At 38.6% G+C, this 72089-nt stretch overlaps 1 protein-coding gene across 1 annotated transcript; it reads right to left on the bottom strand.

Annotated features, from left to right (window-relative positions):
• Positions 1-18484: 18484 nt before the first annotated feature.
• LOC120542966 (leukocyte cell-derived chemotaxin-2-like) lies at positions 18485-55281 on the bottom strand. The gene is made up of 5 exons (XM_039775740.1): positions 55101-55281; positions 50405-50551; positions 34272-34368; positions 28045-28190; positions 18485-19267 (listed from the first exon to the last, which is right to left on the bottom strand). The coding sequence occupies exons 1-5, from the start codon at positions 55138-55140 to the stop codon at positions 19101-19103; spliced, it is 597 nt and encodes a 198-aa protein (XP_039631674.1). The 5' UTR covers positions 55141-55281; the 3' UTR covers positions 18485-19100.
• Between the last annotated feature and the right edge of the window lie 16808 nt (positions 55282-72089).

Raw genomic sequence — 72089 nt, 5'->3', positions numbered from 1 at the left:
TGCTACCTACTGTCAAATTTGGTGGAGGTTCCATCATGCTGTGGGGCTCTGTGGCTAGTTCAGGAACTGGGCCTCTTGTTAAAGTCGAGGGTCAGATGAATTCAACCCAGTGTCAACAAATTCTTCAGGATAATGTTCAAGGATCAGTCACAAAGTTGAAGTTACGCAGGGGCTGGATATTCCAACAAGTCAATGACCCAAAACACAGTTCGAAATTTACAATGGCATTCATGCAGAGGGAGAAGAACAATGTTCTGGAATGACCGTCACAGTCCCCTGACTTGAATATCATCGAAAATCTATGGGATGATTTGAAGCAGGCTGTCTATGCTCGGCAGCCATCAAATTGAACTGAACTGAAGAGATTTTGTATAGAAGAAAAATACCTCCATCCAGAATCCAGACACTCATCAAAGGCTATAGGAGGCATCTAGAGGCAAAAGGAGGCTGAACTAAGTATTGAAGTAATATCTCTCTTGGGGTGCCCAAATTTATGCAACTGTCTAATTTTGATATGATGCATATTGCATATTTTCTGTTAATCCAATAAACTTAATGTTACTGCTGAAATACTACTGTTTCCATAAGGCATGTCATATATTAAAAGGAAGATGCTACTTTGAAAGCTCAGCCAATGATAAACAAAAATCCAAAGAATTAAGAGGGGTTCCCAAACCTTTGCATATGACCATAGCTCCTATTCCAGGAGTCCCCTATTCCTAAAAACACTACTGAACACTACTGTTTATATTTACTGTGCTTTTACATATATACAAAAGTGTTGTGTCAGTGCATTTCAAATGTACAAAACCTTACAGTTAATTGGCACTAAAAGTGAAAAACAACAACCTTGAAAGAAAGGGTATGCTTTCTACAGTGTGTGTGCAAACCTGCAAATATCCTAGATCACAAAAAATATTTAAAATATTTCAAATTTACTCTGCCAAGCTGTGGTGAAAGGGAGAGAGTTATTTATTCTTTTTAATTCTTTTTGTCTTCAGGCAAAGCCAATAATCAGTAAATCTTTTGACAAGTTTCTAACTACACCTTTCCTTAGTTTACTTTGTGATTTCCTGGTATTAGACTAAAGTCAAAGTAATGTAATCAAGTTCCTTTCAAAAAACAGAATACTTAATTTGGTCACTTACAGTCTTTGTATCTGTCTTCAGAATTTGGATGATGATTTGAAAACATCATTCATCTGTTACCTGAGCCTACTCTTCATAAATATGCAAGTATATGAAAATTAACGAGGTGTTATGTTTTGTTTTTCTTTTGGAAACATAAATAAAACAGGATTACTTAGGTATCCACACTATTTGAACTTGAAGCATAATTATCACACCATGCAATAGCCGGTCTAACAACTCTTACAGCATACAAACCCAATAATCAGTAATGAACGGATGTGTTGCCATGCATTTGCAGCTTTGCATTCTTAAATTTAAAGGCAGTTGATCTGACTGTTTAAAGAAAAGAAGAGCCTGAAAAGCTAACAAAACCATTCATCATAATGAAACACAGTACATTGACATTCATTCAGGGGGAAATATTAATGCAAACAGATCACAACACCTTCTGATGATGTTGAGTCTCCGTGTAAGATTTTCTTTTTGTCAACTGCCCTTGCTCCAGCATTCCTAACAGATTATTAAAACAGTGTGCTCTATGTAATGCATAAGTAAAGTGTTTAACTGAAACTGCCTTCATATAATGCCTATTAAAAGCATTCACATCCTTCTTATTATACAATATTGAACTACATTGGATTTAATTTGGCTTTTTGGGCACTGATCAACAGAAAAGACTCCAAGTGAAAACAAATATCTGTAAAAGGGATCTAAATTATTAACAATTAAAAAACACAAATAATTGATCACATGAGTATTCAGTCAGTTGATGTACCTTTGGCAGCCATGACAGCTTTGAGTCTGCGTTCATAAGTCTCATTTTTCCCTTTTTTCTTTGCAAAACTTCTTGAGCTCTGTCATGCTACATGGAGTACATGAGTGAACAGCCTTTGTCAAGTCAAACCACAAATTCTCAATTGAACTGAGCTCTGGGGCTTCATGTATAATGCCATGTGTAGAATTCACACTAAAACATGGTGTACGGACAAAAGAGAAAATATGCGTACGCACAAAACCGTGTGTAAGCCAACTTCCTTTCACTTCAGCTCCATAAAACCCAGTCAGCATGAAAAGTAGCACATGTGCACACACCTGCCTTCCCACCCTGACTCCTCTCAGAATTACACCCTTTTGAATATGAAAATCAATATAAATAGCCTGTTAAGTTCAACATTTTATGAGAAGACAATGAAAAAAAAACAGGAAAAAAAGAAATATGTCAGCAAATTCAAAATGGAGCTAAGGAAAAACGTATTATTTGTTGGCTTAAGCAGTATTATAAGCAAAAAAGGGAAAGTGATTGGATGATACAATGTGGCAGAGACGCTCTAAAGTTCAAGTTCAGAAAGCCACACAGTGCCTGAAGTAAAAAGAAGTGGTTAGATGTCAAAGTTGAGGTGAAAAGGTTAGTCATAGCCCACCGTCTGAGTGTCATATAGAAGCATATTAGGACACAGAGACAAGAAAAAAAAAAAAATAGGGACAAAGTTTAGAAAAAAAAAATGTTGAAATGTAGACTTTAATCTTGTAGTTTATTTTGTCATCCCATTGTAACTTAGTATGTGTTCCCCAACTCAGTCATTAATCACTACAAGCTTCCTAAATGGGCTTTCTCTTTCGTAAAGCAGGAGTGCACAGGCGCTGATCTCCACACAGAATACATTACATTCATGATATTACAGGTCTCTGAACATTTTAAAATAGTAAGATGTATACTTGATATCATTTTCATAATGAAATGCATTAAAGCATGTATTAAACATGTGGGGGCACAGTGGCACAGCAGTAGCGATAAGATAAGAGATTGTTCTTGTCTCCCCTGTCCAGGGATTGTTCCTGCCTCCCGCAAGATGCTTGCTGGGACACGCAATGACTCTGAATGGAATAATTTGATGCAACAGTACTGTGTCTGTCAAAAGTACCAACAACCAATTCCTGTCCTTCCATTTTCTTTCTCCACGTAAACAATCGCCACCCAATGAGCACTGTAATAAATGTAAAGCCAGCTGTAAGCTTAGAACACCAATTCTTCAAAACCTTTATGAAACAATGTAACATCTTCATTATACTGTATATGTTTAATTGTTCCATCCATTCCATGATGCTGCTACTACCAAGCCTCACAGTGTGGATGGTGTATTTTTGACAATGGGCAGTGTTTGGCTTTTACCATAAATGAGAATTAATATGATTGCCAAAATGCTCAATTTTGTTCTCATCAGACCATAGAAGCGTATTCCAACTGACCTTAGAGTCTTCAGTTTGCCTTCTGGAAAACTCCAGCTGAGATGTAATGTGCATTTTTTCTCTTTACCATAAACAGGTGGAGCGCCTGGGCAACAGTTGCCGTATGTAACGTTTCTTCAATCTGTCACTGTTGCTGATAACTCCTTCAGAGTTCTCATTGATCTCTTGGTGGATTCCTTCACTAATATTCTTCTTGCAAAATCACTTAACTTTTGTAGAGCAACCTGCTCTAGGCAGATTTTCAGTGCTGCAAAACATATTCAGTGATTTGTATATTTTCTTGTATGTATTCCTAAAATAGTTCTTTTCAATCACCTTTCCACGGAGTGGCTTGGAGCACTCTTCCGAGGGGTGAATACTTTTTATGCTTACAGTAAATAGATCTGGAGAGATTTTTCAATGCGTTCAGTTGATTTTAGTTGAATAAATTAAATAAGGTGATTTTTATGACCTTAATTGGTCTTGGAATTGGAACTGTGAACAAAAGCAATAAAAAAGAATTAATTTCACTGGTATACTGTGGAATACTTACCTTATGTATTTCCAGTATCACAATAACAGTCCAAAGACATTGATAAAGGTTTGGGGCAGACACCCATATATTGTGCCCTGGCTGCAAATGGATAATTTTGTAGAGATGTTCACAGGTTTGAGTACAAAACAGAACTGATTTGAGTGTGAGAATATGGAGGCTTTAAAGGCCGGGACAGGAAGTGACGTCATCGGAAGTGGAAGTGACGTCATCAATAACACCAGGGACTGGAAGTTACTTCTTTGGGACTGGAAGTGACGTCATCAATGGCACCAGTACTGGGACCTAGTGGGATTTCCTGTGGATGGTCTGCTGAGGATTGAGAGAGAAAATCAGTGCAGCTCGCCACCCCCTGGTCTGTTCTATTATTATACAGGCCCTTTAGCTGCCTCACAGTCATACGTATGTGACACCAGAAATACCAGGTAAACACAAATGTGTGAACAAGCCTTTACGGAGATTTTCTCTTTTATAATTTACTTATTATTGGCACTGTACATTTAAAATTTACAATTGTTATTGAAACATTTCAATAACATTTCACAAACATTTTTCCAGTTGTTAGCTTAAGCCATATAATATTAGTGACTTGCAGGAAGTCATGCTACATTCCTCTGATCACCAGTTGTGTATTCTGATGCAAAAAGCGACTCATTCCACCCAGTGTACAACTTATCATAAAAATATCAAAAAGTCATTAAGTCATAGGGGTAGACAAACAATGAGTGCTCAGCCAGAAGCACAATGCATACAGTGTAGCCACAAGGAAAGCAGGAACCATTCATGTTTTCAACCATTCATACAGAAGAAGCAACTCCTCTGTCCAACATCTCATGTTTGTTGTATCATGACAGAACTGAAACAGAAAAAGGCACAGGTTACAGCTGAACTTGCCATACCTGGAGAGCCTTTGTACGGGAACTGGTGTTGTTAGGTAGCATATTATTGTGAAAGATGAATGGTAAAAAAATGCAAGCACATTACAATTAGAAATAAAATGTATAATCCAGAAATTGAAACACTGACTGAGGAATATGAAAGAAAAAAGATGTGGTATGCTAATCTTGCATCTGAGGCAGAGGAGCGAGGCTGGAATGTGAAGGTGCATCCAGTAGAGGTGGGCTGCAGGAGCTTTGCAGCCTGTTCCACTACAAGGCTGCTGAAGGAAGTGGGCATCATAGGGCAGGCCCTGCAGGAGGCAATCAAGGAACTTGCCACTGTCACTGAAAGAAGCAGTCACTGGTTGAAGCTGAAGCTAAAGAAGATAATATGGGCTGCCAAATGACCACCTAGTAACCATTCAACACACACTCAGGTCTAATTGGCTTATGGTTGGCCTGCCTTGGTTGAGGGTGTTGTGGTAAAAGGCCGAAACATCCTATAAGGCCGGGGTACACAACTGATGATATGTCATATTGGTGGAAACATTGTTAAGTGGTCATCCCGACAAAGAAGACATCTTCAATCCCACTCAAGGCAAGTGCTCTGCTGAATTGTCAGGGATTGCAATATTGAGTTCTTTTAAACAAACTTGTTAATGTTTATTAACACAGTAAGAGAAGAGATTCACTCTGTTACCAACACTCCAATGATGAATCATTCTGACCTTAGAATACTGGTAACTTCAACCAGTGGAGCTTTGGAAAAAAAGAATCTTCCATTTGTGGACACAAGAAGCTTGACACACTCTATCCAATTGTTAATGAATTTAAATGTAAATCTGTGTTAGAACTGGATAGATCTGGCTACATCTTACTTCCACCTACAAGTCTACTAATAGGTGGCATCAACTCTCTTTTATTATCCAAGCCAGACATTTAGTTTTGTGTTTGGGAGGTTGTTATTTGTTATAATATTGATATTATTTCTTCAGATTGTGTAAGGTTTTAATCTTCCCTTGGGAACAAATAAACATCAGTCAATCAATCTATCTATCTATCTGCTGTCAAAATGCAGCATGCTCCCAATACTTTGGAGATGTCAATCCTGCATTGGAAAGTCTGCACTGAGTTGTGTGATTTTATCATCCCCTGAGATTCCCAGTCATGTAATCTGACATCTTCAAGGGGGTGAGATCCAGCAACCACAGTCGTTAGGTGTGACATCTCCTCCGACTGGAAATCATGTAATGCTCTGCTGGAATTTTACAAGTATAGTCTAGTCAGCGGAATCTCTCTGGAGTCCAACATTCAACATAACATAATAGAACAAACTCCTTCTTTAAATCAGTTCAATTCCAATAGGACAGTCAATGTTTGAAAAGGTTGTGTAAAATTTTTATGTGTTATTAATTTAACACATGCACTCACATGTTATCTATCCATCACTGCGCCCTTTAAATCCAGATCAGGATTTCAGGAGACTGGAGGCAGAACAAGGCTGGACCTCGACAGGGCACCAGTCCATTGCAGAGCACACTGAAAACCCCTACAAAAACACACGCATTCAGGTGGGGCTCATTAAACTAACATTCACATTACTTTTTATACTCTAAGAAATACCCAAATAAAGAGAAGTGAATATGCAAACTCTATGCAGAAAGCGAGAAAGCAAAATTAAAGCATATGTCTTTGGAAGCTGTGAGGCAGTAATGATAAGCAGTGTATTATCTGTTCAAATATGCTACTAAATTGTGTTACTACTTACTGTAGAATTACAAATGTTTATCACTCCTGCCACTTAGCTCAGAGATAACAATTCAAATCCCAACCCAGTGCCAAATTCCATGTCATCCATTCACACATTTGAAGCCCATGCTTTTTGGGGGTGATTGCCAATTCAAAGTTGATTCAATGTCAGTGTTCCTTTTCTTTGTTCCAGTTTTACATTATATGGTGCATGGACAGTCACCTCATGATTTTTTTTTTTTTTTCAAAAAATGGATTCCAGGATTGTTTCTTTATGTCTTATCATGTCATGTCAAAACCCTAATGGTAAACAGAAAATCTTTGTATTTCTTGCATACTTGCATGTTTTTCATTAGCTTCGAGCTTTTATTCTGATAAAGTAAAATGCCAGAAAACAGAAATTGTAGATATGTTATCATTTTTACTAAAAGAAACGTCAACACCTCATTCCATGTTGTCTTCACCAAAGCCCCTTCTGAGTAACAAAAGATGATTGCCTAACATTAGAACCATTAGTTAATATTTAGGATGATACCATTACGTAAACCGCAGAATTCTGGCAGAACATAAAGCACTAAGTGCTCCCAACTTCAGGAAAACAGTGTGATGAACAGAGACAGTGGACAATATTTATTTAAAACCTCAGTCATGAGTGCCAATCCCAAAGGGTTTGCATTAAAGGCCATTACCCAAAAACATCATGTGTAATTGCATTATTCAGTTTCAAGATCAAAAGCATTTTGTGCTCTACATTAAATCTGTTAGTTTACATTTAAATAATCAGTTTTGAAAATTGATTTTTTTTTTCAGGTAGAAAACACTCAATAAAATGTATGTGCCAGGAGTTGGCTGAGACTCAGCCCAGAGTCTTTCCTTTTCCCAGTACATGTTACTGATCTGTCCTGCCTGTGTCATCTGCTGCACAACTCTTATTACAAAGATGTCACATGACAGAAGGGGTATGGGACATTAAAATGGGGCACTTGAATGTATTGTGTGTTAAGTGCCTTTGCAGCCACCATTAATTTTTTGTAAAACTTTGACTGAGTATTCAACCTAATCTTTGAATAACCGTCTGCTTGTTCTTTGTATCACGACTTGATAATAAACAGCCTTGTTTTACGTTCACCTTGTTCTCTTTTAAAGGCATCTCATCTCAGTCTGCGCACCAAGCAAGGGTTATTCTGCCAGGTACGTTTTACATGGGTGGTGTGATGCAATGCACACTTCCAGATTGGATTTTCCTGTGGAGATGCTAGTGTCACAGTGCAGGGCTGTATGCACTTCTACTTCTGTAGGTGTATCTGATTATCTCTTTTTTATTAAAATGTATCCATTCTCACTTATAGTTTCTATCCTGCTCATCTAGTTCAGGTTTACAAGAAGCTGTTGTCTGTCCTATCAGCACTGGGTGCAAGGCAGAAATGAACAACTGGACAGTCACAGACCCAGGGCCAATCCCACTGAACTAATTCAAAATCACTAATTAAATGTGCTTGTTTTGAATGCAGAAGGGGGAGAAAATACAAGCAATTCACAGACAGTGGATAAGGTCAATGTTTGTTTTTTTGTATAGTGGGTCACATATACCATAATCCAGAGATTTTCACTGTGGTAATTACCAGCTGCTAGTCACAAACCCACAACATCTGGATTACAAAGTCCATTAGAAGCAGCTCCTTGAACTGTGAGCAATAGAAGAATTCCTACAATCCTGTGCGCAGGGATGGCCTCCAAACACTGCCTGCAGTGCAGTTTCACTATCTGATGTCATCTGAGCTTTCTCACGCTCAGCTCCCACTGTTTCCACCTAAGCACTGAAAAGTCAATACACTCCATCTGTCCACAGTGCAAATCCAGCCAGGTACGTCAAGAGTTTTGTCATGGATTGCTTCATGAACACCATATTCTGTCCCAGTCCAAACATTTGCACTATTGTAACTATGTGATACCAGCTGTAAACCCATTGACATTTGAATTACAAAGACCCTGAGAAGCAAACCCTTTACACTGTTAGTAATACATCAACTCCTAAGCTCAGCCTGCATGGACAGCTTCTAAACATAGCAAGTGAAGTGCTTCCCATTGATGTCCGCTGAGCTGTCTCTTACTCAGTCCCTACTCATTTTGCACAGCACCAGTGGTTCAAACTCAGGAATTTGTAGCAATGAGGCAGCAGTACTGTAGGTACTGTACTAGCATTAAAACAAAAAGTAGGTATTAGTGATTCACCAGGTCAGAGTAAGAACTTTTTATGTTAAGTGTGTATGCCTTACTTCAAGATGATGACACATCCAAGCCTGTACACTTGACATCCCCTACTGGGTAGATAAGCGTCACTGACAAGCTCACAGAAGTTGCCATTGCCATTGTTCATACCATTTTCTTTCCCGCACAGTGCAAAAATACTTATAGCTCTCGTACAGACCAGGCCCTTCATCACAGTCAAAATGTATATAGCCATCCAATCCATCCATCCATCCATTATCCAACCCGATATATCCTAACTACAGAGTCACTGGGGCTACTGTAGCCAATCCCAGCCAACACAGGGCGCAAGGCAGGAAACAAACCCCGGGCAGGGCGCCAGTCCACCGCAGTAACCATCCAATCTCAATCTAATTTTAAGAAGTGCCTGACCAAGTAGTAAATTAATCCCTGACTGTGGGCAGAGTACTTGTTGAATGTACAGCCCATTCATTCATTCGTATCTTTTTATAAAATCTTTATATATTCCATACAGGAAGAAAGAGTGTACTACAGACATTATATTGACATCCCATCAGGACAAAAAGCCATTAGTTCTGCACTTATCTTAATAATGAATTGTATGGCCTGCAAAGCTATGACTGATCAGTACATTTAAAAATAATCAAAAACCATAAGTAACTAATTAATTATGTGGTCTTGCTCAGGTTAGCTAAATGGATTTTTTTCCCCTGGAATTGCATTGCTGGTACCAGGCTTTTAAATTCACCTTTTTCTCATACAGTTTGTGAAAGACATTTTAACTTTAAATCACAGGCTTACCAAATTTACAAATTGAGTAGTGTGTACAGTAAATCATGCTTTTAAGATGTTTTGAATTGTTCCTACTGTGATGCATCAGGCAATGAACCAATTTCCTCCTGTTATTGGGATATTAATGGGTAAGAAAGGTAAGAAAGAAATAAACATAGCATAACAATTTTTAGAATTGGTGCTGTTCCTCAAGGTCAGTGATGGAGCTGCTGCTCTTTTTACAAAACATAAATGATCTGGACAAAAATACAATCAATGAGCTGGTTAACTTTGCCGGTGTTTGATGAAAGGTTAGATAATGTAGAATCAGCTAAATTGTTTATAGAGGTCTTTGGACAGCATACAGGTTTGGGCAGATTTGTGTCAGATGAAATTTACTGTAAGTACATTTCACAAAAACATAATATAAAAAGATGACACTAACTCAATTAGAGCACTAAAATAAGAAACCTGGCGGGAAACCATACAACTAACGTTGCCATACTCAAATCCTGGGTAAGATTTATTAGTTTTGTGCAATAAATTTATTTAGGTGAAAGCTCATAAAAGAAGTTATAAATAGGCATGACATGAGAAAGAAGCACTCCTGACATCATTTAGCATACAATATAAGAGTGAGTTTGTTGATTTACAAATATATTTTTTCAGGTAAGACTATGACTACAAGGCCCAAAGAGATGTATGGTTGTCAGAAAGCAGAAACACAGCAACATTTATTTTAGAAAATAAAAAGCAATACTTCTAATGGATACGTTTAAAAGCAAACATACATTGAGGTCAATTGCGACAAGAAGATATCAGAACATTGTGAAAAGCACTTATGGCATCTGCCTCAAGGGGAAATGAGTTTACATTGGGGAGTAGGAACATTGTGGGCAGTAAAGTAAGAAAGTGCTTTTATAGCAAATGAAATATTCAGTGATCTGACTCCACAAGATAGCTTTGATAAGTCAGACTACTGCAGGTTGCAAACCACATGTATTTAAATTCAAAATGAGTACTCACCTTAAAAATGATAAAGTAGCCTCAGCCTGCTTTGTATTTAATTACATTGAGATTGTTCCTGTTGCAAATACAACTTGCACTTGCACTGGGAATTGTGTATCCCGATACCATTCTAACAACAAGTTTTCAGAGAACATCAGTTCAAATATCATTCAAAATGTGTGTCATCTAATGCCACCTTGATAATATTTGGTGAATTTTCATTATAGGCACTCCTTGAGACGAGTACTGATTTATTTTGAAGTCAAAATGAGAAATATGCCACTTTTAACAGTTACATGTACATTTTTATTACCATGAGATATGAGACTCACGTGTGAAAGCAGATGATCCTGCTTTTGTTTCATTAGTGTCTGTGTGAAAGTGTGTTTTCTCTCTAAATGATTATATTGTGAGATTGTTGAGACCCTTTGAGACCCTCCCTCACTGTGCTGCACGCTGGAATGCAATTGACAAGCCTGTCGAGGATTGCTTGTCCATTGCCAAGGCAACCACAGATTTGTGGCGCCACCAAGGCAACTTCAAGCTTTTAACTTCTTTGTAGAACATGTCTGTCACTCAGTGGTTGATACATGAAACATTCTAACCCGGCCACTGACCCGGCCCCTTTATTGCTCATTTGCTATGTCTGTGTGTATTGATGTGGTATCTCGTGCTTGAATAAATACCCTGACCGTTCATGTTTTGATTGGAATAAAGTTGGTTTTCTTGAAGCATTTGGACTCATTGTCTTCCCTCAGGTACAAGACAGTCACTCACGCATAACAGTATATAAAAGTGTGTCTGCAACAGAAAAACACTTTTAGAGTATGTTATATCCAGATAACCATATGAAAATTACCCATGGTTTTAATTGTAAATAGAACTGTGGAAACAACCATATTGCCTTTGAAAAGCCTCTTCACCAGAAAGATCCAAAGGCCCAATTGAGCACTAAAGGCCTAATTGATATTTAGTGAGAGACAGAGTGAGTGAAAGTGAGAGAGAAACAAAGAGAAACTGCTCATCACTGGGAGAATCAATTCTGCTTTAACAGTAACTGACAATAAACAATTCCACCTTAAAATTTTCTCCAGTGCCTACAGTAAATATGAGAGGATGCTCTGGCTGAGATCCCAAATCTTTTTCCATATGGGCAGGCTATACACGATATTCAAATCCATTATGGGAAACTGCTTTATGCAAACTCATGCATGACTATACTATTCTGGAACATAATCATAAATTATACTTTGTGATTAGTAGTTAAGGGCATGGGCAATGCAGTGACTAGAGATGATACCTCATAGTTCCAAGTAGACCAGATTATTGTCTATATGAACTTTGTAAATTATCCTCATGGCCATGTGGGCATATCTAGGTATTTTGGTTTTAAGACACATAAATGAGTTATACTTAATCCAGTTTCTCATGTCTTGAGGTTTATTTCCAGGGTGTGTCTTGAGCCTCTTCCAGAGTCAGAACTGGGCTGTACATTTTGGTATGCCTTTGAATCTCTGCATCACTGTACCATGATCACAATCTATTCTGAATAAAGGCCAAGTCCTTCTCTAGTGGCCTGTGGGAAACAGCATTCTGTTTTCTACGGCTCTGCATTAACTACAATAAATTAACATGATGATAGCAGCAGCAGTGGTTACATACATATATATATATATATATATATATATATATATTATATATATATATATATATATATATATATATATATATATTTGGTGGAATTAACTAAACATGAAATATTTTCTTGTGTAAGATTAATGTTAATTTGTAAAAGTAAACATTTTTCAAATATCAGAAGGCAAGGCACAGAAACCAAAGTGATTTGCAGAAAGTCTTATCAAAAAGAAAATATAATTCACTCACACAGAGTTTGTTTTGGAAAATATCCAAAGCTAAGATACTGGTGTGATTGCACTGCTTGCTTAAATAGTTGCCTAACAATGACATCACCTGGAATTACTGCATAGTCCTAGTAATGTAATGTGTCACGACAGCATCAGACACATGGCAGACACGTGGTGACAACTACCAGTAAACTACGTGGCCACAATCTTAAGAAAATACTACAAAATAGTGATGCAAATGCCAAAAACATCAATACCATCGTGGTTTTATGATGTCATGAGTTTAACGAACAATTATATGTAGAATTTCATTGAAAACAATCAGATTCATGACAGAATGACAAGAATAATATAGGTTTATAGGACTAATATTGTCATGTGTACAGAGTACAGTGAAATTCTTACTTGTATAGGCTAGTCAACATGCAACAAACTGTTACTCTCAAGTGGCAAGATTAATGAGTACAAATACCTTGTCTCAAAATGTCTTCCTTACCTTAATAAACTACCTTACCTCAAAACTTGTATCTTCCTTAAATGTATTTGTATTTGATTATGTTAATCCCTCAAATAGTACTCTTTTGGGTGTAAACTACAATCATTCTCTTTTTCTGTGTTCTTTTTCCTTTACAGGTTCAGTTACATATGCTTCTAAATAGTTAATAAATTAATAAAGTGTGGTGGGGATAGTGAGAACTGTGGTCAACAGGAAGCACTGGCCTGGAAAAAGGACATCTGCTGACATGGCAGCTAAGAACATGAAACCTCAACTACGTTGTGAGTTCCTGGAGTAAGTGCTCCATAGAAGGTGCTATTAGATAACTCTAAAAAATGCACAATATGCATAAGCAAAATACATGAGGACAGGAGCCAGAAAATTGGATTTGTTTTATTCTTGAAATTACAGGCTGTAAGGTTGCAGTTTATGACATACTGTACTAAGTGATTTATGTTACAGTTTTGGTTCTGAAATGTTGTCGAAGCCAGTCAGTCATTTTCTAACCTGCTTAAGTCCTCAATAGGGTCACGGGGGTCTGCTGGAGCCTATCACAGCTAGCATAGGGCTCAAAGCATTTATTATTACATGTTAACTTTTTATTGAGAGCAAATGAGAAAAACAATTCAGTTGTCTTTTTAACATACTGTACATCGATAAAGCAACTAAACTAAATTAATTGCTGTGCTATACTGCCACTTAAAATGATAATGAAAAAAGTTAACTTTGTCTACCTACACTAGTGGTTCTTTAATTGTCATGGACTGATTACCTATTTGCCAAAGTCAAAGAAATAGTAGTCCACCTATAGCCAATGGCCACTTCTAATCAGCTGTTAATCATTAATGATTAAAACAAAATCTTATGGTTTTATGTAACACTCTTCAGAAAGCACACACCATTCCAAGAAGAGTGAATCCAACACACAGATACCTGAAACTGTGAGCCTCCATCTTATATAGTGAATCCTGATAACAAAAGTTGTTATGTGACCTCTTTGTTTCATGGCTGGCAAAAAAGCATAGCAATGGTAAACAATATGCTGTAGGCATCAGCGCTAACCTACAAAACTGAATCTCAGGTTAGTTAATAATAGACAAAGAGTACCAATATGAGGAGAATGTGTCACATGGAGTGAGGTCATCAGTTGAGTCCCTCAGGGGTCTCTCTTGGGACCATTTTTTTCTTATTTTTACTAATGACATAAATGTCAGTATAGTTAGTAAATATGGAATTGGCAGATGGAACTAAAATTGGAGGACTGGTAAACACTAAGAATGCACCAAAAACGATTCAATAAGACTCGAACAAGCTTCAGAACTGGGCAAACATTTGGAAAATGTATATTAACACTAGAATTACCAAAGACTACGAAAAAACTTGTAAATCCGGCCCATCTTAAATCCTTTCACACCTCTCCATAAGCGTCTTTTGTCCTGTAAATGTGCCTATAAACACAAGCAGCCTGCTATTCCATCTCCCCACTGCCGCAGAACGTGCACAAAGTTCTCCCAGCTCATGCCTTGATTATCTGGGAGTGAAGTGCTGGAGTTTTAGAGTGGAAATAATAGATCGTTATTTGGAACACATGCATTTCATGTGTGTTCCGTTTCTACAATAATCTGTGTAAACACATTGTTCAAACAGAATTTTTTTCATATTTTAGTAATAAATGACACATGGGCAAAAGGAACACCAATTACAAATACAAGTTGGGAAACATTGTCCAACAGGAGTCATCCTCTGAAAAGGATTTAGTGGTTTATATTGACCCAACAATTTCATCACCTAAGCCAGTGGTTCCCAAACTCGATACTGGGAATCCACTGTGGCTGTAGGTTTTTGTTGCAACCAACTTCCGTTTTCATTGGATTCTTAACCTAATTAAGAGAGTCATTATTTCCCAGTTTCTGTGTTTTGGAGGCAATGTAGAACTTTTAAACTAAGTTTGGTAGATTTTTTTATTAAAATGTAATAAGCAGTTATATAGGGAATATATTGTTTTTTTTAAGTCGTTAACAGTATTTTCAACCCAATTTTCATTCTGTTTCTCCAGGTTATTTAATTGATTATTTACTAATTAGCACGTCTGATACTGAAGTTGTTTCTGCTTTCATCATCCCAGGTGTCTGCTGTGCTGGTTGTTAATTGTCACTATTAGAGTTAAATGAAGGGAGCAAACTACACAGGAAAAGGGGAGAAAACAACAAAAAAGAGTTAAGCATTTATAGCTTTAGAAAAAGATAGAAATGTTTCTAAATCCATCCATTATCCAACCCGCTATATCCTAACTACAGGGTCACGGGGATCTGCTGGAGCCAATCCCAGCCAACACAGGGCGCAGGGCAGGAAACAAACCCCGGGCAGGGCGCCAGCCCACTGCTGGGCACACACACACACTCACACACACACCTGCACACCAAGCACACACTAGGGACAATTGAGAATTGCCAGTCCAACTAACCTACTGTACATGTCTTTGGATTGTGGGAGGAAACTGTAACCCGGAGGAAACCCACACAGACACGGGGAGAACATGCAAAATCCACGCAGGTAGGACCCGGGAAATGAACCCGGGTCTCCTAACTACCCACTGCGCCACCGTGCCGCCCATGTTTCTAAATATCTCATAAATGTAAAAACCATACTGTTGTGCTTTTCTGAATACAGAATAAGAGAAGAGACAAAATGACCAGCTAATTACATGGGATCAGTTGTTATCAATTATTACCACCGATTGAATCTGGTTGGAACAAAAACCTGCAGCCACAGTGGGTCCCCAGGACTGAATTTGGGAACCACTGATCTAAGCAATACAAACCTAAAAAAAATGGCAAATAAAATGTTATGTTCTATTGAAAAAAACTGTTGAATATAAATCGAGGAATGTTATGCCCAAACTTTATATTCCACTAGTTAGACTGCATATAAACCAAAATATGAAGCAAAGTGAAAACAGGATGCCAAAACCCATACCCTTCATGGTAAGATTGAAGTGAAAAATGAATTTATATTTTTCTAAACCTGGGGCAGTCCTCCTTTATTAACATATAGCTATAAAGAAATGGTCCATACCAGAAGTTTTCTATAATTTCTATGAGTAAACCATACTGTACAGAAAGTAGGCAGTCTTCCAAGTTTCGGGAGGCAAGAATAACACCACATCTGTGATAGTATTATTCAGTTTTATTTTATTCCTATTTTTCCCAGGAATGTACATGAGATCAAAGATTTATTGGCACAAACAACCAGCCCATACCAAAATAGGCAAAAAATGATGAGTGCAGCCAGATGGTGAAGAGTTTTTTGTTTTCTCTGGAGATTTTAGACACAAAGCTGTCCAAGTAGGCCAAATTACATACTGTACCTGAGTTTTGCATTCCTGTTTTATGTTTATATGCTTAGTGAGAATCACAGTAAGAATCTGCAACAGACCATTTTCTACCATCCTGCACTTGTTACAGGTGAGCAAGGACAGGAGAGGACTGAGGTTTTGTTTTACAGTATATATTACATTGTTGTAAGTTGGAGTTCTTTATGTGGCGGTTTTTACATTGCAGCTGTAGTGGCTGCACAAATGAGTGTACAGTAAATCGGAGTGGCATTTCTTAACAAATGAGAGTAGGTAACAAAGCAGCCATGGTATTCTAAATTGTTAAGGTAGATTGTTACCTCACTATCATTATTCCACTACCCCAAGAATGGAAGAGAGTACATAAGGCTTCACACTTGTGTTACTAAGTGAGTAGGCTTCTACTCAGGTGAAGGTTAAAAATGAAAGTCAGCAGAATCTATACACTATTGTCAAGTAATGTTTATTAGAGGCCATGCCTTTAATAACTATACAAAAACACAAGCTGTTTGATTTCAGTTTTAATACCTGAAGTGATTAATCCATCAGTTCAACAATGCCTCCTTACAATATTCTGTGTGCTTTGGTCACCACACTGCACAGTATGAGAAGTGATTCTATTTATGGCACCTTCACTACTGAACATCCAAGGTTCTTTGAAAGTGCAGTAACTACTAGTGATCAATAACCAGCCACTGGACTCCCTGTGCTTATGTCCTTGTAGTGGACACCGCATGCACACTGATACAGTATGAGAATCTGCTCATTGCTCATTTCAGCAGGGGGTCATTTATCAGGTAATCTCTAAACTATCATGCTCTCTCTAACTGGTGGATACCCGTATCAGATCTACATGGCAGGCTAAACTATAGAGGTCTGTCACAAAGAGGAGATGTGACTCACCAGTGTTGATGAAACATCTGTTAGCCAACAATGATCAGAATTTGGAGATTTATGACTGCTAAAGTTCTTCAGGGCAGCTGAGTAGCATGAGAAGATCTTTCAGGAAGAAAATGAAACCCACATAGACAGATTTATAGCCAATTTGAATAATAATATGGTATGTCCACTTATTGTGAATAATATTCTAGATATTGCAAAGAGCATTAGGGTGAGAGGTCATGGAGAAATGCCAGGGAACTACTGGAGATCATCCAGACCACCAAGGAACAATAAAGAATAATAATGACACTTGGCTACAATCAGTCAACAAGTACAAATATAGTGCTAGCATGACACACATAAGAATGAACAATATCCTTGTGATAGATTGCCATGTCTTCTAAATCTGCTAAACCAGTGGGCTAAGAAGCATAAAAAACAGCACATTGAAAAAAATGGAAAAACATTACAGTTAATTATAGTTGTGGAAGGACAGCAACTTCATAGATCCATGTTGCTGTGGTTCAACAATGCAAATTTGCAGTGATGTTATGAAGTTAACATTTACCAAAGAACTGCATCCATATGAGAGAAGTGCACCCATTGGTGAATGGGAAATGAAATGAAACTGAATAAGATTTTTGAATATAGGAATATATATACATATATATAAATGCACTCAAAGCTATATATATGCACCCAAAGCTATAAATGCTCCCAGAAGCTATACCTTAACAATAGTGGGCCACAATCAAATGGAGTGATGTCACTGAAATTTTGTAAAATTATGAAAGGGGTTGGTACAGTGGATCCAGACTGTTACGTTAAAATAAGTGCAACAAGAACATTAGGACAGATTTGGAAACTTGTGAAGGGTAAATTCCACACAAACTTAAGAAAGGTTTTCTTCACACAGAGAAATATAGGGACATGGAATAAATCTCCAAGTAGTGTGTTAGACAGTAGGACTTTAGGGACCTATGAAACTTCACTTGATCTTTTTTGGAGAAATTAGGCGGATAGGATTGGTGAGCTTATTTGGACTGAATGGCCTGTTTTTTCTAATGTTTTCTAACATTGGGCTTGACGTAGGTCAAATATTTGAAATAAAATAGACAAATTCAGGCTGTTCTGAGTGAAAATGGGTGATTAACTCATTATGAGGAAGATATGTCTTTTAAGATGGCTATTTTATGTTACAAGAACATAGACTTTTTTTGTTAAATGTCTGTTTTCCAACTTTATAAAACCTTATTATGCTTGTCAAAAACATTTTTATACCTGGGACATCTTTTGAGATGTTAATCCTGTAATCTGGTGAAGCAACAGGTAGAAAAGAAGTACACAGATGAAAAGCAGAACTTGCATGCAACAGTGTTTTTATTTTAAAATGTTAATTGCAAGATGAATAATTAAGATTTACATTTTTTGTAAATTTCATTGAACGTTTCAGCAAGCAAATCACTCATGAAATCTAAAGCTCCAGTATGCATTAACTTAGGCCAGTTTGCTATGGTGATTGTTTTGTAGGTCCCATGAATAACCAGTTTCAAAATACAGTATGTTACTAGAGGCAGTATAATATAGTTGAGCTTAGAAGGTGCCCACAAGTAGAAGCCTCCTTGTTTAGTTTAAATTTTAAAAATAATGAACTCCTATAAAAATGTTTACTTCCTTCACTATATACTTGTATTGAGTTAACAAATACTGCCCAAATGGTCTCTATTTTTTATAATAACAGTTTACGATTAGGTCGAAGATTTTTAATAAACTTTTACAGATAGTTTCTTTCATTTGGGATGGTGCCTTATCAAGAATGCCTCCAAAGCTTGTGCAAAATCAGTTTTAATCTGCTTTAAATTAATTTTTCAGTATAATGAATACTTAAGATTCCAGAGTTTACCCATTAGGCTGTCAATAATATGATTTGACAGAGGGAAGCTAGATGAGAGGAGAAGTGTTTACAGATATTTAGTGGGATCAGACTTATCACACATCTGCACATGAATGTGAGAGGTGATACCTGCATACACCTTTTGCATTGGCAGCAATGTTCCAATTGCTTGTCCCTTTTTGACACTACCCGTGTATTTGTATGGCTTCAGGTAGAACAGTTTCACACACAGACCTGCAAGAGAAAAGAGTTGTCATTTAATGGAATCTGTCATCTCTGGTTTCCTTTTCTGTTTTTTCAAAATAACAGCAACATCATGTCTTATAGGTTTATAGGGTCATTACTGTCACATTTATAGAGTACACTGAAATTTTTCCTTGCACAGCTAATCAACATCAACACATTTCCACTCTCTGGTGCCATGATCAGTGAGTATGATCACTTTACTCCTAAATGTGAGTCTGCCTTGCCCAAAAAGTCTCAGAACAGAATTACAACATATCTATCTTAGAAGTACTATCATTTACAATTAGGAGTAGGAAGCAATGACCGATCTGCCAATGTTTTGTTGCCATCATTGCCTAATCTGATTCCTTTTTTACTTGCTCTACATTTATATTAATTTCAGCTTCCAAAATATAAGCATGTTTGTATTATTTCAGAAAACACTGAATTTTCTTAGATATATAGAAACACATGTTGTTTACTCTACTGTATTATTTGGCAGGTATAGTATTACATATCTATGATCTTCTTCTTACAACTGAGAGGACATTACGGATGTTTGCTGACTGACAGACCAACCACAAGCGTTACCTGGTAGATAAACACCCAAATAATCAGATTGTGATTCAGACCTATGAATGTAATACTCCGATCTTTAGCCTGTTGAGTATGTGAACCAATTACTATAGCGCAACATCATACTTTGCCTCAGGCTCTGACATCTCATATAAATATAGGTAAACATCAGGGGCCTCATGTATAAACAGTGTGTATGCACAAAAATGTTGTGTATGCCCGTTTCCACACTCACATCATGATGTATAAAAACTAAACTTGGTGTAAAGCCTCACACATTTTCAAGCCAGCTCAATCCCTGGCATAGCAAGTTCTCCGCTCGGTTTTGCAAACTGGCGGCACCCAACGTTAAAGCAGTGCTATTGTTCCAGTGTGGTTTCCCTTTCTTTTTTAGATCCACATCCCGGATGTGGCTTTATCAAATAGACTGAAATTAACCGAATATCATTTATTAGTTTAAGGCATCTGATTGTAATTAACCTGTAATGATATAATGGTCCACAGAATGGCCAAACTATTCCAAATACCATAGCTGCTTTAGTGTTGTTACTCTCACTGCACCACTCGGAGTATTTATCCCACGGCATCTGAGTGTGGAATCACAGCTCTGCAGCAGCTGATCGGAAAGAGAATTATCGGTATGCAGCATCAAGCATACGCTGCCTCAGCCATGCGCACAGTCTCTTTGAACTTCTTCCATACAGCAAATGTTTCAGAACCTTTCCTGTAGGGACCTTGCGGTTCAGAAACAGTTTCATCCCAAAAACTATAAACACACTCAATCAGTCCATCAAGTGTTCCTGGTAGAACTGTTTGTACTTATAAGTACAATTGCCTCACTGTAAACTTGTGATACAGTTATAATATTGCACAACCTGAGCCACATTATAAAGTGTGTATTTACATATGATGACGACTAGCTTCTAAGTCGATTTAAATTTCCAAGCGCTATCTTCTTGGAGCTCTTGATATCATTTTTAAAATGAAATTCAGCACAGTATGCTTATTACATTATACAGATAAAATTTTAACACCATTTAAATAATCTATATTGTTAATAATTAAACACGTGAGGACAGTGTTTCAGTGCTAGCGATGAATTGTTGCCTCATTCAGGGATTGTCCATGCCTCATGCTGTATGCTCGCTGGGATTGGCGCAACCCCAGATGGATAGATGGATATAATAATTAAACATGTACTATGAAGATATTTCAATTCTCGTTAAAAGTTTTGAAGAATCTGCATTCTAAGCTTACAGATGGTTTTACATCTATTACAGAGCTGATTGTGTGGTGGTTAGTTACTTGGAGAAAGAAAAGTAAGGACAGGAATTGGGGGTTACTACATTTGAAAGAGACAGTACTGCTCCAATAAATTATTTCATCAAACATCGCAAAAGGCACAGCAAGCATCTTGTGGGAGGCTGGAACTATCTCTGGACAAGGTGCCAGCTATCACTGCGCCACTGTGTTCCCATGTCTAATACATGCTTTAATTCCAGTCATTATGAAAATGATATCAAGTACACATCTTAGTATTTAAATTGTTCAGAGAGCTGTACTATCATGAATGTAATAGATTCTGTGTCCGGTTGGAGGAAAAGAAAGCCTGTTTAAGAAGCACGTAGTGATTCACACACATAGCACATACAGTAGAAGAACAAATACAAAACAAAGCATTTAAGATGCTACTTTAATTACGATAGGATTTGAGAAACTAGTAAAATAAACGATTTTAAGATGAAGTTTATGACGTTCTACTGTAATGACAAAATAAACTACAAGATTAAGGTGGAAATTTTGAGATTATTTCCAACTTTTTTCCCAATGGGTTCTTATTTTTTTTCTTTTCTTTGTACTCTGATAAGCTTCCATATGACACTCAGACGGTGGGCTACGACTCGCCTTTGATATGTAACAACTTCTTTTTTATTTCAGGCACTGTGCGACTTTGTGAACTTGAACTTTCACGTTTCTCTATGTCACTCGATCAACTTCTTTTTGTTGTTTATACCACTGTTTAAACTAACAAATAGTACGTTTTTCCTTGCCTCCACTTAGTATTTGCTGAAAATCTTCTATTTCCCCCCGTGCTTCTGCCATTATCTTTTCACAGAATGCTGAACTTAAGGGCTATTTATATTTATTTGCATATTCAAAGAGACGTAATTCTGGGAGGAGAAGGGGTGGGACAGCAGGTACGTGCACATGCGTTACTTTTCATGCTGACCAGGAGTTATGTAGCAGAAGAACGTGGAAGATGGGGTACACACTGATTTATGCATCTAGATTTTTTGTGCATACGCACATTTCCGCTTTTGTCTCTATGCAATGTTTTAGCGTGAATTCTACGCACAATGTTATGCATGAGGCCCCAGGTGATGAGCAGACATTGGACTGATTAATATTTGGTTATTTAAACAGATGTCTGCTCATCAGAAGTATGCTGATTTATTTTAAATTTACAGAAAGAAATTACATGACCTAAAGTGAACAGATACTAAAAACTGTACATCGATCTCAACAAGACAAATCTGTGCAAATAAAAAGAATCGCAAAATAAAGAATATGGTTAGACAGTTGTTTCATTTACAAATACAAACTGGATTCTGAAGAAAAAAGGCTTTCATTCTACCCCTCAAGGCTATCCAGATGAAATTGATTCAGTGCTGCTTCTGCCATTGGACTCGACTCAATGTCATTGTTTGAGGATCTTATTTTCTGCTTGTCATCACCTAAGCACAGGATACATTCCACGTAATTATGTGATAAGGATATATTCTTAGCTGGGGCATTTTAGTTTGCTCTAAATTTTAATGTTTATATGTGGGCTTTATATAAATATTTTTTGTCAAGTTGGCATCTTTATCCAAATTTTATTAAATAATTGAATTCTTTTATATAATTTTTCAGTCATTTTTATATTTTCTGAAGCAACACAGGTCCTTAGAGCCCAAAGCTGATTGGACAACTCTGAACACAAGCCAGGAATCACCCTTGTAAATGATACCATATTATTCTATCACTAATATTGCATTTGTTAAAGCTACCAATCAGGCTAACCACATAGTTAACCAGAACCATGCTCGCCTCTCTTCTTAGAAAGAAAGAGTGCAACTATCAGTTTACACATAAAGGTCAGGACTGCTAAAATTCCTTCTAGTGACACACTTCGTCATTTAGAATTTTTAGCTCAGTGTAATGTATTGCTAACCTTGTTGGTGTCAAGTGCTCAATTAGACAGTAACAGGAGGGAATGCAGGGCTTGCCATGTATCCACTCCAACAAAGGAGTAATTGTGAGTTAATGTTCAGAATGCTAACTAAACACAAATAATCAGAGTTTTGGACACAGAAGATGCTGACAGAATTTGCTACAATTCACACAGCACACATTTTTTTTCTTTTTTTTTAGCAGAAGTCACCAACAGCCAAAAAAGGCAATGTGACTTCTCTCGCGGCTCTAATGGTGCAAAATAATAATAATAATAATAATAATAATCACCAGGCATCCCAGAATGTTTTTATGAGTCACTGAGTTTAATCAACAAACACATTTTCTTCCAAAAACTGTTTGTTTTTTTGGCTTTTATTACTAAGTAGAAGAGATCTTAAATTGAACTGTCAGAAATCTGAATCTTACAAAATCTGAAGGAGATTGAAGACTGCAGAGTGGTGGCAGGGGAAAGTGTAGTTAAGCAGCATAGGTTTGTGGTCTGTAGGATGACGTTGGAGATCAAGAAGAGGAAGAGAATGAGGAGAGGATCAAATGGTGGAAGTCGAAAAAGGAAGACTGCAAGGTTGAGTTTAGGGAGGAGATGAGACAGGCACTGGTGGTAGTAAAGAGTTACTAGACAGTTGGGAAACTACAGCAGATGTAGTAAGGGTGACATCAAGAAGGGTGCTTGGCGTGACATCTGGACAGAGGAAAGAGGAAAAAGGAAACCTGGTGGTTGAGCAAGGAAGTACAGGAGAGTATACAGAGGAAGATGATGGCAAAGAAGAAGTGGGATAGTCAGAGTGATGCAGAAAGTAGACAAGAGTACAAGGAGATAAGGCACAAGGTGAAGAGAGAGGTGGTGAAGGCTAAAGAAAAGGCATATGATGAGTTGTATGGGAGTTTGGACACTAAGGACGGAGAAAAGAACATGTACCAATTGGCTAGGCAGAGGGACCAGGCTGGGAAAGATGTACAGCAGGTTAGGGTGGTAAAGGATAAAGATGGAAACGTACTCACAAGCGAGGAGAGTGTGTTGAGCAGATGGAAAGAGTACTTTAAGAGGCTGATGAATGAAGAGAATGAGAGAGAGAAGAGGTTGGATGATGTGGAGATAGTGAATCAGGAAGTGTAACGGATTAGCAAGGCGGAAATAAGGACAGCTATGAAGAGGATGAAGAATGGAAAAGCCGTTGGTCCAGATGACATACTTGTTGAAAGATGGAGATGTTTAGGAGAGATGGCAGTGGAGTTTTTAACCAGATTATTTAATGGAATCTTGGAAAGTGAGAGGATGCCTGAGGAGTGGAGAAGAAGTGTACTGGTGCCGATATTTAAGAATAAGGGGGATGTGCAGGACTGTATTAATTATAAGGGGATAAAATTGATGAGCCACAGCATGAAGTAATGGGAAAGAGTAGTGGAAGGTCGGTTAAGAAGTGAGGTGATGATTAGTGATCAGCAGTATGGTTTCATACCAAGAAAGAGCAGCAGAGATGCGATGTTTGCTCTGAAGGTGTTGATGGAGAAGTTTAGAGAAGGCCAGAAGGAGGTGCATTGCGTCTTTGTGGACCTGGAGAAAGCATATGACAGGGTGCCTCGAGAACAGTTGTAGTATTGTATGAGGAAGTCAGGAGTGGCAGAGAAGTATGTAAGAGTTGTACAGGATATGTACGAGGGAAGTGTGACTGTGGTGAGGTTTGCGGTAGAAGTGATGGATGCATTCAAGGTGGAGGAGGGATTACATCAGGGATCAGCTCTGAACCCTTTCTTATTTGCAATGGTGATGGACAGGTTGACAGACGAGATTAGACAGGAGTCCCCATGGACTATGATATTTGCAATGATATTGTGATCTGTAACGATAGTAGGGAGCAGGTCAAGGAGACCCTGGAGAGGTGGAGATATGTTCTAGAGAGGAGAGGAATGAAGGTCAGTAGGAACAAGACAGAATACATGTGTGTAAATGAGAGGGAGGTCAGTGGAATGGTGAGGTTGCAAGGAGTAGAATTTGAGAAGTTGGATGAGTTTAAATACTTGGGATCAACAGTACAGAGTCACGGGGTTTGTGGAAGAGAAGTGAAAAAGAGACTGCAGGCAGGGTGGAATGGGTGGAGAAGAGTGTCAGGAGTGATTTGTGATAGACGGATATCAGCAAAAGTGAAAGGGAAGGTCTACAGGACGGTAGTGAGATGTTATATGGGTTGGATACAGAGGCACTGACCAGAAAGCAGGAGACAGAGCTGAAGGTAGCAGAGTTAAATATGCTAAGATTTGCACTGGGTGTGATGAGGATTGACAGGATTAGAAATGAGTACATTAGAGGATCAGCTTAAGTTGAACGATTGGGAGACAAAGTGAGTGAGGCAAGATTGCGTTGGTTTGGACATGTGCAGAGTAGAGATGCTGAGTATATTGGGAGAAGGATGCTATGGATAGAGCTGCCAGGGAAGAGAAAGTGAGGAAGGCCTAAGAGAAGGTTTATGGATGTGTTGAGAGAGGACATGCAGGTGATGGGTGTAACAGAACAAAATGCAGAGGACAGAAAGATATGCAAGAAGATGATCCGCTGTGGTGACCCTTAACCAGAGCAGCCAAAAGAAGAAGAAGAAAGAAAGAAGACAGAGAGAAATAAAGATAAGAAACTGCATGTGATTCTAAAATCTCTGTCAAGTCCTAATGCTAACTTGAATATTGACATTTACTTATTTGGCACCTTTATCCAAAGCAACTTACAACACTTCTGATACAATGGGTTACATTTCTTTTGGTTTTCCAATGGGAGCACAGGCAGCTTAAGTGACTTGCTTATGTTCAAGGGTCAGTAGTAGGATTTGAACCCACAACATCAGGGTTTGAAATCCAAAGGCTTAACCACCACACCACACTGCCAATTTAAAACTGGTGTCATGACCACTTGTCAGAGTCTTGAGTTATAATGTGGTTATTATTTATTCATTTGTTTTTTCTTAAAAGGACGACTAGGTTTAGCCACATTAAGCTAGAAAAGCATGTGACTTGCAGGCATGCTATTTTTATACAGTAGGTGCCCAGTCCCTGGCTCTAAAGATGCTTATTTACAGCTCAAATGCCAGCTCATACTGTGGATCATCCCTGGCAGGTGTAACTGGTTCAGTGTCGCTACAGTATTACTTTTCATGCAGCCATTTTATTGTTATGGGTGCTTGAATGTTGTTTATTTTAATGATGCCTTTTTCCGGTTGACAAATGAGGCTTATGGCATTCCTGTGCACATGCTATTTTAAGATGGCATACATCAACAACATTTTGGATTTATTTCCTTAGTCTGTTTTTCCCATCTGCTTTCTGTCATGTAGTGTCCACATATAACTCTTAAACTAAGGTTCCTATAAATGATTCCTCAAGGGTTAGTTTTGATCATTTATTAAAACAGACAAATGGAAGTACCTGATTAAAATTGAACTATCTTTTTGGAAAAATGAAACAAAAGAAACTCTATGATGCTAAAAAAGTGAAAAGAAAAGAAAACAATGGAACAATGTAAGAATACCATTTGAGCAGTACAAAATGAGAGAAAAACAAGAAAATCTCAGAGCACAAAACTGTTAAACCCAATTAATGAGTGAAAAACCCTGACAGCTTTATCCTTACCTGAATCATGTGAACTTATATTTTCAAATTAATAAATTGTTTTAATATTTAAAATAACAGTTAAAATGGTTTTGAAGTCATTCTCACTCGTGAATGCTAAAATCTATATATATAAAATTCTTTTAATGTTTGAAACAGAAATTACGTATGACCACAGAACATATTATAATACAGGAACTAATCACTTCGTTTGTGGACGCCATTTTTCTATTGTCTTTATGAATTGTTATTATTTGTGTGAGAGTTATTTTACTGATATTGAAAAGAAGTAAACACAAACACGCCGATCTATCCCATAGAAGTGCGCCCCGCATCGCCCTCTCACAGCCCTCCTCTCTGGACTCCAGGGCTCAGCCGTCTGCCGCCAGGAGCGTTCTGACAGAGAAGTTTTATTTATTTGTCCACGTGACTGTCGCTGAAACAGCCACATTATAACTTTTTTTCAATTGCCAGTACTTGATAGTAGAAGAGATGAGGAAAATAGCTTTGCGTCTTTCTACTTTTTAACTGCGCCGAGCTGTAAACAATGTGAAGACGACACCGCCTTCAGCAGCGAGGGGTCTTGAGAACAAAGTGGACGCTGGGAGGCGCGGAATGTCGGGCTGCTCCACTGGGTCGAAAGCTTCGCAGTTTTGGGCGGCGTCTTCTCTTCTCACACTGTTTCTGACACTTTGAGTCCCCCTCGGCTCCTGGGAGAGTGGAAATCTTTGCAAATGAGTGTAATAGGCGCCATTGAAGCAAAACTCTTTTTTTAAATTGCGCTGCATGACTACTTACTCTCCCTTAAGGTGAGTTCAGGTCACTAAAACCCCGCAACATTCAAGTTTGCTTATGTGATGAATTATTTTAAGAAGACGGAGGGTTTACATCTAAGAAGATGTACCGACCTCTTCGTGTTAAGTTTTAGACTTGGGAATTGTTTGGACCTTCTGCCCGTTAAGCACGGAAGGGCAGCGTCCACATTTCTCAGAATATTTTTTCTCTTAAATCACAGGCACGTAGTGCATGGTTGTCAGGCAGAAATTTGCAAGATCGCATAGAAAATGTAATTTCTTTACCACAGTGGTCATGTAGCGCCTTTCACATGGGATCTGAAACTGATGAGATGATCCAAATACATTTAAGCTGCTGTTTGTGCTACTTACCTGTTGTGTTATAGCACCTTTAAAATGTACTTTACCCGAAAGCACTCCAGTATTGCTCAATGTATCTTTACTTCTTACATGTTAATGTTTTACTGTTTAATAATTTATATACTACATTTTATTTTTTTCCCTTGCACTCAGTGAGCGAAGCCACTGGGTAATCAGCTAGTAAACTAATAAAATATCTCCTGTTAATTTTAAACATGAATACTTTACCTTGCCCTGATAAACCAACTCCATTATCAATTGCATTTCCATTTCCGTAGGGTCGAGCTTGGCCAGTAAGTGTTGCATCAAAAGGGGCATAAACAGTCGAACCATCTCCACATTTAATATCTACTCCACCGTGTTTACGGCCATTGCTGTAAGAAAAAGAGAATGTGACTGCATGCTGAATACAGGAAAGCTGTAATAATGTTATACAGCAGAGAATGCATTACATTTGTCCTTGAAAACAATCAGCAAATGCAGCACATATCTGAAGTCATTAGCTTATTAATTGATCATGCAATACAAAATCCATCCATCCATTATCCAACCTGCTAAATCCTAACTGGAGCCAATCCCAGCCAACACTGGGCACAAGGCAGGAAACAGGTCGCCAGCAGGGTGCACACACACACAGGACAATTTAGAATCGCCAATCCACCTAACCTGCATGTCTTTGGACTGTGGGAGGCAACCCACGCAGACACGGGGAGAATATGCAAACTCCACACAGGGAGAACCCAGGAAGCGATCCTGGGTCTCCTAACTGTGAGGTAGCAGCACTACCCACTGTGCCACCGTGCAACCTGCAATAGAAACATAGTGACATAGAAATATTTACATTTACAGTAAGTTTTTTTGTTTAAAAGTCTTACACATTATTATACTTTTTTTACAGTAAAGCAAAAACTGTCTATATATCTATCAATCTTTTACAATATTGAAAACGATCCAAGATAGAACATCAGTTCATTGCAAGGTGCTGTCACACTTACACACCTTCAAATACACTGGGACAGCTTAGAACAGCCAGTCAGCCTGACTGAAGGCCTTTGTACTCTTTGCACTTTATGACTGGGCTTCCAATGACAGAAATTACATTGAATTGACTTCTTAACTGTATGTACTGTATTCCCTTAGCTACTGTATATCTAAAAACATGTAAGATAAACACTCTCTTTATTGAAATATGTTAATACAGGTTGTAAATAACTAAAATAATGGAAGCTCTTATTCTGATGATGGAACTTTTAAGTATATTCTTAAAGAGTGCTTTAATTTTATATCAGTGGAAAAGAAAAATGAAAACTAGAAAGTAGCATTATCTGTTCAACAAAAAATGTTATTTATACAAAACTTTAAATATTCAAAACAGTTAATGCTTTGTGATTCAGGAGCTTTAGACCTTTTAAACAGAAAATAAACATCCAGTGAAGGTGATTAGATGGCTATTACCCTAGGGAATGGCTAGAGTTAAAACAAATTGACAGAAATAACATCCTCATTTCATAGATTTCAATGATTTGTGTTTGTGTCGAACTGCCCATTTCTAATGATTACTTGGTAGTACAACATTGCGGTAACTCCTTTTCAGTCCTTCCAGGTTTGCGTTTTTTTTATTTTCTTGGTCTAAGGCAGCAGGGAGGAATGGGTTTTGTCAGAAGAGGGGACAGATAGTTTTTGCCAAATGTCAAAGGGCCAATGTCTAGTCAGAATGAAAAGAACGTTCTAAAATGGATAACATTCTCCTCCACTGCCAACACTTCTGAACTTTACGAGAACCTTTCATCTGGGGTATAAACTTTCTGCAGTTTATTTCCTTAAATGAACTGAAAAGAAAGCGGGCTTTGATTAATTGTCGTCTGGCTGAAAACCTAACTATTTAACCAGTCATCACTGTAAATCCTATTACACACACACAAAAAAAGAAAAAGACAACATCACATACTTCAAAATATCATATACTGTATATATCTATTTATAGACGTTAATAATTTTGTTGGTACCGTTACAGCTCATTGAAAAAGTGCTGTACACCTCCTGAAAAGTGATTAAATGAAAAGCCGTTGTCCTGTATATACCTGCATGCCTTGGATATGTCATTGAGTAAAGCAAAGCAAGTGTGAAAAAGAATAAAGTATTGCTTATTGTATAAAGATATTCTAAAATTGACACATTTGTTGGTAACCCCGGTAAAGTATATAAATAATTGACTTTTTTAATCTAGCTGTTTTCTTTAATTAGTATCACATCTCCAATTGTCCAATCAGTCATCCAGCCTATATAAATGGAGAAAAAGAGTCACTCTGCTGTTTGGTATCATTGTGTGTCCCGCAATGAACATGGACCAGAGAAAGCAAAGGAGAGAGTTGTCTCAGGAGATCAGAAAGGCAAAGACTATAAGATCAATTCCAAGTAACTTGATGTTCCTGTGACAACAGTTGCAAATATTAATATGGATTCTCCTCCAAAACACACAGCCGAAAGCACCTAAGAATGATTAGGAAGCAAACATTGGACTATTCTAAGTCTGCAGTCTGGAGAAGGCCCCGTTCAAACTTCACATAGCTGGAGCAGTATGTTCAAGAAGAGTGGGCCAAGCTACTTGTTGACAGGTTCAGAAGCAACATTGAGAGCTCCAGGAATTGTATTTTTGGAGTGATTACCTCTAAAGGTTGTGCAACAAATATTAAATTAAGAATATCATAATTTTTGTCAATGCCATATAGTGTACAAAGTGTATATATATATTATCAGGGATGCCAGGGGCAACGACCCGGCCAGGACACCGTGAGGGACCGGATGTGGGTCTGCACCCACCCTGGATCACGTGGGGGCCGCCATCCTGGTTGCTTTGGGGGTCACAGGTTGAGGGCATGGAAGCCCCACCCTGTAGGGGCCCGTGGTCACCGCCATGAGGCGCCCCAATGCCTTGGGGACCTGTTACCTCAGCACTTCCGCCACACCAGGAAGTGCTGGGGGGGAAGATTTAAGAGGAGACCCGGAGAGCTGCCGGGATAACAGCCGGCACTTCCGCCATGCTAGGGCTTGGCCAACGGGGGAGTGTTGAACACACCTGGAGCTCATCCGGGGCATGGATAAAAGGGGCCGTCTCCCTTCATTCAGGGCTGGAGTCGGGTGGAAGAAGGACGAGGCACGAGAGGAGTGTGGAGGCGGCCCGAAGAGAAGACTTTTGTGTGGCCAGGACTGTGTGTTGGGGTATTTGTGCACAAGACGGAGTCTGAGTGACTAATAATTGTAAATATTATTGTAAATAAATACGTGTGGTGGTGATTAACAACATCTCCGCCTGTCTGTGTCCGGGTCGCTCCACTATATATATATATACATATACACACACACATACATATAGTCATACACGCACGAATAAGGGGCAACCAAAGGGCTTGATAGGGCACCAAAGAACGCAGAATGGGGGTTTGGAACAGAGTACAAATGCTTTTTCTCTTACATCAGCAGAAAAACAGAATAAAAAATGTTCATATCAGAAAAAACCTCCACGTCCTTACTGAAGATTCTACTCCGGCTCCACTGGCTTACCTCGCTTCTGTCTTATTCTGACGACTTCACTGCCATCCACCCACTTCTGAAATCACCTCATATCTGTTTGATTGTATTTCCTCTTAACACCTCATTAAAAGCTCTGGGAGCCCATTGTGTGACTGTCAAATGTCTGTTTTGATTTATTTTGACCGCTTTTTTCGAAATTGGGATTTGCAACCAGTATGTGGGGAGGCTCCCCAAATCTTTATCTGCTTATTTGTGTTCTTCTTTTATCGTAATGTACATATATGTATTTCTACACATATGAATTTATAGTTTTTTGATTATTATAGATGCATTCATAGAATTTTGTGCATCATAATTTGGTCTTGCTTACAAGAACATTTTTATACATAACACAATAACAAAAAAGTGTTGACCATCTAAGGAATAAGTAAGAACAGTGTCATTCAGGTATGTTCAATAATGACAGTTGTGCAATGTACTAAAATATCTAATATCTAAAGCTGAGTGTATGTTTTCCAGTATTCATATCCACACTTTGAACTTCTGTCAAATTTGATACACATTCAATGTTTGCACAGGGAACATCATAGGCTATGTTTCATTGTCAAATATTTACCTTAGGGAACTTTATTTAATGACCACACCTGTGGTTTATTAGGGATGTGCCACTAGGAGACATTCTTGTGATTTGAAGCACAAGTTTGCCAAGTTGCTTTCTATATGGTGGGTTTAGTTAGGGAAATTTTGGTTTGAAGCCAACATTTTTCTCTCTGTGTCATTCATTGAGTGGCTGCCTCTGCACTTTATTCCACCCTGGCTGCAGCAGATACCCCTGCTAATACACAACAGAAATGAGAATGAAATCTCAACTTTGACTTTTGAACACATCAACACATTTTGAGCATCTCTGTAGATATTTGTGTACTTGGCTTCTTGTGCCACACATAAATCTTGAATGGAATTAATGATTGTTATCAGATATGGCATACTATGTTAAATGATCAAAATCTATTGATAATAAAGTATCAGCACATGGGAACTTCCAATTTACTCAATCAAATCTATTTTTTTTTTTTTACAAAAGTAATCTTAACTTTCCAATTTTGGCAATAAAATTGTTACAGATATAAATAGGAAAACATTTTGTAAAAGTTTTTTGGTCTCAGTCCATTATACATTCTTTGCACATGAAGGTTTTGCCCTCAATGGCATTGCACATTTGTTTATTCTAAAAATATTTTAAATGGAGCCAGCTGTGAGTAAAAATCATGATTAAATTATTTTATGGTTTTTTTTTTTTCTATTTAAAAATATTTTTTTTTCTAACAGAAATTACCTTTCCTGCATTTAATGAATGCTTTTACATTGTGTTCACTCCTTTTAATTGAGTACTGATGCTGATTTTATTATTTATACTTTTGGACTATGTGGCATAGATGTGTCACCAATGACAATGCTCCAAGTATGGGGATATGTGACAGATTGTTTTTAACTAAAGATCACAGTTCAAACTTAATAACTGTCCTCAAACAGCAATGCTCACCACAACACCAGAACATGTCTTATGTATTGCACACACAGAAAAACAATACCATGATGGTTTTTCAGATGCTGCAGTCTGACGACAATATTGGCACTTGTAGTTAAAAGGTCCAGAACAGATACCATTGCATTTCTGTTGGTTATTAAAATAGAGAAGGAAGTGACAAGGGTAGGAGCTGAGTTAGCAAGTAAAAGCCAAGCACTACAAATACTCAGAGAGAAATGAATCACTGAGTGTCTGATCTTCCATTCTACAAGAGACAGTGGGAAGCCGTAAACTGAATTGCTGCTTGAGAATTAGCTTCATCTTTAATTCCATTGTACATTTAGTCTGCAGACAGCATTGATCACTAATCCATCATCATTTAATAACTTTTTCTAAAAATGAATGCCTGAACATAACTGACAACTTTAAAATCAAACAAATCTATCATGTAAAAAGCAAAACAAAAAATAAAAAATATCTAGATGTGCCTGTGTCAGATAAATTAAAATAGGTGATGGCCTGTACTGTTCTGTTTTTAGGTAACCATCTGCCAACTTATTTCCACCTGGGTTGCACTTAAAATCCTTTTTCATGCGAACTTTGTTCATTTTGTATTCTTTTATTATTATTATTTATGTCAATATTGTGATTTATTTTTATTATTGGTATGGTTGTGTATTTTATAGGATGTCAGTTTTCTTTATTATGCAGTTTTCATATGCTTAAATTAGTTCTCTTATGTTCCTGGTACTTTGTGGGTGAACCCATTAGAGGCGGGGCCATCAGTATTTTGCCACAGGGAACCGCCCACAGCTAGCCCTTAAATGCAGGCTGGGAAATCAAGTTCCTTGTGGTTCATTTGAATGTGCTGTGCTGGAGTGTAATCTTCTTGTGAGTGTTGCTTGCTTTCTCTAGATTTCTTGGTTTCTTTGATTCTTTTGCACTAAATTATAAATAATAATTTGGGTTTTGTATAGGGACTTTATTATTTTTGGGATTGCCATGTACACAACTCCTTTTGCTTTTTTTATTCTTTTTCTGCCTTCTGAAAATAAAAGACTTATTTTTTAAAGAACTTGGTTTTGGAACCTATCAACCATTATCGATCAATCACAGTTTTTACTGGTTTTCTCCTTCTAGATATATTTTGGAACATTGAAGTTAGGCCAGTACAGCTGAGATTGGGCCCATTGGGGTGAGACTTTTATCAGACAGGCAAGGAGGCCTGGCCTGGGGTGTGGAGCAGTTTGGAGGTCTCACACCCTATTTTGAAGCAGAGTCAACTCCAATTTATGACACAACATTGTGTAGGTACAATAAAAACTTGGACTTAATCTGAATATCATGAGTAACTACAATAAACTAAAATAGCAGTTATAATGTAATATTTGTATACCCTCGGCTTGCTCCGTAATGTCCACAGCCAAAACTGTCACAGGTCCTTGGAACGTTGGAATTGTATCCACTACACAGGGGGCCAAATTTTGATTTTTCTAAGAGAAAATGCAAAAGAATTAATAAAAATATCAGCCATTCATTATACACCACAAAAAAAAAAAAAAAAACAATAAAACAAACAATTGCAGCAAAGGCTAACTAATCATTTTGTTATCTATGTAACCAATGCACAGACTTGAATATGCTGTAACTTACTCATTAGATAATGTATTCAAGCAGATTTAATTTCATGATCCATTTTCTCTCTGTTCCATTAATTAGTTACACGTATTAATAAATTATACTGTGATTGTAAGAAAACAAATCTAGTCAAATAAATGAATGAGTAAACCAAACAAAAATAAGTATGAGTATAGAAAAAGCTAATGATAGCAGAGCAAGCATCAAATTGCAAAAGACAGAATTCTTGATAAGGAAACAAAGGGTGCAAAGGCACTTCATAGGCATTTTAAGCAAACAAGTAGTATTGAATTGGATATTGATTTTTAGCACTTAACACTTACTACTATCACAACAAAGCCAGGCTACACTATCGAGGCATAGTCAAATCCATATATAGATTCACAACATTAGAACAACTGGCAATTTAGCCTAACAAGCTTGTCCATCCTATTCACCTAGATTGTGAACCTTCAGATATTGACTTGATGTTATTTTGGACAAAGTCCTGCTCTCCACCAAACTACTTGGTAACCTTCATTTCTGTGCCTATGGTTCTTTGCGTAAAGAAAAATTTCTAAAATTTGTGAAAAATCTACCTTTAAATATTTCCACCTGTGTTACTGTGATTTTGCTTAACAGTGGTGTGTTGTTTTCTGCCTGTGGCTCACTAAACTTGATCAAAAAATTAATTTAAGCTAAGGAATGCAAAGACTGAAGAAAAATTAGGAGTCAATGAAAAACAGGAACATTGCTGTCCAGAATTAGCTTCTCTTCCTCTTGTTTGCTGAAATGGTGTAGTGTTGGTGCACAATGAATACTGTTAAGCCCAATTCAGACCAGATTAGTTTTACACCAGAAAGAGAAATTATTACAAGATGACTTATGTAATTTTAGTTTTGTCTGAATCACTCATGTCAGAAAATGTTTACAGACTGCACGTTCACACCTCAGTAAAATTGCTATTAAAAAATACCCCAGGTTAAATTTATTCCATGTAAGTTGGCATCTCAATAGAATTCCATCATTTAAGCAATTCGGTTGTGACTAAAATTATAGACATCCACTGCTAAAAATTTAACTCGGCTCCTAAAGTGGAAAAAAGGACTGCAAGTACTCCTTGTGCATGCTGAATGTCAGGGAGTTGAATGGGAGAGCGGAGGGGTTTTAGGGTATTCCCTAAGAGGACCGAAGGAGTGCTGATATACACAATTCATATCAAAAAGGTTTTTCAACAACAAAGTTTTCTTAAGGTTGTCCTGATTGTGCACTGCTGCTGAATCACTGCTGAAAACAAGAAATACTAATGGTTCTGAATAAGAAAATCCAAGTCGGGCCTAAACCTAATAGAAAGATTAAACAAGTATTTCAGAATGGCAAACTCTTAGAAGTTCCTGAGTGAAAGCACTTTGTCATGAACTAATGGAAAATTGCTTCTTAGTGTTGTAAATGGGCAAGTAGGTGTGCAGCAATTGATTTGAAGGCACTCTAAAGATACGATCTTTGTTGATGGTTTTAAATAGAAATGGGTATGTTGTATTGCTTCACATCCCATATTGTTATGATCTGGCTTTTATTTTAATATTTTACCTTTGGCCTCAAAAATAATTTGTTCAGTATTATAGAGGTCAAGGAATTCAGTCATCACCTTAATTTGTTTAATCTAAAGCATTTATAAATGTGTTAAAAAGTAAATACATTCTGCCACAGTGCTATCTTGTCTTTGTTACAGGCATGTCATCTTCAGTACCCAAAGTTAGTGAAATGTTCACAGGGACTCCAGGAAGTTGCACCAAGTGACATGTTGTCAGTCGAGGGAATCAGAGGAGTCAACGGAAGGTTGGTGTGCCATTCAGGCCACCCGTTTAATTGAAACAAAAAAAAAAAAATTAACAATAGGTCAATTTTAACGCAAAGTTAACAATTGGCTTCACAGCAATAGGCTCTGGAAAGCTTATCTCCTGAATGAGACGCCACTTGTTGGGAGCACCTCGCTTTTATAGCTCCTGGACTCAAGGGGTGTTATCAGTTGCCCTGAGTGGGCATATTCTCAGAGCTGTGGGTGATACAAGAGTTACTCATCGTGCCCCCTGGTGTTCAGAGTGGTAGCACTTACCTCAGATGAGCCTGGATGGTGACTCTTGGACTCTTGCACATGCCTGACACGTATCATCAATGTGACAGTTCATAAGCTGGCAGCTCAAGTTTGTGGATACAAGCTAATATAAAGCATTTTGTTTGAGCATTTAAAAGAATCTCTGTTTTTTTCTGCTACTAGACATTTGGCTTTGACTCTATTCAAGAGTTTTGCTTCTGACATTTTGCTGATTCTCTTCTAACGGTTACTGTCCGATGTCCTAGGCTGTGTTACTAAATTTTGTCTTACTGGTTTAGACCTTGACTTGTTATTCTGTACAACTTTCTGATGCCATCTCTGTTCAAAATGACTGCTACTCTGTGTAGTCAATACACAAATTCAATAACTGGTTATTCTTCCTCTTCATAATTTTATTTGAAAAGTGTATGTGGGTGGGATCTTAGCATATATGAAAAGAAAAATATGTGAAGTGCTACTCGATACGTTTTATTTTATCAATTACAATGTTGCTATTTTTTGCCTTCCCAACTGTTCTTTACGGCTTTTAATTAAATTTTAATTAAATTGAATATTTCCCAGCCAATCCTACTTCAATTTTACAAAGCCATAATTGAAAGTGTAATCACATTCTCCATTGTTATGTGGTTTGGTTCAGCAACGGAACACTCCAAAAATAAACTACAGCGTGTTGTGAGGTCTGCTGAAAAAATAATTGGCTGTACCCTTCCATCTGTTGTAGACCTGTATACATCTCGTGTCACTAGCCATGTCATAAGGATCACCGCAGAGTCATCTCACCCTGCTTATCACTTATTCCATAAACTCCCTTCTGGTAAACGCTTCAAGTCAATATAAACTAAAACTAACAGACAAGCTCAATAGTTTCTTTCCCAGATCCATAGCCCTCTCAAAGCAGTAATGTAGCCTGACCTCTTTGTATTTCCATGCATTGTCAGATACTCCATGAATGTGTGCGTGTACAGTACAGTATATGTACATGTATGTGTGTGCATGTGTATACACACTACACACTCACACTTTCACTTGCACATCATCATTTGCTCATCTGCTTTATAATTGTATTATTCTGCAAACTTGTATGAAGTTTTTAACTTATGTTATTTGTATGTGATGTTGTGCTCCGTTATAAGCAGCTCCAAATCTACCAAGTCAAATTCCTGTACATTAAGTACTGGCGAATAAAGGTGGTCCTGATTTTTTGAGAAACTGAAGATTATCAGTTTTCTTTCCGTTTTAGAGCACTGAAATAATACACATTTTGTGTTAAAAAAGTAAGGTGCCCATAACTTGCTGCTTGCACTCCATTGTCCTCTCACCCATTACTCTCTACCTGCCTCTCCCTTTGTTTCTGTAGTTATACATGATGCAGCCATTTGATGAATCAAGGAAAGAAAATATAAGTATTGAATGCCAGATGATTTTTAAGGAATATTTTATATAGTTTGTTATCTAGGGTTCCCTTATTCTATTGCTAGTAACTGAGTGAGCCTATGGCAAAACCATACATTAAAAAATAAGAAATAATTCCGAAAAGCTAAAAAAGAATTGCACATAGGAGGGGTGGTAGGGGGTCCCATGTTTAATGCTGAAGTCTCAAGGTTTTGGGCCAAGTTTCAGTTCTCCGAATAGTCATCATATAAATCTCTTAGGGTTACAGGACTCCTGAAGCCTATCCCAGGCAACATCAGGTATAATGTAATAGCTGATTCTTAAAAAAAAGAATAAATGAATAAATTAAAGTAATATATTTAATAAGGTGTATAAGAAATAATGCATTTCATGCACACTTATTGTTCATATATACAATAAATATAAATACCTCACAATTGGCAATGTTAATTATAATGTACACCAAGTTATCTGTTTCATTCTTGCTCATACTGCTGCCATATAATGAAATAAATGATTGTGCTGTGTATAGTGTGCAACACAATTAAAGGCATGCAAGCAGCATTCACTTTGAAGCTGTTTGTGCTTGTATTTCACTACATTTGCTAACACCTAAATAAAAATGTCATGTCTATTGTAGCAGGAATATTTCATTTGTAGCACACTACATTCTGAATGAATTCTCCTTTTCCTTTAGACATTTAGGGCTGTGATGGTTTTGTTGTGTATAGTGCACTGTACCTAGAGAGAATGTTTAAGCATTATGATAAGTTATTTAAAATATCAGTTCTTTCTCAGGGTTTTTTTTTGCTTGCACTACACAATAAAAACTTGATTTCAACACTTTATAATTTTTTTATGTCTTACGTTAGAAGTTAAGGAAGAACAAAGTTCAATATGAATGTCTATCATTTTTTTTCTTTATTAGTAATAAGATCAGAGAGAAAAGTAAGTATTTGCAAATAACAAAAGCAATACAACCATGATCATTTTTATGTGTTTCATGTTTTGCATAGGTGAACTATCATTTGTTTTTAATTGTTAAGAATTATTTAATTCTTTGATTTCTTGATGGTGTCAAAGACATGTTTTTACCCTTTTGTACAATGAAGATATATTTGCTTTGTACTATTAAAATAAAGATCTACCTATGTCAATTACAGAAATCGTATGAGGTCTACACAACATTAGGCTGATACTGTTTGTTAATGGCACCTAGAGTGTTTGTGCTGATCAAAGCCATCTATTTGGACACCTAACACTGACAGAAATAAAACTTAAAAAATAACAATAATCCATCTGTCTTTAATCAGAATGTATTATTTACAATTATTTTTTGGCTTTGCTTTATTTATAAGATGCATAAATGAATAAATCGAATTGAACAGAGTGTGAGTATGTGAGTACTCTTCATTTTAATTTTCATTCTTTTTCATTTATTCTGAAAGGATTGTGTTCCTTTCAAACATGTCTGAGCTGTTATTGTGTTGCAAAAGGGTTGTTTGGACAAAGAAAGGACATGTAATGTGGAATATAACATCATGTTTACCAGGACTAAGAAACACGATTATATACTGTAGATGAATTCATTCATGTAGAATTATGAACAACATCATCTACTGGGGCATTGCTTGTTCAGGCAAATTTCTGCGCTGTTCATACGTAATTTTTTTATTTCACACTTTCATTTTTTCTGTGGTTTTCTTTGGCTGGTGCCCTTCCTTCATTTTACATAGAAATGCTTCGATATGATTTTTTTCAAACCGAGTACAACAAGCAACACTTGTTTTTTAGTATTCACCAATACCGATTCTGATAGCATTGCACTGAAGCTTGAAATAGTATTTGTTTATGTCCATCAACTGTTAACTTCACTATTAGCATCAAATATAAGTCTCATAATTTGGAATAAAATAATTCAAAATTAAACAAACAATTTAAAGTACAGTAGATGCATAGATTAGATTAAAACACCAACAATCAACAATCACATACTGTACAATTAATATATGTAACCCAAACCAACATTCAAGTATTTCAGGATGAGATGTACTAGTACAACACAGTGTTCACAGGAATGTGGCTAAACATAACAAGAACATTTCTCTCACTAGTATCTGTTTTTAAGATTGCTAGCTCAGTGGCATAAAGGTATACAGGTCATAGTCATTGGGGGACACCTACCACTTGAAAGGTCTAGGATTCTTTTGGGAAGGTAAGTGGCAGATTCCTTTTCATTCCTTTTGTTTCTAGTTTCATTAACAATATGTCAGTGCACTAAATAATCTCCCACTCTCTACACTATGGCATAGGACCAAAGGGTATTTCCTTGACATCTGAGATGAAGTGAAGAGCCAGTACTGAACAGCACTTACTGTAAGTGGTCTCTCCCAGGTATGTTTCCAGCTGTATGGCAGCAGCTGCTGGAACGCGGTGCATTGATGCCGCTGCATGTTTATCTACGATCACTTTAAATACACACTTCAAACTACTACTTAGCTGGTCCTTCCAGGGACTTTTGGCAGGCAGTGCTGCGTAATCCTGTCCAGCTGCCTCTACACCACACACTTCCTGCTCCTCCAGCAACACCATCTCTTTGGCTTCCTTGGCTGTACTGATATTTGAAAACAACTGATCCTTACACCTATAGAAGGAAACATTTTTTTCTGATGATACACATGCCAATTCTATGTATATTCAATCTACAGTTTTTGAAACTTAAAGACATTTTATGAAAGTAATTGAAAAGATTGTTTCAAACAGCTACATATTGCTTTTAAGAAAATTTGGCAATTAAGGATTTTTTTCGTTAGCCACCCTAGAGAAGTTTTTAATAATACATTTTTCAAATTTATTTACACAGTCATTTTCAGTATATGCCTCGCAGTTAGGAGACTTGTGTTCGCTTCCTGGGTCCTCCCTGCGTGGAGTTTGCATGTTCTCCCCATGTCTGCGTGGGTTTCCTCCGGGTGCTCCAGTTTCCTCCCACAGTCCAAAGACATGCAGGTTAGGTGCATTGGCGATTTTAAATTGTCCTTAGTGCGTGCTTGGTGTGTGGGTGTGTGCGCCCTGCCCAGGTTTTGTTTCCTGCCTTGCACCCTGTGTTGGCTGGGATTGGCTCCAGCAGACCCCCATGACCCTTTATTTGGGATATAGCGGGTTGGATAATGGATGGATGGATGGATGGATTTTCAGGATACCAATTTGTTTTAAACCTATTGTTAACACACACAGTTTCAAAAGAACATCTATCTATCTATCGTCACGCACACGCGAATAGGAGACCGCGGACGGACCTTAACACGCTTCGGAAGACGTTCGCCGGCAGGGAGTGGCGGGGTACTAACCTTTCTCCTTTGCTTTCTTTCAGGAAAAAAGACGCTCTGCCACCATAAGCCTCATTTGCCCTCAGCACGTTACTTCCGCCCTTCCTCTGCCATTGTTCCTGACGTCATCAATCCCATCTTCCCTCACGGTTCCTTCCCAGCATTCCTCCACTTCCAGCTCCTCCTACATAAAATGGCCACCGACGCCATCTTCGGCGTCGCGCATATGAACCTGTTGTGTTTATAATTTTGACCAAGTATTTTTTGATTAATTGTGGATTGTCTGCAATATAAGGTGCCGGAAAACCCCAAACCTTTATGCTGCTTGTTGTTGCATCTTTTACAGTGGCGTAGCCGGCAGGATACTGCTCCGATAGAAATGACAGAAGGACAGGACCTCAACACAGTACTGCAGAGGATGAATGCCCAGATCCTGTCCCTGCAGCAAGCGCAAGCCGCTACTACCCGGGAGTTGGAGGCAACGAAGGCCAGGCTGGCTGAAGCCCAGAGGGCAAGACCCGATCCACCTCGGCCAACGCCTCCGCCTCTAGTGCCAATGACAGAGGCTGACGACGTAGAGTCGTACCTGGGGATATTTGAAAGGACAGCCACCTGAAAGGAGTGGCAGCGGTCCGAGTGTGCGTCCATCAAGGCGCCCTACCTGAAGGGACCCGCACAGCGGGATTCCTACGATCTCCCCGAGTAGGAGGCCGCGTTTTTACGACCTCCTAAAACAGGAGATCCTGGTACGCTACAGCATTATGCCGGGCCAGCAGGCGAGTGAATGACGGAGCTGGCAATTTGACCCAGAAAAGCCGGCCCGAGCCCAGGCCTTCGACTTCTGGGGTAAAATGGGGTGCTGGCTACGGCCCGAGGGTCCCCAAGCCCGGAAGGTAGTAGAGCAGGTGGCCTGTGAGGGCCTTCATAAACGCCATGCCTAGCTCCCTCGCCCAGCAGGTCCGGCGCCACCCTTACAAGGACATGCCAGGACTCCTCGAAGTCTTGGAACATCAGCTCGCGGTCTACCGAGCCGGAGGGTCGGAAAGGCAAGCTCGTGGGAACCGACAGGGACAGGCGGCCACCCCCGAGCCCTCTCGACGCGCTGCAGAAGTGCCGCAGAAACTAAAAGAAAAGCCGGCCTCCCTGCACTGTTACAAGTGCGGTGAGACCGGCCACCTACTGCTGACCTGTCCTCTGAACACCACGGAGCCGATGGACTGCACCTGGGCCACCGCAGAAAGGTACTGTACTCCGTCGCACCCCCTGGCGAGTCCGAACACGGGAGTGGTGTTATTGAATGGGCATTCGGTGGTGGCTCTATTTGACTCCGGCAGCAACATAATCATTGTCGCTCGCCGTTATGTATTACCGCGACAGTGGCTTAAGCAACATTTGCAAATCACGTGTGTAAATGGGGAGACCAAGTCGTATCGTTCCGCTCACTGTTACATCACCTGGAAGGTGATGGTGGTCACGGTGTTGCCCGAACCCCCCTATCCAGTGATTTTGGGACAAGACTGGTCACACAGAAAGTGCGGTAAGACACACACCGCTCCCGGGGCCTCATTGGGTCTGGCTATGAGGGGACGAGGCTCCCTTCCCGCGGTCTCCACGCCATGCTCTGGGGCAGGCCATAATGGTGCAGGTACATCGGGGGACGCTTCCTTCGCGACGGACCCTAACCCGGAAGTATCCGCCGGAGAAGGGACGAGCCAGGGAACGCTTCCGCTGACCAGCTCACAAGACCCCCTGAGCAGTTTGGACCATCAGTTTCGCTCCACGCCTGCCTCATTTAAAAGGGAGCAGTGGAATGACAATTCCCTGCAGTTTGCCCGTAATGCGATATTTCTTCCAGGCAGCTCACAAGCTGATGGATCCATGCCACACAAGCCCTTTTTTGTTATGGAGAATGATCTGTTGTATCGGGAGGCGACCCACGAGGGTGAGGTGCGGAAGTTGTTGCTAGTCCCGCGTACCTTCCGGTGGGAGGTATGTGAACTAGCTCACATTCCTCTCCTAGGCGCCCACCTCGGGGCCGAGAAAACACTAGAAAGGATAAAACTCCGTTTTTACTGGCCCGGGATCAACAAGGAGGTCCGGCGCTTCTGCCAATCCTGTCCGGAATGTCAGATTCGGCAGATTCCTAGGAGGGACCGCGCTTCTCTCGTCCCAATACCCCTGATAGATATTCCCTTTGACAAAATAGGGATGGACTTAGTAGGACCCCTGGAACCCTCAAACCGTGGCCATAAATATATACTGGTCATGGTGGATTACGCTACCCGATATCTAGAGGTGGTTCCCCTGCGCTCCGCTAACACAAAAAATATCGCACGGGAATTGGTCAACCTATTTTCTAGAGTGGGTATCCCCAAAGAAGTCCTCACAGACCAGGGTACACCCTTCACCTCAGATACTTTCAGGGAGGTTGCCAGATTACTGAGAATAAAGCACCTGAAGACGTCTGTCTATCACCCTCAAACAGACAGGCTGGTAGAGCATTTTAATCAGACGCTTAAACAGATGCTCCGCAAGGTATTCAACGTCGATGGCAGGAACTGGGACCAGCTCCTACCGCTCGTGCTTTTTGCTTACCGGGAAGTGCCCCAGGCCTCTATGGGCTTCTCCCCTTTTGAGTTATTGTACGGGCGACAACCCCGAGGACTTTTGGACATACTAAAAGAGGGCTGGGAGGCTGAGGCCCTTCCCTCCTCCAATATATTGGAGTATGTGGCGCAACTGCGCGACAGACTCGCTAAAATCAGGCCACTCCTAAAGGACCATGTGACTCGTGCGCAGGCAGCGCAGGCCCAGTGTTACAACCGCAACTCCGTCCTCCGGGAGTTCCTCCCGGGGGACCAAGTGATGGTGCTCGTTCCTACCTCCCATTCCAAATTGCTAGCTCACTGGCAGGGGCCATACGAGGTTAAGGAAAGAAAGGGGCTCGTCGACTATTTAGTTAAACAACCCAATCGTCGGCCGAGTGAGAGGATCTACCACGTCAATTTGTTAAAACCTTGGAAGGACAGGGAGGAGATCTCCCAACACTCGTAGATCCCTCTCCCTATTCGCTAGCACGTCTGCCCTTAACCTCGGTGATGAGCTGACACCCCTACAGCAGCAGGAGATAACCAAGGCAATCCGCGCCGTCCCCGAAGTAGTGAGCGAGTCACCGGGCCGGACCTCGCTGATTGCGCACGATATAGTCACGGACCCCGGAGTAATCGTCCGGGAGAGGCCCTATAGACTCCCAGAGGCAAAACGCGCTGAAGTGGAACTGGAGGTGCAACGGATGTTGGATATGGACATTATTGAGGAAAGCCATAGTCCTTGGTCCAGTCCTATCGTCCTCATTTCCAAGCCGGACGGCTCCTGGAGGTTCTGTAATGACTTTAGACGTCTGAATCAGTTCTCCAAGTTCAACGCCTACCTGATGCCCCACATTGATGACCTACTTGAGCGGCTGGGTGCGGCTCGATACTTGACTACTCTTGACATAACGAAAGGGTATTGGCAAATTCCCTTAACTGCATCTGCAAAAGAAAAAACGGCCTTTAGCACCCCTAGTGGACACTGGCAATACAAGGTCCTCCCATTTGGGCTGCACGGGGCCCCAGCGACATTTCAACGTCTGGTGGATAGAGTGCTGAAGCTCCACCAGTCCTATAGTGCCGCCTACCTGGATGACGTCGTCATCTATTCCGGCACCTGGGAGGAGCATCTATTGCAGGTCTCTGCTGTCCTTCACGACACTAGCTAAAGCCAGCCTCCGCATTAACCCCTGTAAGTGTTTTTTTGGCTTAAAGGAGGCCAAGTATTTAGGCTTCCTTGTGGGACGAGGACAGGTGAGACCCCAATGTTCCAAAATCAAAGACATCCTGGAATGGCCCCGTCCGAATACCAAGAGTCAGGTGCAGGCTTTCTTGGGGTTGGCGGGGTACTACCGCCGGTTCATACCCCACTTCTCTGAAAGGGCAGCACCCTTGACCAATTTACGCATTCAGTGACCTAAAAAGGCCCTAAAGTCGGCACCTGTATTAAGGACCCCTGATTTTGGGCTCCCTTTTATCCTCCAGACCGACGCTTCGGACACAGGCCTGGACGCCGTGTTGAGCCAAAGCGTCAATGGTGTCGAACACCCCGTGATGTACTTAAGCCGGAAACTGCTGGACCGAGAGACCAGGTATGCGGCAGTGGAGAGGGAAGCCTTGGCCATTAAGTGGGTTGTAACCCATCTCCGGTACTACCTGTGTTAGTGAATTAAAGGAATGGATGAATGAGAACTACTTGTCTTTAAATACAGATAAAACAGAGATGTTAATTGTTGGAGGGAATGACGCTGATCACAGCAATATTTTGTCGTCATTTAACTCAGTTGGAATCCCAATTAATTTTACTGAATCAGCCCGCAATCTAGGTGTTATCTTTGACTCTAGCATGTCATTTAAAGCGCATATTACAAAGTCGTCCAAAACATGTTTTTCCATCTTAAAATATTAGGAAATTAAGGCGCTTTCTAAATAAACAGGATTGTGAGAAATTAATTCATGCATTTATCTCTAGTAGGATTGACTACTGCAATGCGGTGTTCACTGGCTGTTCAAACTGTTCTCTATACAGCTTCCAGTTAATCCAAAATGCCGCTGCAAGAATTATTACAAGAACAAGAAAATATGAACACATAACCCCAGTTCTTAAATCTTTACACTGGCTCCCAGTTAAGTTCAGGGCAGATTTCAAAATCCTCCTTTTAACATATAAAGCATTAAATGGCCAAGGTCCGCTTACTTGTCTGAACTTATCATGACTTACAAACCTGAGCGCACATTAAGATCTCAAGATGCCGGTCTGCTTAGGATTCCAAGGATTAATAAAATAACAGTGGGAGGTCGAGCTTTTAGTTACAGGGCCCCTAAACTGTGGAATGGTCTTCCTGCTTCCATAAGAGATGCCCCTCGGTCTCAGCCTTTAAATCCCGGCTGAAGACTCACTACTTCAGTTTAGCATATCCTGACTAGAGCTGCTGATTAACTGTACATACTGCATCTCTGTTGTTAGTCATTAGCACTATAACATAAGTAACATGAATAATTATATTTGAATACTAACCCTCACCTATTCTGTTTCTTTTCTCGGTACCCAAATGTGGCAATTGGTGACACGCCCACCTGCCAAGTTGTTTGCCTGCATATGGTAAAGTCATCCCTGATGGAGGATCACAGGAATCATGGGAAAGAGGGGTCCTTTCATCGGAGCAACGTTTCAGCCGTGGCATGGCCAAATGGGGAGGCAGCTAGATGGATGAGGTCTCCAGGACTCTAAAAATATCCAAACCTAATTATGTCATATCATCTACTGTTAAACCGTAATTCTAAAATTTTTATTATTATGCTGTCTTAAGGAATTGTTCTGTTGTGTATATTGTATTGTATTGACCCCCTACTTTTGACACCCACTGCACGCCCAACCTACCTGGAAAGGGTCTCTCTTGAACTGCCTTTCCCGCGGTTTCTTCCATTTTTCCCTACAAGGTTTTTATTGGGAGTTTTTCCTTGTCTTCTCAGAGAGTCAAGGCTGGGGGGCTGTCAAAAGGCAGGGCCTGTTAAAGCCCATTTCGGCACTTCCTGTGTGATTTTGGGCTATACAAAAATAAACTGTATTGTATTGTATTATTGTATTGTACCTGTTGGGTCGCGAATTCACTCTAGTGACTGAACACGCTGCGCTTCAGTGGATGTCCCTGCAAAAGAGTCGAATCCGCGGGTCACCAGGTGGTTTCTGGACTTACAACCCTATAAGTTTACGGTCACTTATCATCACGGCAACCTTCAGGCCAATGCCGATGCCCTCTCTCGCATCCACAACCTCTCGGTTAGGTCCGCCCGACCTGACGGTCTTGGGCTGGGGTGTCGTGTCACGCACGCGCAAATAGGAGACCGCGGACGGACCTTATCGCGCTTCGGAAGACGTTCGCCGGCAGGGAGTGGCGGGTACTAACCTTTCTCCTTTGCTTTCTTCCAGGAAAAAAGACGCTCCGCCACCATAAGCCTTATTTGCCCTCAGCACGTTACTGCCGCCCTTCCTCCGCCATTGTTCCTGACGTCATCAATCCCATCTTCCCTCACGGTTCCTTCCCAGCATTCCTCCACTTCCGCTCCTCCTACATAAATGGTCACGACGCCATCTTCGGCGTCGCGCATATGAACCTGTTGTGTTTATAATTTTGACCAAGTATTTTTGGATTAATTGTGGATTGTCTGCAATATACGGGGCCGGAAAACCCCAAACCTTTATGCTGCTTGTTGTTGCATCTTTTACACTATCTATCTCTATCTATCTATCTATCTATCTATCAACCCAATGATCCTCTCCCCCTCCTCTCCACCTCTCCTCCATGCCTACTGCCCTCTACTGAACAAGGCAGGAACACCACATCTATCTATCTATCTTTATGAGTGAGAATGAGATATATTTCATTGAACAAATTTTTAACAGTGAGTATATGGAACATTAAAATAACGAGAATTCACTCGAGCTCCATATGAGCAAAGCATACAATTATACAACTCAAAATTATATATCGAGCACATCTGTCTCGACTAAAACTCTCCAAAATGTTTCCAGGGCATGATCCAACCTGCGAACGTTGCAACCAAGCCCCAGCCTCACTAGGTCACATGTTCTGGGCCTGCACCAAATTAACATTATTCTGGACAAAAATTTTTAATTACCTCTCAGATAGCCTTGGACTCACAATCCCTCCTAACCCATTAACAGCTGTGTTTGGGGTTCTTCCAGAGGGGCTTAAAGTGGAGAAGGACAAACAAATTGTGATTGCATTTACTACACTCTTGGCACGCAGACTTATTCTGATAAACTGGAAGAACCCAAACTCTTCTCTTTTAAGTCAGTGGGAAACCGATGTGTTATATTATTTGAAATTGGAAAAAATCAAATACTCAGTTAGAGGATCCATACAGACTTTTTTCAAAACATGGCAGGATCTAATCAGTAATATTTTAAAATAAGGTTATAAAGCACAGAGAATTTATTAACTTAGGTATGTTTACAAACCTTAAATCTTACACTGTTTGGCTTGCTCTCTCTCAGGGGTGGGGATCGATCTGTTCTTAACATAATTCTTTTTTTTTTGTAAAAACTTGATTGCTATGTATGGATTGTAATAAAATTAATAAAATAAATTAAAAAAATAAATAAATAAAATAACGAATTGGGATAGAAATATGCAATCTTTTTTAGAGAAAAGCAAAACTAATATTTTATGTTCAGTGCTAAATTCTCATCTATCCACAGTGCAGTTAAGATGATGATAGACGTTGCACAAACAGTGCTGCTCCAAATGTCAGTGGTGAAGCTAACCACTGTTATGTTGTGCACTAAGCGGCCAACATGATATTTTACAAACTCATGCTTCCTTGGTAAGGTGATCTCTGTGATGTGGGTATGACTTTGTTGTACTTGGGTTTTGACACATTCAGGAGGCACCAAAATCCCACATTATCAACAACTGACAGTGGTTGATTGTCAAGAACAATATACTGGGCAGGCACTTCTGTTATTTGCACTACCTGGGGGTTATCATTAGACATTTCATTTTCCTCTCCTTCCTAGAGTCTGCCGCAACATTGGTGGATGCCGTGCTCCGCCAGTGGCAATTTCATCATGCTCATTCTTATGCTTACTTTCACAGTTTACAGTCCATTAGGCTTTGTTTTTCATCGTTCATTATAAAAAACAAACTTCCACATCGCATACGTTTTGTGCTCTCTGCTTCTTAAGTTTCACACAATCACACGTGCATGTTAATAGTACCAGTTTTAGGCATCAGGGTATTTTTATGAGTACAAGTACATGAGCACTGTGTCAGAACAAAGTCTGATACCAGTATAGGTTTCATTGCATTCCTAGTTGTACGGTATTGTTTCCCCTGTATATTGAGACCTGTAGACATGGGAAGATCATCAGCTTTCCTCATCTGTTTATATTTTGATGCTGTTTTGCTTAACAACTAGAAGATTAAACTGTCTTTAGTGCATTATGATATAATAATATAATAAATGTTTTTTTGTTCCAGCACTGTGGTGTTTTGTTGTTCCTTAGGGGATAGTCAAGTGGGCAAGAAAACCCTCGTGGACTTATCTATAGGCCCTTCATGGTCATTTCTTTCCAAAGGTTTGGTTCATTTAAGAGAGTTTATAACTGTATGCTTTTCCCTATTAGTCTCCCAGGCATTTTGATAATCCTTGGTGCCTGAAAAATATTTTAGCTTTCATCCCAGATAAATGTTCAATGTAGATGAACAGAAAATTTCAATGGAAATGGGTAAAGCAAGTATTGAAAAACTGCCCTGTATGCATTTTAGGATCTGAATTAGCCTACTACTGACTGTAATCAGTTAGTTAGTTTGAAGTGATAGATGAAATGACATTGAAAGATTAAAGCAAATAGATATGTATAAAGAAGAAAAATAAATTAATCTCACAATGGAAAAATTGTGTTCTCTTTGGACTTTCATCCTAATAATGGTAATAGTGTGAATGTAAAGAAAAAAGGATGACTTTATTAAAATCATCAAGGAACAAAGATCTTCTTTCATGCTGTCTTTACCAAAACCACTTAAGAACGGTAAATGATATTTGTCATACACCAGAGCCATTAGTTAAGATTTGGAATAAGACTATTATGTAAACCACAAAATTATGGTGAAAAATATTCATTCTTAAAGCTTCCTTTTTCAGCTAAACAGCATAATGAACAGACCCAGCCCATAGCAATGAAAGCACTCATTCATAAGCACCTAAGACAAAATGAGCATCCATTAGTGCTCATCGTACAAAGACAAAACAATATCCCCTCAACCTCAGCTTATTTTTCTAAACTGGATTTTAAAGTTTTTACTACTGTTAAATGACAGCAACAGTCATAACAAAGTTTGTAAAAGACCACTACTCTGTATCTGCTGACTAATAGTGCATGTGTACTTTGTGCTGTGATTTTGCTAACTGCTGAAGTGAGGTCTGTTTTCAGGATGATAGCATTCAGTGAAAATATACTTACGATGCATGCAGCACTGGCGACTGGCAGGTCCGGAGCAAAGTCCTTTCATGTAGGACCCACTACAAGGTGAAGAAACATCCTGACAGCGCCCTCCTTGCTGTGTACACTTGGCATCACTCTGGGACCAAGAGGATTCAATGCCGAAAGCTAAACAGAATTAAAATTATTATAACTGAAATTACACATTTCTTCAGAGAATGCAAGAAAAAAACTTTGTGAGATTGATCTTTTGAGACAAGTAAATTAATAAATAAATATGACCACATTTGGACAATCAAATAAACAGAACAATACACTATTGGACAAATGAACAAGTAACTACTACATTAAACTGAAAGGCTCAGTCAAAGCTTTATTCTTTACTTGATAGAAGTTTCCAGAATTGTTCTTTACAATGGTGGTATTGGCTACATTATGTTATGTAAATTTAAATTTATTTCTATTATATTGCCTGACATGATATGCCCCTAAAAAGTAATGGCCTAATAGGAAGCAATTCCTTCAGTGCTTAAATGCCTACTGATCTTTTGTCCAACTAGGAGTCTTCAATACTCAAGATCGAGGTACCTGCTCGAAGTCTAAACGATGAACAGCTGTTGGACTCCTTTATGTTAGTTGTGGATTGTTGACTGCTGACAACATTTCCCAAATCAAGTCATAATTCTTTGTGTCGTGTTGTATTAATTTCTTAATTTTAACAAATTTATTAATTAAACTTCTCATTATTAAGGTCCTGGCCCAATGTTCTGCAAAAATGATTCCAGGAATGGTCAGAAGTGATCCAAGAATGGTAATAAAGCCTAAGATCATAGCTGAGAATATGCTAAATAATGTGTCAAAAGGGGTGATGAGGTGAAGGTTCACTTGTGGGAGGAAGAGGCCAATGTTAAGAGAGAGAAACTACAGGTGAGACAGGGTGTGCTTTTAGGCACTTGAGTGACTGGCATATAGGTGTTCAGCAACCTGTGTAGGTTGTATGGGAGGTAGGCTTTAGGGGTTTGCTTTCCCTTCTGTAATAAATTCATCATTTGTTGTATTTATGGAATACTTGTTTTCATGCTACATGTGAGGAGATGTTTCGATGGTACTCCAACTTTTAATATTCTTCTTTTAAAGAATATACAGTATATGTGCATAAAGTATATGTATTCAAGCTCAGGTCAGTTTGGAACGGGAACAGCTGAAGCAAGGCACTAACACGTCTAAATGCAATAGCACTATACAACACCCTGTTATATTATATTATAATTTTATTTGAATGCTAATAGTGCTTTTGCTTTAAAATATAAAAGTACATCCCAGAAAAATATCAGTTCCCACTTGTGTCATATAGTACATACGTTTTTGACATCTGTCATAAAGAATGTTTTTTCCTGTTATGCAGGATCATTGCACACTGTGCTAAAGTGATATGTACAAGCTGATATATATATATATATATATGATTTTGTTACATTATTACTGAAGAAATTTTTTATTATTGTTTCATCAATTCGCCGGGGTCCATGGCCAGCCGGGACGCCCCTTCACTGTATATTCAGGGGGAGCAGCCCTGGATGGTGCAATACCTCCCCCTGGACGCTAGATGGCCGCCCCTCTGGGTTGGAGCGTGCCTCAGTTTCCCGCAAGACTCCATGGGAATTGGAGCTGGGTGCAGCCCCGTTGGGTCCCGCAGGCACCGTCAGGGGGTGCTGCAGCTGGGACTCCTGAGCCCATGTGGGCAGCATATTCAACACACCCGGAAGTGCAGCTGGATGTCGGCAATCAAGCACCTGGAGCAATTCTGGGTGCCCAATAAAAGGAGCCAACAAGCACCACTCAGCAGCCAGAGTCGGGTGGAGGAGGAAAAGGTTGCCTGGGAGGAGTGGTGGTACGGAGGAGAAGAAAGTGCGTTTAATTTGTGTGTTGGTGCAGTGGGACACAGGAAAGACGTGTCCCATGGCTGAAGAAACTAAAAGTTTATTTGTTTTATACGTGTGCCTCCGTGTCCAATCTGTGCTGGGCCGGGCACATATATAGCACCATATTACAACCATAAAGATAACATTCATGTCATAATGCATGAGTAAATAGTGATGAAATGAAATACAAACATTTCACTGTTGTTAGTTCTTCTTGTGTTATTGGGGAATATCTAAAACTAATATTTACTTTGATAAAAGAATAACATCTAGTTGGCTACATGCTGATTACCTAAAACTACTTTGGGAAACCATTCCTTCTTATTTAAAACAAACAAAAACAGAATTTTAATTATAATTATTTGCAGAATAAGAGTGAATAGATAGCAAATTACTAAGATTCTGGTTACTTTAAATATGTGTGATTCTTACGATCCTTGAACATGACAAATTACATTTCAGTACCCTCAAGCGCTCATCACTCCCCTTGTAAAGCTGGCTTAATAGCCAATTATTCTCCATCTCCTACATCATAATTTCTTACAGTGAAAGCTTCCTGGAACAAAAGGCAAATGGACAAAAAGTGTTGGTTTGGTTTTATTTTTGAGAAAGCACAACTCAAACTCCAGGTTGGAGACATCTACCACAATGTTATGTTTCAGCCACAATTTCTTCTCTGGCTCAAGTGTGCTTTCTGATTATGTTTTTTATTCATCATTTAAATGTCATTTAGTAAATGCTGTTGGTTTTGTCTTTGTTTGTGCTTTGTGTCATATGATTTAATGAATATCACTTTGTATATTGATAAGTTGGAGTTTCAAAGGATACCGAAGTAGCTGTCGCAGAGGTGCTCCATCTTGAGCTAGAAGAAGATAGCAACTCATTAAACAGCCATTAGATACCTCCAAAATTTTAAACGTTTGGAGCTTCTGAAGAATTAAGGCAGCTACTATAGCTGAACAGCCTACACATTTTGTTTTCTTGTACAAAGTAGAACATGAATCACTGTGAATAATTAAAACCAAGTGTAATGTATAAACACCTATACATAAAGAAATTGGTTTAAGGTCAATAGTTTGTAATAGTTAAAGAAGCTAAACTACAGGAGAAAGAGAGAGCATTATTTCTAGCAATAAGCTGTATAAAAGATGCATGTATAGTATAGCCAAAGACCAGAGAAGCTGAATGAACACACTCAGGCTAGTTAATTCTTTGCATTGCTTATATTTCCTCTTATTGGTGTTAGTTAATCTTTAAGTGAAAGCTAAAAAAACAGTGTCTCTTTGTTCATTTGCTGTTAGTGTGGCAGAGAAGGCAAATTGACCATTTCTTGTCTAACTGAAGACCCCTAAAGGCATGAGAGGATGATCTGGTAAATTCCTCTATTGGTGGTAAACTGGATAGAAAGTAATAGAGAGCTCTGTTGAACGAGTAGCTTGCCATAAGAGGTCTCTAGGGTTGAATATGTGGGGAAAAATATCAACAGTGAGACAGGTAAGAGGTTACAGGTAACAGCTTTATAGCGGGTTATGACATTTCTTCCTATTCCTCATTAAAGAAAGAACTAATAGGCTAATTAGGTGCGCGTAATCTAATATCACAATAAAGCAGATGACCTAGAATAAAAAATCAATCTAGATAAAAGTCTAGATGTATAAAAAGTGATACTTGAAAACTGCTAAAATGTACTGTAGTAAGACATTTTGTTCAACAATTCAGTCTCTAGAATGATCAGGCTTGCAGGCTCACACTTCATTTTTAATCAGGATATTGTTTAATTATCCTGTTTCCTTTTTTCACATTTTCTCCATCTCTGTGTGGGTTTTTCTTTTGAGTGTTCTGCTTTTTCTCTTCATTTAAAAACGTAACATTGTAACAGCACACAGTTTAGTCAAACACATACAAATAATGTAACAAATACAACAATGTAATTCAAATTCAAAGAAAACAAAAGAAAAATAATAGAGGAATCAACATTCTGCAAGCAATTTTAGATTGCCCCTTTGTGAGTGTGGGAGTGTGTAAATGTCTATGGCTAATTTCTTCTTTGTGAAGCTTGCTAGAAGGATAAGTTGTGGCCACTGTCATCCTTAAATTGGAAAAAGTGGAGTTTATAACATATGGTAATTGTAAAACTTTGTATTTTATCCAATATAAAATGTAATTTTCAAAACAAGGAGATGGGGGAATTAACCAAATGAAAATTTTCCCTATTAAGCCGGGTATTGCTCCTGACCTGAACTGACTCCCTGGAAAAACTACAAGTTAAACCTTTTCAATGATGGAGGCTGCAGACAGAAGTTAATTAGATGTGTGCTTGAATGAGTGGAAGGAGTGCTAACATTATTTTAAGTATGCAAAAGGAAGTCAGTGATGCAATTCTGGGGTAGTATGCAGAAGAGAAGGTTTCCCTGGGGTGAAGTGTCAGAGTTCTTACTAGTTTACTTTTTACAACACTCACTCAGTCAGACTAAGTAATCTTGTACAATAACAATGTGAAACTAAAAGAAGAGGAACAGCAAATAGGTAGGAGGCAGCAAAACTAAATAACACCCGAAACACCAGACAAATGTTCACAAATACTTGGAAGAAATTATATAGTGAGGAAAAGAACAGGTAACTTGAATATTTTCTTCTGATTACACTAGATGTGTTTCTTAAATGTTTTTCTCATTCAAAACTACAAATTTATTCAGTATTTTAGAATAAAAATATTTAAATGACTTCTAAATGGAAACATATAAAGACTGATAAGTAGACACAAAAATGGGGAAAAAGGCAATGAGAGCACTTACCAAGAATCAAGGTGGCAACTACAATGCTGGCTCGCTGCATGTTGCTCACTTTTTTCTTTTTTTCCAGTGATAAGCTTGGCACCTGTTCACAGCAGAATTCTTCCAAGTCTCCACTAGAAGGGAATTTATATAAATCTGTGTTGGAAGGTGTGGCTGACTTGATTTGGAAAGCCTTCTCCTTCCTTTGTAAATGCGAGTCACCGCCTTTAATGCCCTTTAAGGAAGTGAATGGCTCTTAATGCTGTCACCACCGCAAATCTGTCCCATGAAACAAAGAGAGAGTTGAAGTCAAAGGCTGTCTTTTTAGGCATCTCCTAAAATAAAAAGTGCAATCGGGGTTTCCTTTTAACTTATGTGGTTTGAAGGGAAATGAATGCTAATAATACATTCATTCTCCCTGCACCCTTGTGGTTATGTCTGTTCAGTCTATAAATGGTTAGGCTGATGGGGTCTATACATTGGCCCTCCATGACTGAGAAAGCACTGAATTAATTTGCACCACATCCGGACTGGTGCCCCATCTAAGGTTGGTTTTTCCTTGTGTCACATTTTGGTGGGATAGACCCTGTAAGCAGGAACTGGATTAAGCAGGTTTGATAATGGATGAAAGGGTGGATGGATATTACAAAAAGCATTCTGAAAGCCACTTAAACCAGTTCAGTGTCACAAACAAATTTTAACTTAGCCCTTAAATCAGGAACCAACCCTGGACCTGTCCAAAAAAGGCACCATCTCACTCACATGCTAACACTCACTTATACGGGACCTAAATTTACCAATTAATGTATCATAAAATACTTAGAACCAGTATAATGGAACAGTGGTTTGTTCTGCTATATCACCACTCCAGGGATTGGGGTTTAGTTTCATCTGAGGTGATGGCTTTGCAGAATTTACAAATTCTTATTGTATTTATGTAAGTAATATTCTTTAGGGCCATCGGTCACTGTGTAGGAGTTAACCTTGGACATGGTACAAGTTCATTGCAGTGGTAATGTCAAGTGAGGGGAAGCTGCTAGGAATAACAAAAGGATAACTTAGCTTTTTAACCGTGTAACAAGAGATGCCAAAAGACGTGATAAAGGTTTGGGGCAGCGTATATTGTAAACCTGGCTGCTAAAACTGAGATCGTTGAACAGAGATATTCACAAGACTGAGTCCAAAACAGAACTGATCAAAGACAGTAAAGATGGCGGCTTTAAAGGCCCGGTCAGGAAGTGACATCATCTTTAGGGCCAGAATCAGAAGTGATGTTGTCGGGCCCAGAAGTGACATCATCTCTTGGGGGGAGCAAAGCTGCAAGTAATCTTGTCCATGGGGGATGGGGGGAGGGGCAAAAGTGATGTCATCTCTGGGGCCGGACCCAGAAGTGATGTCATCGAGGGTGCTGGAACTTGGTGGGATTTCCTGGGAATGGTCTGCAAGTAACTGAGAAAGACAGTCAGCACACTCCGCCACCCCCTGGTCTGTGGTGGTATTACAATTACTCAGGCCTTTTAGCTGCCTCCTACTCGCATGTTTGTGACAGCACTTAGTTACAGTATGTAGTAAATACACTTTAAATATAATATTTGATTTGCATTCTTCTATAAATATTCTCATCTCATGTCCTTTTGGCTTGCTTTGCCACCACAGTTTTAATGTATTCAAAATATAGGATTTTACAAGGAAATGAGTTTTAAAAGCACTTCAGTAATTTTTAATTTGAAGATAATAGTTCTGGAGATTTTTTTTCTGTCCTCCCTGGCCATTGGACCTTACTTTATTCTTTGTTAATTAGTATTGCCTATTTTTTTTTTCTTTCTTCATCCTGTAAAGCACTTTGAGCAACATCATTTGTATGAAAATGTACTATACAAATAAATGTTGATGTTGTTGTTCTCTTTGGAGTAGTTTCACACATTTGAAATTGCTGTCAATGGTTCTGTTTCATTGCATTGAACAAAAGATCTTCTACTCTGGCACATTATTCTTTAATGCCAGAATGTCGTCACCTCTTCTTTGTCTTCTGCATGCTGTATTTCTCTACATTTGTACCTCTGCAGATGTTTCATCCCCAGAAACATACTCCTTTTGTCCATGACTGTTATTACAACTGAATGATATTGTATTGTGCTCTATTATAAAAACATAAGAAGCTTGACAGATGTGAGGAGATCATTCAGACCATCAGGCTTGTTTAATTAGCTAATATGTAAGCTCTCCGAGTATTTCATTACTTTTTAAATGTGGTCAGTATTTCTTCTTCAAACTAAGATATTTCCACATGTCTATGTGAAGAAACTGCTTCCTGGCTTTAGTCATAAATAAATGCATTTTTTCTTAATTTTCTTACTTTATGAGTGACACTGCACTAAAAATGAGCAAACATGTTGACCCAAAGGACCATGAATGCTGACCCAAATCAGTGAACTTATCATAATAAGTGCAGAAACCCTCACATCAAGCATCTCTCTCTGGAGCTCGTATAGAAAAATCTGAAGAGAATAATGCAAGCAAAGATGTTAATTTAAAAATTAATCAGCTAAGCCAAGGGACACAGACAGTGTTTAGGCAAGACAGTCCTGCCAGATGTCTGTCACTTTGACCCCTGGCTTTGTTATCTTCTTTTTGTAAAGCACTTTATCACAGCTACCTCGATACAGGCATTATACTATTTTTATTATATCAGAACGTTGCATAAGATCTAAAATTTAGTTTCCTTATATTCTCAGCCTTTGGATTAGTGCCACTTGTTTTTACCTCAGCTAGTTATGTTATAATGCACTACTGGTGCCCTGCCCTTGAACATGATGCTGCCAGGTTAGGCACTGGCTGCTCTGGACCCTAAAATAGATCATGTGGGATTAGTAAATGAATGAATAGACGGAACGACTGTCTGAGTGGCTGTGATCCCTGAAAAGGCCTCTCACCACTCAGAACTCAGACTTTCTTACCAGTAATAAGAGAAAAAAACAGAGATGACAAGAACACTTCATTCAGCCTAAAATAATCCATCAATTCATACTAAATGAATCAGTCCCAACAGATATCAAAAAGAAGAGTGAAGTTGGGTGGAGTAGTGGATATCATGACTGCCTTACAGCTCCACGAACCTTGGATTGAATCCTGGCTTTTTATGGAGTTTGAATGTTTTTCCTTTATTCCTTTACTAGTTTGGGTGCCCACATTCCAGACACGTGCATGTTAGTCTGATTTGCAGTTCTAAATTGGCAAAGTAAGTTTTGCTCCCTTTTAATCTGTTTCTCGTGCTAAAGACATTTTGGTTACACATAGGGCACAACTCACGGATTCTTGGCTAATCTTCAGGTACCAGTTAAACTAAGACACATGTCTGTGGGATGTGGGAAGAAGGCAGGATAAACACAGAAAACCCAGAGGGAGAATGTTCAGTAACCCAGGTCCCTGAAGTTTGTTAATTAATTTGTGATAACCACTAGGCAGCCCTCTGGCATTTGTTTGGATATTGAGGGGATTAACAAAATATATTTTTTCCGGATAACTTCTGAAATGTACAGTACTGCATTGGGCAACATTTCAGCCATCACATGTTGTGATGCAACAGCAGATTTCTTCATAGCATTAATGTTTACATCAGGATATCAGATTTCCAGCCAGCAAAGGAAAAAGTACTTTTAATTTGACAAGACTGAGACTTGTATTATGACTATCTCAGAGTAGCATCGCACATCTGAGCTTCAGTGGCAATGGGGCTCCATTAGCTTTCACCGTGCATCTTCAGTAAGCAAAAATGTAAACAAAGTGATAAGTACTGTGATAAACATTTTAAAATCAGGTAAGCTTATACTGTGCAGAGAATCGCAGTCATGTTCTTTGTTTTATTTACCACCTTTAATGACAGTGGCATACAGATTCATCTTGGATGACATACATGCTATGATTAAAATTTTCCATTCAATTTTAGTTTCTGTTCTACATTATTTTATCTTGATAAAAAGGACACCAATTTGATTTTCTATAGGGAATTCTTTTACAGAAAATTACCAGATATTAAGACTTCTGCCAAAAAATTATGTATTTTTATACATTAATGTTTTAATATGAGAATGTTTTCCGGATGTGGTTTATTTAACTACATTTTAGTAAAAATGCATGTGTTTTGGGCTCATGTGAGCTGTGACAGATAGGGGGCAGTATCACTCCCTTGAACCCTTGTCCAAGACGCCAGACACCAGATGAAAGTCCAAAAGTAGACTTTATTAATACAGCACAGTGCACAAAGCACCCTCCTCTCCACAATACAATAATTACTAATAACCAATCCTCCACTCCCAGGCACGTTGCCAACCCTCCACCCAGCTGAGCTCACCGTCTGGGAGCTGCCATAGTCCTTTAATAGTCTGTGACCCGGAAGTGCTTCTGAACCCTCAGTCCATGTGAATTCTGAGCACTTCCGGGTCAGATAAAAACTCTTCTTTTTTCTTCATCCCGGAAGCACGTCATTCCCCATGTCCATGTGACTCGGACATACTTCCGGGGCATAGGGCAAATAATATTCTTTGCTCCTCCCTGCAGCTCCATCTAGTGGCCCCTGTGGTATCCAGCAGGGCTGTGGATGAAAACTCCATTGTCCATGATTCCCTGCTGGTCTTCAGGGCACCTCCATGCTGCAGGGAGGGCTCCATCTGGCGGCCGGGGGGTATTGGCCACCATAGACCACAGAGCATATAACTTGTCGGCCTGACATATGGAATATGCAATACAAGTGATTTTTTTTATATTGTTTGCTGCTTTCCAGTGTTGGTCACCATTGAAGCCTTTTAAATTAGAACCTTTTGTTATATCTATCTATCTATCTCCATTCTGCATGAAAATATGCGATTTAAAATTTTTTCTTGGCCTATTACTACAAACTACATAGGGTAACTAATATATTTAAAAAGTTTCATATTTGGGTAGAATATTCTGTTAAATGCATTCTACCATATATATATATAGGTGTTACAATATTAAGCAATGATTAAAAATCATGAGCACTTCTTAAGTAACATTCCAGTTGTAGCTGACATTTCCTTCCAGAAACACTGCAGTTGTGTAATTGCATGATGCATGGTAAGGCTATTGATGAGCAAAACAATCTGTATGAATGTCAAATTGCCACAAAGCCTGTGTTATGCTTTGCAATAAAACTTGCTAAAAAGTATTGTTTTGCATCTAATAGCATTTGTACCATTCACACAAAAAGAAATGTGTTTGGTCCTGTCTGGAAGGATTTTTGTGCATTCATTCTACACGTGTCTGCCAGACATAGAGTATTTAATAAACACCACTAGTAAAAAAAAATCACGCATATCACCAACTAGAATAAGGTGGGTTTTAAATAATGGGAGTGTTGGAAAGTGTAGCTTTATGTGTACTAAGTTTTCCTGTGAAGAGAGAGGTAAAGGAACAGAAGTAAACATGGAAGTGTGAATGAGACTTAAGGGAATATTCCACCCAAACAAAAACATTTAAAACCCCCCAAAAGTATTTTGTGAGCATTGGATGTCACAACTGAGAAATCGTCTGCGAAACAAATTTTAGTATTCGTTTTGCAAAATTGTGAGAATCAAACTTGCTTGTTTCACATATCACTTGTAAGGATCCTTGACCATGAGTTCTTTAATACAGCCCTTTTTAACTTAGTACAGGTTGTTGGTAGTCGCTAGTTCATTAATTTGTAGGACACAAATAAGGATCTCATTGTATTTTATACTGTACACATGACAATGAACTTGAATCCACCTCTTGCCTGTGATCTGAGGTTCACTTTTTGTTTTAAAGGGATAAGCACAAAAGATATGTATTTATCTACTCTATATATATATAAAATCCTAAGCCTGAAAGTGCAATGATTTTATGTCCATGTTTTTGTCATGCTTTAAATTGGGCTTATTTTAAAACCTACATATATATGTTTGGTATCATTCTTTTCAGAATTTATTGAAATATAATGTGATGTTGCTAAATTCTCAGATTTTTATTCTGTTTTTAAATTACAAACTAAAAAAATATCAAGAACTCACATCCCGCGAGACGAGACTTAACAAAGAGCGCCTAGAGATTTAACTACGCCCGGGACCAGAAATAAAAGACAAAGAGTGGGATAGCTGCTGTACAAGCTTTTAAATGTTTGAAGCGCCGTGCGAGATGCAGATCACGCGGCACGGCAGCAGCAGCAGCAAGCCAGCAGCTGATCGAGCAAAGAGGAGGTAAAAAAAACCCAACTATTTGTTTCCCATTGTATCACTGTTTAAGAGGGGGTTTCGGAGGAGCAACCACATCTCTTTGGGGTGCCTTCAGCCCCCCTCTTCCCAATGCAAGTGGCAGACTGGCCGCAACTGGGGGTTGGGCCCTTGAAGGCACTGGGGGCTTGCCCTCCTAGTATATATATATATATATATATATATATATATATATATATATATACATATACATATATATATATATCTATATCCATCCATCCATTATCCAACCCGCTATATCCTAACTACAGGGTCATGGGGGTCTGCTGGTGCCAATCCCAGCCAACACAGGGCGCAAGGCAGGAAACAAACCACCACAGTATATATATATACTGGAAAATATAAGTATATATAAGCTGGAAAATTAACCACACATTAACACTGAGCATGTGAGAAGGAGCGTAAGACCTCACAAATGTCCCCACATGTATAGGTGCTGACCCATTGACTACTCTGTAGTCAAGCATCAAGGATATGATCTTAATACATGCTGCTACAGGGAGTGACATGAGGCCATCTCACAAAACATGGCACTGCAATTTGAATGATCTACGTGGTAGCACATGCAGGTCCTAGTGCTAGAAAAGAGTTGAAAGAGTTCAGAAGAGCCTTCAAAAAGATGAAAGAACACATTATGCCACTCCTGTAATAAAAGACTTTTTTGCTTTTTTATGTTATGTACAGGGAAAAGCTTTTGTTCTGCTACAAAGTGGAAATTGTAAACATTTTAGGAACAAGATTCAGGAGATGAGGCATTGTCAAAAAAAAAACAGGTTCATAATGAGAAGATCAAATAATAACCAAGACAAGAAGACAACAATTTATTTTATCCATTGAGTAGGGGAAAGTATAAAATGCATATTTACAAGCATACTTTTGAGGTGTTGAGAGACATAGATATTGTGTGACTAGCCAAAATATTACTCAGTCAGCAGGCAGGGGACTATTACATATAAATCCGAAAAGTTATAAGCTAAAAATCTTTCCAAATTCCTAGCCCAAATATCCACGCAATGTAGAGACTAAATTAGTCAGTGTTTGTTTAATTTTTCCTAATGCTACAGTTCAACTTTAGACAGAATTTCTAATTTAAAATCAAAATTAGACATCACCAAACAAAAAACATTTCCGCTTTTCTTTTAGTTGTTTCAGCTCCTCAGTATTGTGAGACATACCTTTGTTGTTCCAGCATGCAGACATGAGCATGTGAACGCCACTGCTTTTTAACATCATGCCATCTCTCAAGGTTAGTAACAGAAACTGATGTTGTCAACAACATGGTAGTGCCTATAAAAAGTTATAAAAATATATAGCAATCAAAATAACAACAGTCAAAATTCCAAAAATGAATGAAAATTAATGAGAATAAAAAAAAATGAAATAAAATGAGCTTTGGATATTTAGCAATAGTACAAATAGCAGTAAAAAAACCCTTAGTGACACATTAATAATAAGTTATAGCATTTTAGCATCATCAAAATATCTGAAAGGAATGAATTCCCATGGAGCGAATGTCCCTGCTGGATAAATCCATTAAACAAGAAAATGCTGCAAAGTCACACTAAAACCATCATTAAAGCTGTCAAACATTATAAAAAGATGCATGAACATTGCACTTTAGAAGAAACAAGCCTACATTAGTTGTCTTCTCATGTAAAGCCACTTTACTTGATTTTTTTCCCTACCAATAATGCCTCCCATTTTTTAAATGTTGCCAGGATTGGTACTGTGTATTAAAAGTCTCAATTAATATTCCATTTAAATGTTGAAGCATTTTGCAAAAATGCTTGATTTACCTTGATGTTCCTTTCCTTGTTATCAGAATTGATATTATAATTCAATTTTCAGTGTAGTGTAAATTAACATTGTTAATTTAAAATATGAAACACAAATATACACTTTTAAATGGTTACAAATTAACACAAACCAAAAAAACTTTCAAAATCATAATGTTGTGCAGTGGTTCTCAAACTGTGGGGGGAGCGAAGTAACAAAAAGTAACAAAAAAGGGTGCGCAAAGATGTGATAAAAAGAAAACAAGAATCAAAAATATGAAAAATACATCTATTGAAACAAAAACAAATTAACTTAAACTACATTCTGATACTAGAAAAATAAATATAGAGTTAGATAAATGCCGATAAAAGTTAAGTAAGTATAATAAAATATGCATCTATGATATATCATTAATTAAAAAAGGACAACTTGGTATTAGTGGGCTCCTTTCAAAAAACGTTTGGGGGCATGATTAAAACTTATAAAAACTCAGGTTGCAAATATTTAAACGTTGAGAAACGCTAGTGTAGTAAATCACGATAAGTTGACGACAACACGTCAAAAAGAGTTGGGGAATAACCCCATATAATGTCCAAAAGAAGGATGCCAAAATAAATGCAAGCAGATCAAAATAAACATTTGATGACAAAGGCATGATTGCATGTGCTTTTATAGCAAACAAAATGGTGACAGGAAATGGAATAACAGGAAGTCGGAAATAACATTGAGGTTGTGGGACCGGAAGTGACGTCATCAACTGGGGACGGATGTGGAGAGCGGCTATTTTGAAGTGTTGTAATGGAGGTAGGTGTAAACAATGGTATTTTATTTTTCTTTTTTGGGTCTGAAGAGAGAGAGAGAAAGACGTTAGTACCCTTAAGCAACGCTTCGTCTCGCGATACTTTACTCATCCTCAGGGCTTGTTTTGCTGCCTCCTAAGCGCATGTGTGTGACAGTAGTTATGTAAAATTATCCAGAATGATCACATCTCCAGCCTACTTCTAAACCAGAATGGCTTGCTACATTAAACACACTGTACCACAACAGTTATTGGTTTGCTCAAGTTTCCCTTACCTTTTACAAATAAAACACATGCATATACACTCTTGCTTAATCCAGTTCCAGGTCAATAGGGTGCAAAAATAAACCCTGAAATGGACACCCAATCTTCCTAGTTCACACACTTCCAAATGGTTGCTTTAGAAGTGACAGAATACATAAAATTGCAGTTTTTTTGGGTATTGAGGAGGAGAACTGGAATACCCAAAGAAAATCTTATGTGGAATATGTAGACTGGATACAAAGAATGGTAATTCCATGCCGTGGCAAAACTAACCACTGCCCAAATTATGAATAAAATAGGTGGTTATATGTTCTGAACTGTTTTAAGACGTTACCTCATTGATAGTTATCATGATTTTATCTTAGATAACACACATAGGGAACACAATTCCTGCCAGAATTGTTTTAGCAAAGGTGTTTGTCAGTCAGTCATTTTCTATCCCTCTTAGTCCTGAACAGGGTCACAAGGGGTGCAGGAGTCTATGCCAGCTAGCATAGGGCGTAAGCCAGGAACAAAGCCTGGACAGGGCGCAAGTCTGTTGCAGGGGGAACACACTGTTTGTTTGTCTGTTTGTTTGTCTAAAATAACTGAGTCAACCTTAATGAAATTTTGCTTGTATAATAAAGCTGTTTCAAAAATGTCATCAAGAAGTGTGTTTGTAATGTGGGAGGGGAAAAACATGCATCAGTGCAAATTAGCTGAGTCAGACTTCAGGAAACAATTGATATAACTCAAGAATTTAAGGCCTTTCATAAGTTCCATTGAAAAAATCAGGGCTGTAATGGAGGAGGTTTGCAAAACCAAAACTGTGTTATCATTCTAAAACAGTTGAGGAATATGGCCTATTGTTAAGGTTTGGCTCTACTTATGGTGAAGACAATATTCCACATTAGTAATTCAATGAAAACAATGGCAGCAGAGTTGCTGTAGTGTGATAGGGGGAACCAACACAAAAATCTCACCTGACTCACAAATGGTATGTCTACTTTGATAAAATTTTCTATTAACATTGCCATTTGTGCAATTTAAAATATAGGATTCATGTAGTTTCAAAAATTTTATTTGGGTGTTGTGATGAGAGGTCCAACACCACAAAAACCACTTATTACTTCAAAACAGGTCAGTGGATATTCATGAACTTTTGCATGTGTATTACAGATAGTCCAACTTAACATAGAGAGGGTTTAATACAGGAAACAACTAAAAACTGGTAGTGTTTTTCAAGCTTTCATGCCATATAAATAATTCAATTATTTAACAAGCCAGGGATTAAATATCTACTAGTGAAAACAAAAAACCAGGAAATACTAAAAAGAAGTGTTCATGGGTCCAACACAGCAATGAGTTATGGCAAGTTCAAAGTCTCAATTCAAGTGAGCAGAAAGATTTAAATAAAGTTAGTGCTGATGATAGATGGGATAGTAAGAAATGAAAATGGGTTGATATTAAAAAAAAAAACATAAATATTTGCTTTCATACTTTAATCCACAATACAAAAATACCTAGCTAATGCTGGCTAGTGTTTTATATGTCTAGGATATAATGGATTAGCAAGTTAACTTCAATATCAATTTTATGATAGCCTTTAGGCAAAATTAAGTTCTGATCTTTGTTTCTTTTAGTGGAATGATCATAAATGAACAACAGAATAAAGATGCATAGGGAAATGAAAAACACAATGTGTAATTTAAAAAATGCATTGCACAGTGGGAGAGAATAATATAGTAATTTAAGGATAACATAGCTTGTGCAGGAATTGTTTTTGTGTGCATTGTACATTTAGGAAGGAATAGATGGCATTTGTCTTAGAAAACAGCATCAAAAGACTGCTGAAATGGTTACCTAAAGAGGCGGGGGCTCATGTATAAACAGTGCATACACACAAAAATATAGCATAAGTCCGTTTCCACACTCATTTTGAGGTGTATAAAAACTAAACTTGACATAAAGCCATGCACATTTTCACAGCAACCCCTCATCTTGTGTACACACTTTTCTGCTCAGTTTTGCAAAGTGGCGGCACCCAGCGTCAAAGCAGTGCAGTGCAGTTTCCCTTCTTTTTCATATTCGCATCCATGACATGAGCTTTTTCAAATACACAAGTTAATTGTTTATCATTTATAAATTTAATTCACTTAATTGTAATCATTCTGTAGCAATATAATGGTGCGCAGAATAGCCACACTATTACACCTGCCATAGCCGCTTTAGCTTTGTTAGAAGACATCGCAAATGGAAGAATAAGAAGAGAGGACACATTTATAGGTGATTATAACTGGGTTCTGAGTCAATTTCAATTTCCAAGAGCTATCGTATTGGTGCTGTGTACTGAACTGGCGCCAGCTTTACAAAGGCAGACTTTGAAGAATTGTGCTATACCTGCTCCATTGCAAGTTCTGTCCAATCTCGGGTTTTTAGCCACAGGAGCTTTTCAACATGAACTGGCTGAATGATCGGGTATTTCTCAGACATCACTGCTTGATGCCATGCCAGTTGTATAGGATGGTATTATCTGCTTGCCATACATATATATGATTTCTTTACACTGTGGCTGAACTGGGAAGCATCAAAGCACAATTTTCAGCCACATCTGGTTTTCCAAATGTAATTGAAGCATTCAACTGCACACACAATGCTATTACAATGGCACTGGACAAATTAAATCAGCCAGGGAAGAATCACCAAAAGAATGAGCTTGCATTACATCATCTATAGTAGGGGAGCATATAAAAATGACAACTCTGCACTGACTCAAGTTCTTTTTCCAACTAGATTGACAAAAAGCAAGCAGTCCTTTTAAGGATATTGAGTCACCTCAAAGAGCAATGTAAAGAGCAGAGAATCTGTCCGTTGTGACGTTCAGCTCTGAAGCTACACTACAAAGATGCCTTCAAAGAATGAATTTGCTTATGTAAATAGAAAGCATTTCCACTCTATTGAAGTGCTGCTCCACAGTTCATAGTTTGCTCTATAGTTCATAGTTTGCTGCATAATGTGGCACACGATTGTGGCTTGCCCATACCTGGAAGAGATGCAGTATGATGAACCTGACCTGCTCCACCAAATGCTCAGCCAAATCAGACATGCTATGGTACAACTTCATTTCAGTGTAGTTAGCAGAATGTAAAAACAGGTAATCAGATGTAGCATTTATTTTTTTAGCCAATTCATTTAATTTCCGTTCCGAGACAGAGGTGTGTGTGTGCAGCCAGCGCCCGAAGATGTGCTGAGAACAACAACTCAGTCACTGTGTGGATTCACGTCCCCAGCGTGAGGGTCAGCTTTAGTAATATTGCCTGAAACATCAACTTTGATATCTGACCACTTCTTTTTTATTTCAGGCACTGTTTGACTTTCTGAACTTAAACTTTAGAGTGTTTCTGCCTTGCTTTATCAATCATCATTTGCTTAAGCCAACAAACAGTACCTTTTTCCTTATCTCTACTCTGCATTTGCTGAAATTCTTCTTTTTTCCATGTTCTTTTGCCATTGTCTTTTAACAATACACTAAATGGTCAGGGCTATTTATATTTATTTACATATTTAAATATCCAGAATTCTGGGATGAGTCGGGGTGGTGCTGTAGGCGTGTGCATATGTGTTAAATTTCATGTTAACTGGGATTTATAAAGGTGAAGTGCATGGAACTTGGCTTGTGCATAGTTTAATACATCTGGAATTTTTGTACGTAGGCATATTTCCAGTTTTGTCCATACTCCATGTTTTAGTTTGAAGTCTACGCCATTACACATGAGGCCCAGGGTGTTTTAGCTAGTTGTTGGCTGATGTCATATTCTTTCATGAACCCATTACGACTTAACAGTTGACACATACACAGTTTCTATAAAAGAGTAAGAGCTGAACTTAACAGATATGGAGAAGGACAAGAATGCAGTAGAATAAGACTTTTAAATATTTACTTAATCAGAGTAAATATTCAGGTGGTCCAAGCCAAAGAACCAATCAAAGTAAATGTGTAAGTAATAATTCAGCACTGTTATGTAAACTCAATTGTCTACAAATATGAGTTTCTGTCTTTGTTCTGTGACCTTTCTTTCACAGACTGCTGTGAAGGAGTGTATCCCTCTTCATGGACAGAAATTAAAGACACAAAGAACAAGTTTCCTCCTGTCTCATTCTTTGTGTTGATTACTTAAATATTTACTGTATATGATTCTTTCACAACAGTTATGACAGGGAGGTAGATTGAATTAATCCAACATGGCATACTGCTCTTATGAACTTGAAATGATATGAATATGCTCCTTCAGAAGTATATCTATAGAGGGTAATGACCCCAACCCCTCTCCCCCCCAAATTTTTTATACAGGTGCTTAGCATTTTGGACAATAGTTCTTTAGCATGTAACACTCCTCTTATCCCATTTTTGTCACAAATAATGGAATAAATAGACAAAAAAATGCCCTTAGAGGTGATAGGATAGCAATGGTATTGCTCTTCCAAACTCTCTTTGGCATTAAAATCTCTCCTAACAAACAACAGGCAATTTTAGCATATTACCCGTTTTAATACCTAGGTAAAATGAAATATGATTTATAGTTATGACAAAATGCCAAGGAGAACAGGGAATTTCAAGCAAAAAGGAGTGATCCTAGGAGGGGCCAGGGCGCACACAAGATCCTGGAAGAGAAAGAGAAATAGTATATTGTTATGCAAGTAAGTAGAAAGGGTACCTCTGGAAGGGAATAAACTAGCGATGTGTGGGAAAACATCATAAACCTTTTGTGGCTTCTTTCTGATTGTGCCAGTACGCGATATGAAGTCTCAGAGCTTGATAATCATGTTGTCTGGTTTACTGTATGTCAACTTATATGCAGCAATTTTCTACAATAAATAAATGTGTTGACCTAAAGATTTAATTTGTTTCTATGGCTACAACCATTGTGAATACATTATAAGCCACCAGTGATTCACAATTAAGTGACCACTTTTTCATGTGAATCAATTTTCATTTTGAAGGAATGTAAAAGGTTATTATTTTCTCATTGTTTTTTCTGAAATAATATTACTAAGGGAGAAGAGAATCACAATAGGATTTAGGGAATGTTCCTACAATGGCTTATAACATCGATGACACATTATAAGCTACACTACAGAAAAAGAGCTGAGTATTTGCCTTACTGTCGGTTAATAGGTCAAAATGTTCCCAGACTCTTGACTTTTTTTTTCTGTTCTCCAGATTTAATTTAATATTATTCCTGCATGAAACAAGATTGATAGGTTTACATTCCCTTTTATTGCAAAACCTCAAAGCAGTCAGATCATTCCCGGGAATTAAGTGATGTTCAAAGCTTTAGTCATCATCAGTTATATGATAATGGGAATTTGAAACAACCTTTGACACAGTCTGATTCACAAAAGTGACACAAGCTTCATGCCAAACATCCTATCTATACAATAAATTATAATCATGCCAGATACCCTTCACAGATTTTAAAGTGGAAGATACAACCTGGAAACAACTTGCAATATTAAAGTAAGATGCTGGGAATCTGGCAACTAGGTACACAGTCGAAAAACCCGAATTTAATTCTGGAAACAAAGGGAGAGATGGTTAGTGAAAGTGAAATGATTGAATGGTGAATTGGGATGAACTTGTAACAGACAGAGGGTATGACTCTGGAATCTACTGAGAGAGACAGTGTGAGTGAGAGAGTGAGACAGAGAGAGAGAGAGAACTTACTCTACTGGAGTAGTGAGCAAGTAGACAAGCTTCTCAACTAAACTGATAGGGAGTTACACCTTTACAAGTGGGCACAGAAAGCTAAAGGTTCAATGTTTTGTTCAGTTTATTTCTTATGTTTTATATAAATCCTATACTTATCTCATCCCTGTGTTTTGTCTTGTGGTGCTGCATGGAAATAAGGCTCTGCATGTGTGAAGAGATTTTGAGGTGCCAACCTGGCTGTCCCTGTTTACTTCTTATAACAGATCAGAAACACTGCACGATGGCATCAAAATAGAACAAAAAAGAGGTAGCTGTAATTGACAGTGGCTGTTTAAACGTTAATGATCCCCATTCTCCATCTTGTGATCATTCTGTCTCTCAACTCTTCTGGTCAATATATGATGCATCCTTCCAGCATGATTGTGACTTTATTCTCCGTGGGTCTGAAGGGGCGGTTTCTCAGCTATGTGGGAGAAAGGGAAAATAAGACTGTTAGTGGTTGTGCCCCCTTCCGGCTTGTGGTGATATACATAACTGAACAACAACAACAACATTTATTTATATAGCACATTTTCATACAAATAATGTAGCTCAAAGTGCTTTACATGATGAAGAAAGAGAAAAAAGACAAAATAAATAAGAATTAAAATAAGGGAACACTAATTAACATAGAGTAAAAGTAAGGTCTGATGGCCAGGGAGGACAGAAAAAACAAAAAAAAAAACTCCAGACAGCTGGAGAAAAAATAGAATCTGCAGGGGTTCCAGGCCACGAGACCACCCAGCCCCCTCTAGGCATTCTACCTAACATAAATGATCTCAATCAGTCCTCATGGTATTCAGGGTTCACATGGAAGAACTTGATGATGACGGTCATGTGGAGTTCTGGCCTTTAATCCATCAATGTAGGGACATCACGGTGCTTTGATTAGGTGGTGGTGGCGCAGGTCGCCACCCCAGAAAACCGGAAAAAGAACAAAAGGGAAAGCAGGGATTAGTATGGATTTTGAATATTAATACCATAAATAATAATGGTAATTAATTGAATATACAGAGCATCTGGATTAAACTAAGATGACGCTATGAGTAAGCCATGTTAAAGTAATGTGTTTTCAGCAGTGTTTTAAAGTACTCCACTGTATTAGCCTGGTGAATTCCTATTGGCAAGCTATTCCAGATTTTACGTGCCTAACAGCAGAAGGCCGCCTCACCACTTCTTTTAAGTTTAGCTCTTGGAATTCTAAGTAGACACTCATTTAAAGATCTAAGGTTACGATTTGGCATGTAAGGTGTAAGACTTATTTAAGGCTTTATCTATACTAATAAAAGGCAAAGCCCTCACTCACTCACTCACTCATCACTAATTCTCCAACTTCCCGTGTGGGTGGAAGGCTGAAATTTGGCAGGTTCATTCCTTACAGCTTCCTTACAAAAGTTGGGCAGGTTTTATATCGAAATTCTACGCGTAATGGTCATAACTGGAAGCAGTTTTTCTCCATTTACTGTAATGGAGATGAGCTTCAACGCCGTTGGGGCGGAGTTTCGTGTGACATCATCACGCCTCCCACGTAATCACGCAGTACATAGAAAACCAGGAAGACCTCAAAAAAGCGCTCAAGAAAACATGCATTATATAATTGAGAAGGCAGCGAAACAATAAGAAGCGAGCGAGTGACATATACAACAATATTCATGAGTTCTGCTACTTCGGAAACAAAGCACGATGTAAACCTACACTTTAAATTAAGTTCATAGACAGGCTGCCGCTGGCATTTGTAATTTAGTGCCTGCCCATATAAGGCCGTCCGTCAGCGGCAATCCAATAGCAAACTGCCACGGGTAAATATTCACGGGTGAAGGACTGTGCTTATGGAGAGGAAGATGAGATGGTCAGGGTGGTGTTTGACACAAACTCAGCGAAACTGCGAGAGAAAGTTTTAAGTGCCAGGACTAAGGTAACATTAAATACAGCCATGGACATAGCACGAGATGGCACCAGCACAGCTGGGAACCTTCGATGCAAGTACACCGAGTGGCTCACGTGAACTGACGCAGTGCACAGATAAAAAGCAACAGTTCCAAAGAGCTGAACAAAACCGAATTACACAATTGAAAAGGCAGCAAAAATATGAAGCGTCTGATAAGCATATTCATAAATGCAGCTACTGTGGAAACAAAGCACACGGTGGAAAAAGTCAATGTCCCGCTAAAGGAAGA

Source organism: Polypterus senegalus, chromosome 13 (genome assembly GCF_016835505.1).
Source record: "Polypterus senegalus isolate Bchr_013 chromosome 13, ASM1683550v1, whole genome shotgun sequence".
Taxonomy (NCBI): Eukaryota; Metazoa; Chordata; class Cladistia; order Polypteriformes; family Polypteridae; genus Polypterus; species Polypterus senegalus.
Note: the sequence above shows the minus strand (reverse complement) of the source record. Positions and strands in the feature narration are given on the sequence as shown.

Bases quoted from the DNA above. Each gene is read 5' to 3' on its own strand.
- LOC120542966 (XM_039775740.1), bottom strand. From the start codon at position 55,140: ATGCAGCGAGCCAGCATTGTAGTTGCCACCTTGATTCTTG. The intron at 28,191-34,271 runs GTATACAAATAT...TTTTTCTTACAG, and splicing joins CATTACGGAGCAAGCCGAGG to CAATGGCCGTAAACACGGTG. The intron at 19,268-28,044 runs GTAAAGTATTCA...TTTCTCTTGCAG, and splicing joins AGTTGGTTTATCAGGGCAAG to GTCTGTGTGTGAAACTGTTC.